At 38.7% G+C, this 72,089-nt stretch overlaps 1 protein-coding gene across 1 annotated transcript; it reads right to left on the bottom strand.

The window, feature by feature from the left end:
• Window positions 1-26,913: 26,913 nt before the first annotated feature.
• LOC148584475 (uncharacterized) lies at window positions 26,914-56,589 on the bottom strand (the record flags this gene model as incomplete). Its single annotated transcript, XM_088518470.1, has 3 exons — window positions 56,485-56,589; window positions 27,895-28,434; window positions 26,914-27,855 (listed from the first exon to the last, which is right to left on the bottom strand). Coding segments are annotated over exons 1-3 (1,587 nt in total), but the record flags the coding sequence as incomplete, so codon positions are not given.
• Between the last annotated feature and the right edge of the window lie 15,500 nt (window positions 56,590-72,089).

The raw sequence follows: 72,089 nt of genomic DNA, 5'->3' as shown, positions 1-72,089 counted from the left end.
GCTCTCAAGTTCAAGTCTCGGGTTTATTCTTTTCCTTGTTTTTATTTTATGAAGATGTTTAACATCAATTATATGTGTAGCTAATTTACTTAGTAGGGCTAGATTGAAGCCCTAGTTATGTTAAATTAATATTTCAATATTGGCGCCTTGTGATGATCATGTTGTGCTATTTAACTTGATTAATACCTGTTTACATGAATTCCTCATATGTGTATGCCTGATCAACATGTGCATGTGGTATGGACTTGTTAGTTAGATCAATTTGGATGACCGAGTCCTGGGTTTAACATAAGTAACAAGAGATATCCACACCGGATTCTTGGGTTAATCAACATAGGGAACCGGGAGTATGTATCCATGCCTTAGGCCTTGTGTGTTTATCGATTTCCATAGAACATATGCTTTTCTAAAGAACAACTTAGTATAGACCATGCTAAATCCTTTAGGAAAGAAAAGAGTTAGAGCATGGACCAAGTGCCTAATTTGTTGCTTAGGGAAATCAATAGCTTAAGGAGTTAGGGTTTAACCCTTAGGTTAGCAAACATTAAATATGCATAACTTGATCAAAGCATTGGCATATTGATATACTAGTTTAACATAATTAGTGGTGGATATCAAAGCCCTACCCTTTATTATCATCTCATCAACAATCAATTTTAGTTTGCTTTTGCTTAAAGAATTAATTTTAAACATAAATTTAGCAATCCTCGTGGGAATGATCCTGTACTTGCACCCTATACTACCATGTTGACCTTGTACACTTGCAGGTAAAACGTATAATTATTTACCTATTAATTTAGGTATATTTTTGCACAACACCGGCCACACCAAACCACCGAGAGTCCTAGCACAAGCCATCTGCATCTTAGCCACTGCACCTTCCAAGCCCGTCCCACTAGGAAACCGCCACACCGCCATCTACGATCCATCAGAAATCGTCGAAGTCAGCAACCAAAAAGCACCATTAACCACCACAGCCGCCAATCTGGTACATGCCACGCCTAACATCCCATCAGGGTCTCCCCAGCGAGGTCGCCAGAAACGGAGAACCCATACCAGGATAGGCCACAACGCAATCATTAGAAATTCTGTGATCACTTTATGCGGACAGAATGGAGATGGAAGTTGACCACGCTACGTTGCAACTAAGAAGAGCAAGCGGTAGTGTCAAGGACCATTTCATGGGAAGCAAAATTTGTGAAAAACGCAACAGAACAAGAGGCGTGTCAAGAGAAAAAAGTTGGTCCGTCATGGGTCTCTTTTCATCTTAAGGCATGTCTTCCTCAAATGCTCCTTTTTCTAGTGTTTTTTTATTCACAAGATCAGCTGCAGATTGTCTTTTCATGCTAGATATGGCAAACCACTTATTTACCATCAATTTGCATTTGTAGCTTACAAAAGACAAAAATGGTGTCATTTTGAGTGACGTGATGGTTACTTACAGTGCGCCAAGTCCATGGCCCATATCTCCTACTTCATGGCCACGTCATCAGCTACATCTAAACATTGGAAGAAAATAATTCCTAGACCTAGTTCACAAGGTCTCCTTAAAGATGAAGGGATGTTATTCAAGTAACATAGGGATAAAGTGGACTTATATTTAATATGAATTAGATTTTATTTAAGATTAATTTAGATTAGTTTTGTTATCAGTATTTTTAGATTAGATATAAACATGTGTCTATTTGTATTTCAATTATCTACTTATTTATTTTAGAGTCAGTATTACAGTAGTTATCTTTCTATGGGTTTATCTCCAAGTGAGTCTACAAGTTCCACTCCAAGTCCAAGTCGTTGTGATGTTCCTGTTTAAAGGATGAAATTTTAATAGAAAGGAATGAGAAAATTAATCCCAAACCCAGAGTTTGAAAAAGGCTTTTTAGGTTTCCCCAAAATCTAAAAGGTCGAGGTTCCATTAGAACCTAAATTCTATCCCCGTTACGTATTCACGTAACATTTGGTATCAAAGGCGTGATCTTGCTCAATGGCGAATCCAAGCTTGGATCAACTTGATCAGCAATGTGGTAACCTCGTAACTATGTGCGAAGTCTTGATGAAGAAGATGGAAAAAAAATAATGAGATGATGAAAGCAAACAATGCCAAATTGTATGCATTGATTGCCAGATGTGATGATTGTTCAACTGATAACAACGATGAGTTCCATATTTTAGAACAATCACAAATGGTGCTCGAAGATGTCAACAACCTTATCAAACTGATATCTCTATCACGCTCCTATCCAGTAAACCACTTTTCAGCTAGAGAAAATTCACTGTGAAGCCCACAAAAACAGTCGACCAAGAACCAAGGACCCACCATACCGAACCACTGAGAGTCCAAGCACAAAGCCATCTGCACCTCTGCCACAACACCTTCCAAGCCCTGTCCCATTAGGGAACCGCCACACCGCCATCTACGATCCCTTAGAAATTACTGAAGTCAGCCACAAAAATGTACCATCAACCACCATAGCCACCAATCCAGTACACTCAACGCCTAACATCCCATCAGCGTTTCCCCAGCGAGGTTGCCAAAAATAGAGACCCCATACCTGGACAGGCCACAACACAAGCGTTTGAAGTGTTGTGATCATTTTATGTGGAAGAAATGGAGATGGAAGTTGACCATGCTACTTTGCAACCAAGAGGAGCAAGTGGTGGTGCGAACGACCATTTCATGGGTAGCAGAATCTGTGAAAAACATAACAAAACTAGAGTAGTGGCCCAAAAAAACAAAAAAAAAAAAAAATTGGTCCATCATGGGTCTCTTTTCATCTCAAGGATTGTCTTCTTCAAATGCCCCACTTTCCAGTATTTTTTTAATCCCAAGACCAGCTGCAAATTGTCTTTTCATGCTAGCTATTGCTACCCACTTATTTTCCATCAATTTGCATTCGTAGCCTACAAAAGACAAAAAATTGTCTCATTTTGAGTGACATGATGGTTACTTTCAGTGCTCCAAGTCCTTGGCCCACATCACCTACTTCATGGCCATGTCACCAGCTACATCTCAACATTGGAAGAAAATAATTCTAAACCATGGGGTAAGGGTCTCCTTAAGGAGGAAGGTATGCTACGGAAATGACAATGGGATAAAGTAGACATCTATTTAATATGAATTAGATTTCATTTAAGATTAATTTAGATTAGTTTTCTTATCATTATTTTTAGATTAGAGATAAACATGCATCTATTTGTATTTAAACTATCTAGTTATTCATTTTAGAGTCAGTATTGCATTAGTTATCTTTCTATGGGTTTATCTCCAAGGGAGTGTAGGGTTTATCTCTAATTGAGTGTGGGAGTTCCACTCCAAGTCTAAGTCATTGTGATGTTCCTATTTAAAGGATGATATTTTAATAGAAATGAATCAGAAAATTAATCCCAAACTTTGAGTTTAAAAAAGGATTTTTAGTCTTCTGCAAAATCTAAAAGGTCTAGGTCCCCTCAGAAACTAAATTCTATCCCCATTACGTATTCACGTAACATTTCATACATCATGCTCAATTGCAAATCCAAGCTTGGATAGGCTTGAGTAGTAGCTTGGTGATCTCGTAACTATGTGTGAAGTCTTGATGAAGAAGATGGAAAAAAAAAGAGACGATGAAAGCAAACAATGCCAAATTCTATGCATTGATTGCCAAATGCAACAATTGTTAAGCTGATAACAAAGATGAGTTCCATTTTCCAGAACAATCACAAATGGTGCCTTAAGACGTCAACAGCTTTATCAAACTGATATCTCCATCACGCACCTATTCAGCAAACCAATTGTCAGCTAGAAAATTTGTTGTGTTGTCCACAAAAATAGCCGACCAAGAACCATAAACCCGCCACAATGAACCACAGAAAGTCCTAGCACAAAGCTGTCTGCATCTCAACCACTGCACCTTCAAAGCCCCGTCCCACTAGAGAAGCGCCACACCACCATCTATGATCCAGTAGAAATCGCCGAAGTCAGCAACGAAAATGCACCATCACTGACCACAGTCGCCAATCTGGTTCATGCCAAGCCCAACATCCCATCGGCGTTTCCCCAGCGAGGCCACCAGAAACGGAGAACCCATACCTGGACAGGCCACGACACAAGCGTTTGAAGTGTTGTGATCAATTTATGCGGAAGGAATGGAGATGGAAGCTGACCATGCTACTTTGTAACCTAGTGGAGCAAGATGTAGTGTCAAGGACCATTGTTGTCACAAAAATCTACCTAAATTAATAGGCAAATAATTGGATGTTTTACTCGCAAGTGCACGAGGTCAACACAGTAGTATAGGGTGCAAGTACGGGGTCATTTCCACGAGGATTGCAGAATTTTGTCTAAAATAAATTTCAAAAGTCAAACAAAACAAAAGTTGGCTTTTGATTTGATAATAATAAAAATGTAGGGCTTTGATATCCACCACTAATTATATTTAGCTAAATTATCAATATACGAATGTTTTGATCATGTTATGAATATCTAATGTTTGTCAACCTAAGGGCATTGGTGTCTACTCCTTAAGCTATTGATTTCCCTAAGCAATGAATTAGGCATGGGTGTCTACTCTAATTCTTTTATTTCTTAAAGGATTTAGCATAGGTGTCTACTAAGTTGTTCTTTAAGCAAACATAAAACTGTGAAAATTGACAAACACATGAGGCTTAGGGCATAGGTGTCTACTCCCGGTTCCCCATGTTGATTAACCCCAGAACCCAGTGCAGATTTCTTTTGCAACTTTTATTAAACCCAGGACTCGGTCATCCAAATTGATTTAACTAGCTAGTCCATACCACATGCATATGTTTATCAGGAACACACATATGAGGAATTCATGAAAGCAGGCATTAATCAAGTTAAATATTGCAACATGATCATCACAAGGGCGCCAATAGTAAATATTAACTAAACATAACTAGGGCTTTAATCTAGCCCTACTAAATAAATTAGTTACACATAAATTTGATGTTAAACATCTTCATAAAATAAAGTAAAAGAAAGGAAAAGAATAAACCCTAAACTTGAACTTGAAGAGCTCCAATTCTTCTCGTTGGAAAGTGTGTCTATTCTAGAGGCTTAAGGGTCTATTTATAGGCCTTAGGAATACTCTTGAAACCCTAAAAATCATAGGGTTTGAGCCCTAGTTCGCACAAAGTTACAAAACCCTTAAAGTTACAATTTCCATATTAAGGCTAGCGGCTGACTTGGCCATCACGCATGGGTGCGCTCGATCGCAACCTGTGTGTGATCGATCATAGGTCTATGATCGATCCTCTGTGTGCTGGCGCTCGATCGCAGTTGCCTTACGTGTTGTGGTCCTCGCCTGTAGTGCGCTCGATCGCAGCCCCCCTGTGATTGATCGCACTACTAGTGCCTTCCAATTTCCAAAATAGCTCTTTTTAAGTCCAAAACTTCTGTGATTGCTTCTTTTTCTTCCATTGACCTGCAAAATCAATGAAAACACAATAAAGAGCTAAAATGACATAAATTAACTAAAACTAAAGGACTAAAACATGTAAGTTAAGGGCTAAAAATATGAATATTTTAGCACTTAACAACCATTTCTTAGGAGCAGAATCTGTGAAAAACTTAATAGAACAAAAGCACCAGAAAGACAAAAAATTGGTTTATCATGGGTCTCTTTTCATCTCGAGGCTTGTCTTCCTCAAATACCTTCCAGTGTTTCTTTAATCCCAAGATCAAGTGGAGATCGTCTTTTCATGCTAGCTATTGCCAACCACTTATTCACCATCAATTTCCATTCGTAGCTTACAAAAGACAAAGAGGGTCTCATTTTGAGTGACGTAATGGTTACTTTTAGTGCTCCAAGTCCATGGCCTATATCTCCTACTTCATGGCCATGTCATCGGCCATAGCTCAGCATTGGAAGAAAATAATTTCTAGACCTTGTGCACACGGTCTCCTAAAGGAGGAAGGGATGTTACTGGATTTGGTTAGACTTAACCACACAATCTAGGTCTTCTCAAAGTATTCTTTCTTTCAAACTTTGCATTTTTCCCTTTAAAGCTGCAGTTTTTTTTCAATGACCTACAAAATACTAAAAACACAAAACTAACACAAAATATTAAATAACGACACAGCTAAAGGACTAACTAATGTAAATAAAGGGGTCCAAATATGCAATATTTGGCACTTATCAGTTACCGAAGTAACATAGGGATAAAGTAGATTATATTTAATATGAATTAGATTTCATTTAAGATTAATTTAGATTAGTTTTGTTATCAGTACCTTTAGATTAGAGATAAACATGCGTCAATTTCTAATTCAATTATCTAGTTATTTATTTTAGAGTCAGTATTGCATTAGTTATCTTTGTACGGGTTTATCTCCAAGTGAGTGTAACGTTTATCTCCAAGTGAGCATAGAAGTTCTAATCCAAGTCTAAGTCGTTGTGATGTTCCCATTTAAAGGATGATATTTTAATAGAAAGGAATCAAAAAATTTATCCCAAACTTTGAGTTTGATAAATGATTTTTCAGTTTCCTCAAAATCTAAAAGGTCTAGGGTCTCTTACAACATAAATTCTATCCCCGTTATGTATTCATGTAACATTTCGTATCAAAGCCGTGATCTTGCTCAATGGCGAATCTAAGCTTGGATCGGCTTGAGCAGCAACGTGGTAGCCTTGTAACTATGTGTGAAGTCTTGCTAAAGAAGATGGAAAAAAAATAATGCGACGATGAAAGTCAACAATTCCAAGTTCTATACATTTATTGCCAAATGCGACGATTGTTCAGCTGATAACAATGATGAGTTCCATTTTTCAGAACAATGCCAAATGGTGCAAGAAGACGTCAACAACCTTATCAAACTAATATCTCCATCATGCTCCAATCTAGCAAACCAATTGTCTGCTAGTGAAAATTCCCTGTGAAGCCTCGAAATTGATATCCTTTTTATCTCCAATTATCTCCATCATGCTTCAATCTAGGAAACTGATATCCTTTTTTATTTTGTTTGTTTGTTTTATTTTTATTTTTATTTTATTTTATTTTTTATTTTGTTTTTGTTTTCCTTTGTTACTTTAGTGTTTTACAGGGACAAGTGTACTTCAATTCAAGTTTGGGGGTGTGCTATAAGCCATACTATTCCAAACAGTTTGTCCATCTCCCGAGTAAATTCTTTCCATGTTACACACACATTGGGGACAATGTGTAATTTAAGTTTGGGGGTACGTGCATGTTCATGTTGTCTTAAAATTTTGGTTGATCTTAAAAATTGTGATTTGATTCTCATTGGTGAGCTTAAAATTTTGAACACGTGATCTGATGATAGGATCTTTCAGTTTGGTTACTTGCTTTTGGCAGTTGAGAGTTCACATGTTTGATCTAATCTTACACAAGCACATTAGCACATAATTTGTGACGTATGACATGAAAGTCTGATATGTGTGTTTCTATGTCTTGGGTGAAACTGGATGATTCATTAGATGGATACTTTCGCATATATATATATGAGAAAAAAAAAATGATCATTGATAAGCTTAGCACTAAGTAACTGGACCTCTTGCCTCAAAGCATTGAGTGTTCATGTCAAAAGGTGAAGATTTTTGATTTGGTTAATGTCATGGTTAAGTTGGTTTCGTAGCCTTTTTGACTCGAGTTAGTAAGTCCTTAGGGCTGTTTTACACCTAATGCCCTAACTGGTTTGGGAGTCATTGGCCTAACACTCGCAACATGGGTCAATTAGAAAGCTAAAGGGAACCAAACATTGCACAACCTGACCAAAAAAAAAAAAAAAAAAAGAAAAATATGCCATTGTTGTTCATTCTAATAGGGATTTCAGTGAACTTTGAGATAATTAGACATTTCACATTGGAAATAATTGGAAGCTTCATATTTATGTGCTAGTTCCCCTTACCCTGTTTCGAACTTGTGATGCCTTAGCTTGTCTTTTGTAAGTGATTAGTTTAAAATTTCAATTCATCGTGAAGATGGAGTTTATCTTTTTAAGCTTGCTAATGAATGAAAATCATGATTTTGAGTGATACTTTAATTTTTGGATAACATGAACTCTTGCATGATTTTTTAGGGTAACATTCCTAAAAAATCCTCACGAAAGACTTCACTCGTCCACTAGGGAATTCCTAGGGGTTTAAAAGGCTTGTTGCATATGCTAAATGCAATCGTACATCCCATGAAAGGTGGATTTATCTTCTTTCTTTCTTTTTTTGGTTTTTAGTTTTGTATTGCTAAGGGACTAGCATTATGTAAGTTTGGGGGTGTGTTAAGTGCCAAAAATATTCATATTTTAGCCCTAAACTTATATTTGTTAATTCCTTAGTTTTGTTAGTTTATGCCATTTTAGTTCTTTTATGTGTTTTCTATGTTTTTGTAGGCTTTTGGAAGAAAAGGAAGCAATTCTGGAAGTATTGGGCTTAAAGGACAAAATTGGGAAAAAGCTAGAAGATCTGAAACAAGCAAAAGCATTCTGGTAGTGCGATCTATCGTAGGGGACCTACGATCAAGCGCACTTCCAGAGAGGTCCAGACGTGAAAAGCAAGGTGTGCACTCATGCGCACAAAAGAAGACTCGATCGCATTATGATCAGGCGTAGAAGACATACGATTGATCGCAGAGATGAGATCGAGTGCACATGGGCTATGATCGAGCACACCCGTGCGCTGGAGAATTCCAAAAGTTGCGGCCAGACTTCCTTCGCTTTCCATATTGAGGTTTTTCTAATCCTAGTTGCACTAGGACTAAACCCTACAATTTTACTAAGGTTTTGAGGTTTTCGAGAATATTCCTAAGCCTATAAATAAGACCTCTAAACTTTTAGAATAATCATCCTGTAATAGACATTACTTTGGGAGAGGTATTTGAAGGCTACTTCTAGAAGTAGTTTTCGGTTCTTTCTTTCCCTTTTCTTTTTACTTTTTTTTTTTTTTAATTATGTGTAACTAACTCTTTAGGAGGGATAGATTGAAGACCTAATTATGTTTATTTAATATTTCAATATTGGCGCCTTTATGATAATCATATCGTGTTGCTTAACTTGATTAATTCCTATTTTCTTGAATTCCTCATATGTGTTTGTCTGATCAACATATGCATGTAGTATGAACTAGTTAATTAAATCAATTTGGATGATCGAGTCCTGGGTACAATTTGGATGCCCTAGGCCTCATGTGTTTGTCGATTTCCACAGTTTTATGCTTTCTTAAAGAACAACTTAGTAGACACCCATGCTAAATCCTTTAAGAAAGAAAAGATTTAGAGTAGATACCCATACCTAATTCGTTGCTTAGGGAGATCAATAGCTTAAGAAGTAGACACCCATACCCTTAGGTTGGCAAATATTAGGTATTCATAATATGATTAGATCATTGGCATATTGTTATATTATTTGAGCATGATTAGTGGTGGATATCAAAGCCTTACCTTTACTTTATCTTTATCTTTATTTCTTTTCCTTAGTATCAATATCAATCTTGATGTACAAATTTAATTGTACTCGCAAGCGCACGAGTCATGTGCAATATAGCGTGTGTGCAAGTGTGAGGTCGATCCACAGGGATTTGTGTTGTGTAAACCAATTTCTACTTAAACCAACTCTATTTTAACCTAGGTTCGAATTTCGTGATTTTTGTCATGCAAAATGAAACATAAACTAAAGAAAATGATGAAATAAAATGGTAAAGAACACTAAGGTTTTAGAATTCACTTCGCCAAATCTTAACTCTATATTCTAGTATTTGTTCCTACAATTGACAAACTATTATGCTCAAACTGTTGTTCAATGTTTTACAAATATCTAGTTTAAATCATTCAATGAATCCACCCATTTTTTACAAATCACAACAAATATCCGATTTGAAATTAAATCATCCTATGTATCCGTTTGGTTAACGAATCACAACGGATATCCGATTTCAATCGAATGATTCGATGTATCCGAAGGATGAAACACATCAAATATCCAACTCCAACCATAACAATTCATCACATTCAATTTAAAGATATAAATCAACTAATTGAATGAAAATCTACAACATCCTTATTCAAAGTCAAAATTGTATAAACAAAATACGAGAATACATGAGTTTGTCAATGACGAAGCTTCATCTTCAACCTTAGTTGAAAGATTTAGCCTCTCATGATAACAAAAACAATCCACAATTCAATTGACATCATGAGAAAATAAAACTTACAATGGAAAATTGAAGCAAACGCTCCAAAAACCCAAAAAAACACCAATTTTGACCAAGTACAGTGCCCCCGGCTCATCTCCATACGTTTACAATGGAAAAGAATGATATTTATAAGCTAATTTTAGGGTTTTAGCACTGCCAGGTCGGCCGAGTGCGCTCGATTGCACTCGTGCAACATGTATGTTGCTGTGCAGGGCGTGAGTGTGCTCGAGCGCACTTCTAGTCAGAATTTGCCTACTCTTGTGAAATATAAATTTGTAGATCTTTGAGTTAGCTTTCCAATGACACCAAGATCACCTCAATCTGAGCTATACAACTCAAGATATGGCCTTTTTAGTGGGACTCGTCGAATGCGAATCATTGCTCCATCCCAATTAGCTACCAATGCTCCATGAAGTATCTTAAGCCCCAGAATGAGTTGCAACTATCACCTTAAAGCTGGATTTTTCTCTTAACAACCTAAAAATCACTAAAATACCAAAACTAACCAAAACATCAGAAAATAATAAAGCTAAAGGCTTAGTAAATGCAAATTAAAGGGTCCAAATATGCAATATTTGGCACTCATCAAATCTCGTGACAATTTTGGTATTTTAATTACTTCTAAAACAAAATCAACAATCTCCGTGGGATCGATCTCGTACTTGCTACATTGTACTATTGTTTAATCTTGTGCACTTGCAAGTAAAACATACTAAATATTATCTATTAATTTAGGTAGTATTTGGCACAACATGGAGGCTCGTTCTATTCTTCTACCAAGGATTGACTCAATCCAACCGTAGTATGATTGAGTCTATGAATGGGGGAGCGTTTTTAAGTTTGATGGGAGATGAAGCCTACAAATCGTTGGATAAGTTGTTCAAAAATTCGCAGCAGTGGGATTTTTCAAGTTGTCAGGACGAATTTGCCTGTATCCCCAAGAAAGGAAGCATCTATGAAATGAAAGAAGACACAGATTTGAGGATGAAGATAGATGCTCTCACTACCAAGGTCGACGCTCTCACAGTGAGCCAGTCCATCAATGCAACCAATGCATTCAATGTTGATAGTTGTACCATCTGTGCTAGTCCTTTGCACTTAGCACAGAATTGTCTATCTTTACCTGCTTTTGCCAAGTGTCCTATGGAACAAGTAACGCTTTCAATGATTATAGGAAGCAAGCAAGTGGACCTTACTCAGAGACCTACCATCCAGGGTGGCGAAACCACCCCAAATTCTCATCGAAGCAGAACCAACTGATAAATCAGGGAGGAGCCCCTCATCATGCTCAAAATCAATACCCTCCCAGATTTCTTCCACCGGTTCTGAATCATGGTCGCTCGGCTCATCCAGTGCCACCTCCAGCATTTCATGCTCCCAATCAAATGCCAGCATCCTCCTCATAGTCATCTCTGGAAGATACTCTCAAGGAATTCATGATGCTCACCAGCCAATCCCTAAGTGAGGTGAGGAATGCTACCATGGTAAACACTCATGCAATTGCTAAGATAGAGAGTCAGATTGGACAAATAGCAAATCACTTATGTGAAAGAGAGAAGGGAAAGTTCCCAAGTCAGCCTGTGTCCAACCCTAAGGGACAATTTGCAGTTGGAAATTCTTCAAATCCTGCACACGGGTAGGAACATGTGCAATCAATTGTCACAGTTAGGTCAAAGAGACAAGTAGACAATCAAGTGGTTCAACAAGAAGAGAACACTACTGTGCCGCAAGGGCAAGAAAGTCCCAACAATGACGAGAGAGATGCTGGGACTTCTGGAGTCATACCAATTGTTGAGGATCGCCCAAGGACATTTGTTCCTAAAGCTCCCTACCCTAAAAGATTGCAAGCTCCCAAGAAATGAAGGAAGTTTGAGGACATTTTGGAGGTGCTCAAGCAAGTCCAGATCAACATTCTGTTTTGGATGCCATCTAGCAAGTGCCATCACATGCGAAGTTCTTGAAGGACTTGATCACTATCAAGAGAAGGACAAATGTCATAAAGAAGGCATTTTTTATAGAGCAGGTAAGCTCCATTCTGCAATGTAGAGCTCCCATTAAAAATAAGGATCCTGGATGTCCTACCATTTCTTGCATGATCAGGGACAACTACGTGGAGAAAGCCCTTTTGGATTTGGGAGCTAGAGTAAATCTTCTACCTTATTCGGTATATCTGCAGTTGGGTTTAGGGGAATTGAAACCCACATCAATGAAACTATAGTTAGCAGACTGATCAGTAAAAATCCCAAGAGGAACTATTGAAGATGTGATGATCAAGGTTGACAAATTCTACTTCTCTCTCAACTTTATAGTCCTAGACACAGAACCAGTGCAGAATGTTGAGATTCAAATACCAGTGTTTTTAGGATGACCCTTCTTAGCTACGGCTAATGCCCTAATCCACTGTAGGACTGAGATAATGAAGATTTCTTTTAGGAACATGACAGTGGAGATGAACATCTTTGACATCAACAAGTGGCCACTTGAAGACGATGATGTTAGAAATGTGTGTCTAATTGAAGAAATAACTGATGAGACTGTGAGTGAGTTAAGCATTGAGGACCCTGTGGAAGAGTGTTTTACTCAATTTGGAGATGATCTGGACCTTGACAAATTACTTGGGCAAGTTGGTACTTTGTATAAGCCAAGTATTGAGGACCCTGAGGTAGAGTTTTTTGCTCAATCTAAAGGTGATCTAGACCTTGACAGGTTACTTGAGTTAGTTGAGACTGTTAGTGAGCCTAGTATTGAGGACCATATGATAGAGTGCTTTGCTCAATTTGGATTTGATTTGGACTTTGACAAATTATTGGAGCAAGCTAATGCCATATTGGATTCAATTCTTGAGATGCAACCGAAAATTGGGGAAACCATTGAGATATCATTCCCCAATCCATCTTCATCAGCAGTTGAGCCTCTCAAGTTGGATGTAAAGCCTCCCTAAAGTATAATTGGTATTTTGTCTGCGATCATAGCTTCCGACCTGGTTGATGCTCAGGAAGGAAAGTTACTGGATGTTTTAAGAGAACACAAGGAAGCCATAGGTTGGAATATTGATGATCCCTAAAGGCAACTGAACCTGGACATGCAAGAGGTTGTGAGAGATGAAGTGATTAAACTTTTGGATGTAGGTATTATGTATTTGATTTATGATAGTATGGGTTAGACCCATTCATGTGGTATCTAAGAAGTCAGCTGTGACCGTGGGGAAGAATAAGGACAATGAGTTGGTCCCAACTCGCGTGCAGACAAGATGGTAGGGTTGCACTCATTACCGCAACCTGAATGCCACAAGGAAAGATCATTTCCCTCCCCCATTCATTGATCAGATGATGGAATGGTTAATTAGACATCCCTACTACTATGTCCTTGATGGTTTTTCCAACTACAACCAAGTTCCTTTGGACCACAAAGATCAAGAGAAAACCACTTTCACCTGTCCTTTTGGTACGTTTACCTACTGTCGCATGTTGTTTGGATCATGCAACGCACCTGCTGTGGAGAGTCTTGCTGAAGATGGTAAACTTAGGGCTTGTGGGAGGCAACCCCTTGCTACTTTGAGTTTTTTGTTGTCATTTGATTTTGTTTTGCTTGTTTTTGTTTTTGTTTTTGTTTTGTTTTCAGGACAAGTGTCTTACATTCAAGTTTGGGGGATGCTCTCCAACGTTATGCCCAAGGTTTTCCTCCCATTCGGTATTGTATTTCTGGCCACATTGGGAACAATGTGTCATTTAAGTTGTTGATTAAGCATGAGTTACTATCCATTTCTTGATTATCTGTTGTTGTTTGTGTGTTTTAAAAAAATGCTATGTTGTTGATTAAGCATGAGTTACACTGTAACTATGGTTTGCCGTTCATTGGTGTGTTTAACAACTAGAACATATCATCATCATGCATTAGGAATTTGAGTCCTTTGACTTATTTTTGGCAAGAGAGATTTCACATGTTTTGAGTTGATCATCACGAGCACATTTGCATAGAGTCTATGAGGTATGAGATTTGAATTGAATAGAATGTTTCTTAAGCTTTGTAGGATGAATTGTAGATGAATAACCTTGGGTTGAAAATAAAAAAATAAAAAATAAATAAAAATATAAAAAAGAGAAGAAAAGAGTCATTTTGAGTTTCTCATTGAGTAACCGGACCTCTTGACTCATTAAGCATGGAGTGTTCGCGTAAAAAGATGTGAAATTTGACATGGTTGATTGTATGGCTGGTTTGGCTTCGTAGCCTTTTTGACTTGAGTCATAAGCCCTTAGAGATGTTTTTACATCTAGTGCCTGAAAACCATCTGGTTTGGGAGTCACTGGCCCAACACTCATTACATAGGTCAATTAGAAAGCTTAAGAGAGCTAAGCATTGCATAGCCTACACAAAAAAAAAAAAAAAATGCATATCTTGACGTAAGCCTTGGTTGTTTTTATTTGATAGAATTCCTAAGAATTTTAAAGTACACAAACTTGAGAATAATTGAAGCCTCATGATTGTATGTTAATCTCACTTTTCACTTAATGGAGCATGTGTTGTCTCAATTTTCCACAAATGAGTGCATTGATTTTGGATGTTCTGATGATGTAATTGTGGTGTTTATCTTGTTAAGCTTGCTTCTGAGTAAGAACCATGTGTTTGTGTGGAAATTTATTCTTGTTAACAACATAGTGCTAAAAAATGTTTGTGAGTATTATTTCTATTAAACCCTCACGAGACTTAACTCGTTCTCTAGGGATGCCTAGGGGTTTAAAAGGCTTGTTGCATGTGCTCAATGCAATCGTCTCTCCCACGACAGGGGATTTATATCTCTTACTTTCATTTTTTTTTTTCGTTTTGTTTTGCTTAGGGACTAGCAAAATATAAGCTTGGGGGTATTTGATGAGTGCCAAATATTGCATATTTGGGCCCCTTTATTTGAATTTACTAAGCCTTTAGCTTTATGATGTTCTAATGTTTGTGTTAGTTTTGCTGTTTTAGTGTTTTGCAGGTTGCTAAGGGAAAGACTATAGTTTTAATGTGGAGAAGAAAAGCATTTCTGGAACTAGTATTGAGCGCACGACACTGGTGCTCGAGCGCGTCTACGCTCGAGCCCAATAGCCTTACGCTCGAGCGCATCTATGCTAGAGCATGCGCACAAGCGCAACTGCACCATTCAAAAAGAACTCATGCACGAGTGCGCTCGACCGCACACGTTCTGAGATCGAGCGCATTCGTGCCCAACATCAAGCTAGCAGCGCCCTAGTGTTGTGCCGCAAGAGACCTGTTGCCTGAGTGCAATCGAGGACACTCGTCTGACCTGGAAGCGCCGAAGCCCTAGTTTATTATTATAAATACCATATTTTTATTGGGAAACACACCAAAGGGGAGCCGTTCAGACTACAGTTTCGAATTTCTTTCCCTTTGTGGCTCTGAATTTGTTTCTCTTAGAAGATTGTCTATTTTAATGTTTTCAATTCAATTTATGATTTTTTTGCAGTCATGAGAGGCTAAAAACTTCAACTAAGGTTGAAGATGAACCCTCGCCATTGATTAGAGTTCTACTTCAAGTCTAAGTCTTTGTGATGTTCGTATTTAAAGGATGATATTTTAATCGAAAGGAATCATAAAATCAATCCCAAACTTCAAGTTTGAAAAAGGATTTTTAGGTTTCCTCAAAATCTAAAAGGTCTAGGTTCCTTTAAAACCTAAATTCTATCCCCATTACATATTCACGTAACATTTTGTATCAAAGCCGTGATCTTGCTCAATGGCGAATCCAAGCTTGGTTCGGCTTGAGCAGCATCATAGTAACCTCGTAACTATGTGCAAAGTCTTGATGAAGAAGATGGAAAAAAATAATGAGACGATGAAAGCAAACAATGAAAGATTGTACACATTGATTGCCAAATGCGACGATTGTTTAGCTGATAACAAAGATGAGTTCCATTTTTCCAAACAATCACAAATGGTGCTCGAAGACATCAGCGACCTTACCAAAAACCGATACCTCCATCACGCTCCAATATAGCAAACCAATTGTCTATTAGAGAAAATTCGCTGTGCGGCCAATAAAATAGCTGACCAAGACCCAGGGACCCGCTACACCGAACCACCGAGAGTCCGAGCACAAAACCGTCTACATCTCAGCCACTACACCTTCCAAGCAGCGTACCACTAGGGAACCACCAAACTGCCATCTACAATCCACTTGAAATCGCCGAAGTCGGCAACCAAAACGCACCATCAACCACCACAGCCGCGAATCCGGTACACACCACCCCCAACATCCCATTAGCATTTCCCCAACGTGCAAGAGGAGCAACAGGTGGTGTCAAGGACCATTTCGTGGGAAGCAGAATCTTTGAAAAACATAACAAAACAAGAGCAGTGGCAAGACAAAAAAGTTGGTCCATCGTCGGTGTACTTCCATCCGAACACTTGTCTTCCTCAAATGCCCCTCTTTCCAGTGCCTTTTTCATCCCAAGATCAGCTGCAAATTTTCTTTTCAGGCTAACTATTGCCAACCACTTATTCACCATGAATTTGCCTTTGTAGCATACAAAAGACAAAAATGGTCTCATTTTGAGTGACGTGATGATTAATTACAGTGCTCCAAGTCCCTGGCCCATATCTGCTACTTCATGGCCACGTCATCGGCTACATCACAACATTATAAGAAAATAATTTCTAGACCTTGAGGAGACGGTCTCCTTAAGGAGGAAGGAATGTTACTAAAGTAACATAGGGATAAAGTAGACTTATATTTAAAATTAATTAGATTTCATTTAAGACTAATTTAGATTAGTTTTGTTATTAGTATTTTAAGATTAGAGATAAACATGCATCTATTAGTATTTCAATTACCTAGTTATTTATTTTAGAGGAAGTATTGCATTAGTTATCTTTCGACGGGTTTATCTCCAAATGAGTGTAGGACTTCTACTCCAAGTCTAAGTCATTGTGATGTTCCTATTTAAAGGATGATATTTTAATAGATAGGAATCAGAAAATTAATCCCCAAACTTTGAGTTTGAAAAAGGATTTTTGGGTTTCCTCAAAATCTAAAAGGTCTAGGTTCCCTAAGAAACTAAATTCTATCCCCAATACGTATTCATGTAACACTTGGTATCAAAGCAGTGATCTTGCACAATGGCGAATCCAAGCTTGGATCGGCTTGACCAACAGCTTCGCAACCTTGTAACTATGTGTGAAGTCTTGATGAAGAGGATGGAAAAAATAATGAGACGATGAAAGCAAACAATGCCAAATTGTATGCATTGATTGCCAAATGCAACAATTGTTGAGCTGATAACATGGATGAGTCCCATTTTTCAGAACAATCATAAATGGTGCCTGAAGACGTCAACAACCTTACTAAACATCGATATCACCATCAAGCTCCTATTTAGCAAACCAATTGTCTGCTAGAGAAAATTCGCTGTGTGATAAGTGCTAAAATATTCATATTTTCAGCCCTTAACTTGCATGTTTTAATCCTTTGGTTTTGGTTAATTAGGCCATTTTAATTCCTTTATGTGTTTTTCATACTTTTACAGGCTTTTGGAAGAAAATAAAGTAAAACTAGGTGCTTTGGGCTCAAAAAGAGAAGATGGAGAAAATTGGAGCTCCCTAACACTGCGATCAATCGTAGGGTACCTGTGATCGAGCGCAGTACCCGAGAGGACACAGCACAAAGTAGGCCAGGAGCGATCGAGCACATGCCAAAAGAAGGATCAATCGTAGACCTGCGATCGAGCGCACACGGGTTGCGATCGATCACACCCGTGCGCAGGAGACACATCAAGTGGCGGCTAAAGTGTCACTCTTTCCATATTAGGGTTTTCCAACTCCCAATTGTAATAGGTCTCAAAACCCTACGAAATCCCTAGGTTTACTACTTTGTCTAGGACTTCTAAAACCTATAAATAGACCCTTAAGCCTCTAGAATTGAGAGGCTTGAGGAGGAGAAGAAGAGGAGCTCTTGAAGTTCAAGTCTCGAGTTTATTCTTTTCTTTTCTTTTATGAAGATGTTTAACATCAACTCTATGTGTAGCAAATTTACTTGGTAGGGCTAGATTGATGCCCTAATTATGTTAAATTAATATTTCAATATTGGCGCCTTGTGATGATCTTGTTGTGCTATTTAACTTGATTAATACCTGCTTGCATGAATTTCTCATATGTGTATGCCTGATCAACATGTGCATGTGGTATGGACTAGTTAGTTAGATCAATTTGGATGACCAACTCCTAGGTTTAACTTAAGTAACAAAAGAATCCACACCACGATTCTTGGGTTAATCAACATGGGGAACCGGGAGTATACACCCATGTCCTAGGCCCCATGTGTTTGTCGATTTCCATAGAGCATATGCTTTTCTAAAGAACAACTTAGTATATACCATGCTAAGTCCTTTAGGAAAGAAAAGAGTTAGAGTATACACCCATGCCTAACTCGTTGCTTAGGGAAATCAATAGCTTAAGGAGTATACACCCATCCCCTTAGGTTGGCAAACTTTAGATATTCATAACATGATCAAAGCATTGGCATATTGTTATATTAGTTGAATATAATTAGTGGTGGATATCAAAGCCCTACCTTTTTATTATTATGAACTCCATCTCTATTTTACTTAAGGAATTTATTTTTAAACAGAAATTCAGCAATCCTCGTGGGAATGATCCTGTATTTGCACCCTATACTACTATGTTGACCTTGTGCACTTGCAGGTAAAATGTACAATTATTTACCTATTAATTTAGGTAGATATTTGCACAACACTGTGCAGCCCACAAAAATACCCGACGAAGAACTAGGGACCCGCCACACCGAATCACCAAGAGTCGCAGCACAAAGCCGTCTACATCTCAGCCACTGCACCTTCCAAGCCTCGTACCACAAGGGAACCGCCACACCACCATCTACGATCCACTAGAAATCGCCGAAGTTAGACCCCAAAACGCACCATCACCCACCAATGCCGCCAATCAGTATAGGCCACGCCCAATATCCCATTAGCGTTTCCCCAACAAGCCGCTGAAAACGGAGAACCCTTACCTGGACAATCCATGACACAAGCATGTGAAGTGTTGTGATCACTTTATGCGGAACAAATGGAGATGGAAGTTGACCATGCTACTTTGCAACCAAGAGGAGCAATAAGTTGTGTCAAGGACCATTTCATGGGAAGCATAATCTGTGAAAGACATAACAATACGTGAGCAGTGGCAAGACAAAAAAGTTGGTCCATCACGGGTCTCCTTTCAACCAAAGGCTTGTCTTCCTCAAATGCCCCTCTTTCCAGTGCCTTTTTAATCCCAAGATCAGCTGCAAATTTTCATTTCATGCTAACTATTGCCAACCACTTATTCACCATGAATTTGCATTCGTAGCTTACAAAAGACAAAAATGGTCTCATTTTGAGTGACGTGATGATTAATTTCAGTGCTCCAAGTCCCTAGCCCATATCTCCTACTTCATGGCCACGTCATCGGCTACATCTCAACATTATAAGAAAATAATTTCTAAACTTAAGGAGAAGGTCTCCTTAAGGAGGAAGGAATGTTACAAAAGTAACATAGGGATAAAGTAGACTTACATTTAAAATTAATTAGATTTCATTTAAGACAAATTTAGATTAGCTTTGTTATCAGTATTTTAAGATTAGAGATAAACATGCGTTTATTAGTATTTCAATTATCTAGTAATTTATTTTAGATGAAGTATTGCATTACTTATCTTTCGACGGGTTTATCTCCAAATGAGTGTAGGACTTCTACTCCAAGTCTAAGTCATCGTGATGTTCCTATTTAAAGGATGATATTTTAATAGATAGGAATCAGAAAATTAATCCCAAACTTTGAGTTTGAAAAAGCATTTTTAGGTTTCCTCAAAATCTAAAAGGTCTAGGTTCCCTCAGAACCTAAATTCTATCCTCGTTACGTATTCATGTAACACTTAATATTGATAAGTGCTAAAATATTCATATTTTTAGCCTTTAACTTGCATGTTTTATTCCTTTGGTTTTACTTAATTTGGTCATTTTAATTCTTTTTTGTGTTTTTCATACTTTTACTGGCTTTTGGAAGAAAAAGTAGTAAAACTAGGTAATTTGAACTCAAAAGTGGAAATGATGACAATTGGAGATCCCTAGTACTGCGATCAATTGCAGGGTACATGCAATCGAGAGCAATACCCAAGAGGACATAGCAGCAAATAGGTAAATATTTGTACGTTTAAAAGTAGTATATGGTGCAAGTACAGGATCATTCCCGCGAGGATTGCTGAATTTCCGTTTAAAAAAATAATTTCCTTAAGTAAATTAGAGATTGAATTGATAATAATAAGAAGAGTAGAGCTTTGATATCCACCACTAATTATATTCAATTAATATGACAATATACCAATGCTTTGATCATATTATGCATATCTAATATTTGCCAACCTAAGGGCATGGGTGTATACTCCTTAAGCTATAAATTTTCCTAAGCAACGAGTTAGGCATGGGTGTATACTCTAACTCTTTTCTTTCCTAAAGGATTTAGCATGGTATATACTAAGTTGTTCTTTAGAAAAGCATATGTTCTATGGAAATCGACGAGCACATGAGGCCTAGGGCATGACTGTATACTCCCGGTTCCCCATGTCGATTAACCCAAGAATCGCGGTGTGGATTCTTTTGTTACTTAAGTTAAACCCAGGACTCGGTCATCCAAATTGATCTAACTAACTAGTCCATACCACATGCACCTGTTGATCAGGCACACACATATGAGGAATTCATGCAAGCAGGTATTAATCAAGTTAAATAGCACAACAAGATCATCACAAGGCGCCAATATTGAAATATTAATTTAACATAATTAGGGCATCAATCTAGCCCTACTAAGTAAATTTGCTACACATAAAGTTGGTGTTAAACATCTTCATAAAATAAAGGAAAAGAAAAGTAAAGAATAAACCCGAAACTTGAACTTGAAGAGCTCCTCTTCTTCTCCTTTTTCACTCCCCTTATTCTAGAGGCTTAAGGGTCTATTTATAGGCTTTAGAAGTTGTAGACAAAGTAGTAAACCTAGGGAATTCGTAGGGTTTTGAGACCTATTACAAATTAGAATTGGAAAACCCTAATATGGAAATATTGTCAATCCAGCCGCCACTTGATAAGTCTCCTACACAAGGGTGGGCTCGATTGCAGCCCGTGTGCGCTCGATCGCATGTTTGCGATCGTTCCTTCTTTTGGCATGTGCTCGATCGCTCCTGGCCTATTTGCTGTTAAGTCCTCTTGGGTATTGCGCTCGATCGCAGGTATCCTACGATTGATCGCAGAACCAGGGAGCTCCAATTGTCTTCATTTCCTCTTTTGAGCTCAAATTACCTAGTTTTACTTCTTTTTCTTCCAAAAGCCTGTAAAAGTATGAAAAACACAAAAATGAATTAAAATGACCTAATTAAGTAAAACCAAAGGAATAAAACATGCAAGTTAAGGGCTGAAAATATGAATATTTTAGCACTTATCACACCCCCCAAACTTACATATTGCTAGTCCCTTAGCAATACAAAACTAAAAACAAGAATGGAAAAAACAGAAAATAAGAGATAAATCCATCTTTCGTGGGATGTACGATTTCATTTAGCATATGCAACAAGCCTTTTAAACCACTAGGAATTCCCTAGTGGACGAGTGAAGTCTCGTAAGGGTTTTCCAGAAATGTTACCCGCAAACATCATGCATGTCATTCCCAAAAGTTAAAGTATCACTTCAAGATTATGATTTTCATTCATCAGCAAGTTTAAAAAGATAAACCCCATCTTCACAATGACTTGGAATCTCAGAGTGCAATTACTTACAAAGGACATGCTAAAGCATCACAAGTTCAAAAATTGTGCACAGTGAATGATGTACAAATTTAATTGTACTCGCAAGTGCACGAGTCGTGTGCAATATAGCGTGTGTGCAAGTGCGAGGTCGATCCACAGGGATTTCTGTTGTGTAAACCAATTTCTATTTAAACCAACTCTATTTTAACCTAGTTCCGAATTTTGTGATTTTTGTCGTGCAAAATAAAACATAAACTAAAGAAAATAATGAAATAAAATGGTAAAGAACACTAAGGTTTTAGAATTCACTTCGCCAAATCTTAACTCTATATTCTCGTATTTGTTCCTACAATCGAAAAACTATATTCGATGTTTTACAAATATCAAGTTTAAATCATTCAATGAATCCACCCATTTTTACAAATCACAACAAATATCCGATTCGAAATTAAATCATCCTATGTATCCGTTTGGTTAACGAATCACAACGGATATCCGATTTCAATCGAATGATTTGATGTATCCGAAGGATGAAACACATCAAATATCCAACTCCAACACATAATAGTTCATCACATTCAATTAAAAGATATAAATCAAGCAATTGAATGAAAATCTACAACATCCTTATTCGAAGTCAAAATTGTATAAACAAAATACGAGAATACATGAGTTTGTCAATGACGAAGCTTCATCTTCAACCTTAGTTGAAAGATTTAGCCTCTCATGATAACAAAAATAATCACCAATTGAATTGTCATCATCGAAAGAATAAAACTTACAATGGAAAACAAAGCAAAAGCTTCCCCACGGCAATACGTCGTAATTCAACTTAAAACAGCCTCCTCCAATTGTGAGGCTTAGAGGTCTATTTATATGGCATAGGAGAGCCCTAGAAGCCCTAGTAATCCTAAGAATTTCGGAGATTTAAGTCCAAGCCCAATTAGGATAAAGAAAACCTAAGCCCAAATCGGAATAGGATTCGCCCAGAATTGCGGTCCTATCTTGCGGCATGATTTTGGCCTTGTGGCGCTCCGAATTGGGAAAATGCTATTTCACAATGAATTGTAGTAGTTTGAGTTAGCTTTCCAATGCCGCTTGAATCACCTCAATCGGATATCTGAGATGAAAGTTATGGTCAAAATACCGAGACGTATTCAGAATCCAATTTTGCATCCAATCCGATTTGACTTCAAATTGAGAAATTCCGAATTAATCCTTTCCTTTATTTGATTAAACTTTAACCATGATTGGTTAAGTTTAACCATATCCTCTAGGTCTTCCCAATTTGCCCCTTTAAGCTTGGAATTTTTCCAGAAATGCTTTCTTTTCTTCCAAAAGCCTATAAAACAAAGAAAATACAAAAAGGCAGTAAAATGTCCTAATTAACCAAAACCAAAGGATTAAAACATGCAAGTTAAGGGCTGAAAATATAAATATTTTAGCACTTATCACACCCCCAAACTTACATATTGCTAGTCCCTTAGCAATACAAAACTAAAAACAAGAATGGAAAAACAGAAAACAAAAGATAAATCCATCTTTCGTGGGATATACGATTGCATTTAGCGCATGCAACAAGCCTTTTAAACCCCTAGGTATCCCTAGAGGACGAGTGAAGTCTCGTGAGGGTTTAACAGGAATGATACCCACAAACATTTATGCACTATGTTATTTCATAAACAAGGACTTCCACACAAACACATGGTTTTTAACATCATGAGTAGGTTTATCATAATGAACACCACAATCACATCATCAAGATAAGCACAAATCATTCAACTCAAAGATGGAAATTTGAGACAACACATGTTCCAATAAGTGCAATGTGAGACTAACATAAAATCCGGAGGCTTCAATTTATTCTCAAACTTGGGTGTACTTTAGATGTGATAGGAATTTGCTCAGATGAAACAACCAAGGCTTAATTTTTTTATTTTTTTTATTTTTTTTATTTTTTTTTTTTTGTATAGGCTGTGCAATGCTTAGCTTCCTTAAGCTTTCTAATTGACCCATGTAACGAGTGTTGGACCAGAGACTCCCAAACCAAATGGTTTTAGGGCACTAGATGTAGAAACATCCCTAAGGGCTTAATTACTCAAGTCAACTAGGCTACGAAGCCAAACTAGCCATACAACCAACCAAGTTAGGTTTCTCATCTTTTTACGCGAACACTCAATGCTTTGTGAGGCATGAGGTCCGGTTACTCAATGAGAAGCTCAAACTGATTTGATTTTTTTTTTTTTTTTTTTTTTTTTTTTTTTTTCAAGCCATGGTTTCATCACACTTCATCCTACCTATCTCAAAATATACCCTAATCAAGTCAAATCTTATACCTCACCGATTCTGTGCTAGTGTGCTCGTGGTGATAAACTCGAACATGTGAAATCTCTCTAATCCAACAATAAGTCAAAAGACTCAGATTCCTACTGACATGCTGTGTTCAAAATGCTAAACAAACCAATGACATGCAAACCACAGAATAGGTGTTATCCTTGCTTAATCAATAACATAGCAGATTTTTTTTATTTTTTATTTTTTTATTATATATATATATATATATATATATAACAAAACAACACGAATAATTAAGGAAAAAGACAGAGAAATGTCTACCCCACCCCCAAACTAAAATGACACATTGTCCCCAATAGGTCCAGAGATACAATACCAGGTGCGCAGCGCAAGTCGGGTGTAACATAGGAGAATGCTCCCCCAAACTTGAATGGCAGACACTTGCCCTGAAAAACACAACAGAAACAAACAAACAAGATAAAATGGTAAGGGAAAGAATGAGGGTTGCCTCCCACAAGCGCTAAGTTTTAAGTCTTCAGCCAGACTCTCCACAAAAGACGACAATCACTCAGAATAACTCGGATCCTCCAACAATGTCGTCTCAATCTCCTTACTCCTCAACTCTAAGAATGGTTTTAATCTCTGTCCATTTACCTTGAAGGTGTTACCATTCTGAGGATCCTCAATCTCGATGGCCCCATGAGGAAAAACTGTCCGAATGATAAATGGGCCTGTCCACCGAGATTTCAACTTGCCTGGAAAAAGATGCAGCCGTGAATTGTAAAGAAGGACTTTCTCACCAGGCTCAAAAGATCGTCTCAAAATGCTCTGGTCATGAGCCTTCTTCATCTGTGCCTTGTACAACCGTGCAGATTCATAAGCATCATTCCTCAGCTCCTCTAATTCATTGAGTTGGAGCTTCCTTTGTGAGCCAGCCTTCAAAAGATTGAAGTTCAGCTGCTTGATAGCCCAATATGCTCTATGCTCCAACTCCACGGGAAGATGACATGCCTTCCCGTACACAAGCCGATAGGGTGACATCCCAATCGGGGTCTTGAAAGCTGTCCTATATGCCCACAGTGCGTCACTCAATCGCATAGACCAATCTTTTCGATTGGGGTTTACCGTCTTTTCCAAAATATGCTTGATCTCGCGATTGGAAACTTCAACCTGTCCACTCGTCTGTGGGTGATACGGGGTGGCAACCTTATGTGTGATGAAATACTTCTTCATCAACTGCTCAAAAATCCGATTGCAAAAATGCTTACCTCCATCACTTATAATTGCTCGAGGCGTACCAAAACGAGCAAAGATAGTGTCTCTCAAAAACTGGACCACAACTCTGTGGTCATTGGTCTTGCATGCAACCGCCTCCACCCATTTGGACACATAGTCCACAGCAACCAAGATGTACAGATAGCCAAAGGAGTTCGAGAAAGGTCCCATGAAATCGATGCCCCATACGTCAAAAATCTCAACAATCAGAATGGGACTGAGGGGCATCATATTCCTTCTAGAGATACTCCCTAGCTTCTGACAACGCTCACAAGATATACAATAAGCGTGGGCGTCTCTGAAAAGGGTAGGCCAATAGAATCCACACTGCAAAATCTTGGCAGCGGTCTTCTTAGCACTGAAATGGCCTCCACAAGCATGATCATGACAAAAGGAGATGACATTGGATTGGTCATGCTCAGGTATACACCTCCTAATGATCTGATCGGGACAATACTTGAACAGGTAAGGATCGTCCCAGAAAAAATGTTTCACCACGGACAAAAATTTGGACCTATCTTGTCGCCCCCACTGCTGAGGCAGTTGGCCGGTGACAAGATAGTTCACTATGTCAGCAAACCATGGTACGGGCTCATGAGCAATGTGCATCAATTGCTCATCAGGGAAAGTCTCCGAAATGGGGCTGGCGTCCTCAGTGTAATCCACAGTCAATCTAGACAAATGATCCGCCACCACATTTTCGGAACCCTTCTTGTCCCGAATTTCTATGTCAAACTCCTGAAGTAGCAAAATCCATCGGATCAGACGAGATTTAGCATCTTTTTTGGAAAAAAGATACTTCAATGCTGCGTGATCCGAAAAGATGTTGACTTTAGATCCTAGCAAATAGGATCTGAACTTGTCTAGCGCAAAAACGACTGCCAACAACTCCTTCTCCGTGGTGGAGTAGTTGAGTTGTGCATCGTTCAGAGTCCTGCTCGCATAGTAAATGACATGGGGGAGTCTATCAATACGCTGCCCCAAAACAGCTCCAACGGCATAATCCGATGCGTCACACATGATCTCAAAAGGTACACCCCAATTGGGTGGCTGAATAATGGGTGTGGACGTCAGAATGCTCTTAAGGTCCCCAAATGCTCTCTGGCAATCCTCATCAAATACAAATGGGGCATCCTTCACCAACAACTTGCACAAAGGCCTGGCAATCTTGCTAAAGTCTTGGATAAACCACCTGTAGAATCCTGCATGGCCCAGAAAAGAGCGAACCTCCTTCACTGTACGTGGGGGTGAAAGGTTGGAAATCAAATCCACCTTCGCTTTATCAACCTCAATCCCCCTCTGAGATATGACGTGCCCCAATACAATACCTTGCTTGACCATAAAATGGCACTTCTCCCAATTGAGCACCAGGTTCTTCTCCTTGCACCGTACTAATACCAAAGTCAGGCGGTGCAAACACTCATCAAAGGATGAACCAAAGACAGAGAAATCGTCCATGAAAATCTCTAAGAAACGCTCTACCATGTCAGAAAAAATACTAATCATGCACCGCTGAAAAGTAGCGGGTGCGTTGCATAACCCAAAGGGCATGCGACGGTAGGCGAAAGTCCCAAAAGGACAGGTAAATGTCGTCTTCTCCTGATCTTCGGGGTCCACAGGGACCTGGTTATATCCAGAATAACCATCCAAGAAGCAATAGTATGCATGCCCAGCCAAACGTTCCACCATCTGATCAATGAATGGGAGTGGAAAATGATCCTTCCTTGTGGCGGCATTTAGCTTGCGGTAGTCTATGCAAACTCTCCATCCGGACTGAATACGAGTTGGGACCAACTCATCATCCTTGTTCTTTACTACCGTCAATCCAGCCCGCTTTGGCACAACATGAATTGGGCTTACCCACTTGCTATTCGAGATTGGATAAATGATCCCTGCATCCAACAACTTAATCACTTCAGCCCTCACAACCTCTTGCATAGTTGGGTTTAACCTTCTCTGTGGCTCCCTCGATGGCTTGGCATTCTCCTCTAAATGTATCTTGTGCATCACCACCGAGGGACTGATCCCCTTGATATCCTCAATGGTCCAACCAATAGCTTCCTTGTGCTGTCTTAACACCTCTAGCAATTTTTCCTCTTGAGCATCAACCAAATCCGAAGCTATAATCAGAGACAAAGAATCTGCTGGACCTAGGAACTTATACTTAAGGTTATCCGGTAGAGGCTTAAGTTCCTTCTTTGGGGGATCAAGTGTTGTTGTCTCCTCCGTCTCACTGCTCACCAGAGGAGCAGTCTCCAAAATTGCATCTGCTTGCTCAAGCAACTTGTCCAAATCTAAATCCTCTCCGAACTGAGCAAAGCATGCCTCCAAGGGGTCTTCTATGCTTGATTCATTCACTGTCTCTTCCATAATCTCCTCTATCAAGCATACATTTCTGACTTCATCATACTCCAATGGTTGTTTGCTGATATCAAAGATATTCAGCTCCACTGTCATATTTCCGAAGGAAATCTTCATCACCCCTGTCCTACAATTAATCAGGGCGTTAGCCGTAGCTAAGAATGGTCGCCCTAGAATCATCGGTATTTGAATGCCAACATTCTTGACCGGCTCTGTGTCTAGCACAATGAAGTCCACGGGGAAGTAAAACTTATCCACCTTGATCAAAACATCCTCAATGATTCCCCGTGGTATCTTAACTGACCTATCAGCCAATTGAAGTGTCATGGACGTGGGCTTCAGTTCCCCTAACCCTAATTGTAGGTAAACTGAATAGGGTAGGAGATTCACGCTCGCCCCAAGATCTAAAAGAGCCTTCTCAATTCGACTGACTCCTATCGTGCAAGAGATGGTAGGACACCCAGGGTCCTTATACTTAATGGGCAACTTGCACTGAAGGATGGAGCTAACTTGCTCGGTCAGAAATGCTTTCTTTGGGACATTTGTTCTTCTCTTAACTGTGATCAAATCCTTCAAGAACTTCGCATAAGAAGGCACTTGTTGGATGGCGTCCAAAAATGGAATATTGATTTGGACTTGCTTGAACACTTCTAGAATGTCCTCAAACTTCCCTCCTTTCTTGGGGGCTTGCAACCTTTCAGGGTAAGGTGCTTTCGGCATAAATGACCTAGGAGGGTCCTCAATAATGGGTGTGGCTGTAGATGGCTCGGCATCTCTCTTCTCTTTGTTGCCACTCTTTTCCTTTTCTTGCCCTGCAGGGTCTTCTTCTTTCTCAGCCACCTGATTGTCCACTTGTCTTCCTGACCTCAGAGTGACAATTGCTTGCACATGTTCTTGTCCGTGTGCAGGATTTGAGGAATTCCCAACCATATATTGACCTTTTGGGTTGGGCACGGGCTGACTGGGCAATTTCCCTTTTTCTCTCTCACCCAAGTGATTGGCTATCTGTCCAATCTGACTCTCCATCTTCGCAATTGCTTGGGTGTTAACCATGGTGGCATTCTTTACTTCATCTATTGCTTGGGTATTTGCCATGGTAGAGTTTTTGAGCTCTTGTATGGTCTGGCTATTCGATTGTATGAATGCCTTCATCGTTTCCTCCAGCGATGATTGTGACGAAGATGCAGGATGTTGCACTGGTTGAGTTGAACGACCATGATTCTGTGAGGGAAATCCTTGATTCATTGGTTGGCTCTGCTTCCATGAGAAATTAGGGTGGTTCCGCCACCCTGGATTGTATGTCTCTGAGTATGGTCCGCTTGCTTGCTTCCTAAAGTCATTAAAGGCGTTCACTTGTTCCATGGCGCACTCGGCAAAAGCCGGTGAAAATGGACAATTCTGTGCTAAGTGCATAGGATTAGCACAGATTGAACAGCCATCAACATTGAAAGTGTTCGCGGCATTTACGGATTGACCCACTGCAAGGGCTTCAACCTTCTTGGTCAGAGCATCTATCTTTATCCTCAAATCAGTGTCCTCCTTAACCTCATAGATGCCACCTTTCTTGGGAATACGGGCAGATTTATCCCGACAACTCGAAAAATCCCACTGCTGTGAGCTGTCGGACAACTTGTCTAATGCCTTATATGCTGCATCCCCTGTCAAACTTAAGAATGCTCCCCCATTCATTGACTCGATCATACTACGGTTGGATTGGATCAATCCTTGGTAGAAAAATTGAACGAGTCTCCACTTCTCATATCCATGTGGGGGGCATCTTATCAACAACTCCTTAAACCTTTCCCAACACTCTGAAAATTTCTCATCCTCCTCTTGAGTGAAGGAGCTTATTTCCTTTCTGCATTCATTGACCTTTGACATTGGGAAATACTTGTTATAGAACTTGCTTAACAAGCTTTCCCAAGATGTAATGGATCCGGGCGTGTTGGAGTCCAACCATGCCCTAGCTTTGTCTTGTAGAGAGAAAGGAAATAGTCTGAGATGAACAGACTCTTCGGAGAAATTTTGAAATTTGAAAGTGGCGCATATGTCCTTGAATTTCTTTACATGACTATAAGGATTTTCAAGTTCTATACCATGGAACGATGGTAGGAGTTGGATGACATGAGGTTTCAAATCAAAATGAGTAGCATTGGTTGGTGGCAACACTATACACGAATGGGATGTAGTGAAGTCCACAGGTGCGAACAACTCCCTAAGTGACGTAGTGAAGTCCACATTCCAAGCTCTAGCTTGCTCGGGATTTCCAGCTCTAGCATCCTCATGCTCAACCCTAGGTTCCTCTATGTTATCTTGTTGGTCTCCCATTTCACCTCTATCCTCACTCTCAACAGGTGCTCTCCGAGTTCTCCTAAGAGTTCTATCAATGTCGGGATCTAAAGGTGTCAAATCTAAGTTTAGGGATCTCCGACCAAGCATACACCAATCTCGAGTGTTCAAATAAACTGATTAAACAACAATGAATAATCACAGAAAGAACACAAACAACCAAACAAAAAAATAGAACTAACTATTCAACAACAATATACAAAAGAAATTTCAAAACAACAACAAAAAAATTGTGCTTAGCTGCTTCTGGTGATGCACTCGATCGCAGGTGTGCGTTCGCTGTGTGCTCGTGCGTACTTGCAGAATGGATCAGGCGCAGGCACGCAGGCTGCTCACCGAAAAGACTCGAGTGCGCTTGATCGCAGATGGAGTGCGATCGATCGTACTGACAGAAACTACAATTCTCTGAAACTGCAGCAAGAAAAACAGAAACAACAAACCCCTTTTTCTTTTTCTTTTTTTCTTCCTTTTTTTTTTTTTTTTTTTTTTTTAGATCAGAATGGCAGAAACAACAACAAATACAAATACAATAAAATAAAATTGTAAAAATAAAACAACTAGTAGAAAAATAAAACCAATTCAAATAAAAATCAATTTCACAAACAAACAAATCCCCGGCAACGGCGCCAAAATTTGATGTACAAATTTAATTGTACTCGCAAGTGCACGAGTCGTGTGCAATATAGCGTGTGTGCAAGTGCGAGGTCGATCCACAGGGATTTCTGTTGTGTAAACCAATTTCTATTTAAACCAACTCTATTTTAACCTAGTTCCGAATTTTGTGATTTTTGTCGTGCAAAATAAAACATAAACTAAAGAAAATAATGAAATAAAATGGTAAAGAACACTAAGGTTTTAGAATTCACTTCGCCAAATCTTAACTCTATATTCTCGTATTTGTTCCTACAATCGAAAAACTATATTCGATGTTTTACAAATATCAAGTTTAAATCATTCAATGAATCCACCCATTTTTACAAATCACAACAAATATCCGATTCGAAATTAAATCATCCTATGTATCCGTTTGGTTAACGAATCACAACGGATATCCGATTTCAATCGAATGATTTGATGTATCCGAAGGATGAAACACATCAAATATCCAACTCCAACACATAATAGTTCATCACATTCAATTAAAAGATATAAATCAAGCAATTGAATGAAAATCTACAACATCCTTATTCGAAGTCAAAATTGTATAAACAAAATACGAGAATACATGAGTTTGTCAATGACGAAGCTTCATCTTCAACCTTAGTTGAAAGATTTAGCCTCTCATGATAACAAAAATAATCACCAATTGAATTGTCATCATCGAAAGAATAAAACTTACAATGGAAAACAAAGCAAAAGCTTCCCCACGGCAATACGTCGTAATTCAACTTAAAACAGCCTCCTCCAATTGTGAGGCTTAGAGGTCTATTTATATGGCATAGGAGAGCCCTAGAAGCCCTAGTAATCTTAAGAATTTCGGAGATTTAAGTCCAAGCCCAATTAGGATAAAGAAAACCTAAGCCCAAATCGGAATAGGATTCGCCCAGAATTGCGGTCCTATCTTGCGGCATGATTTTGGCCTTGCGACGCTCCGAATTGGGAAAATGCTATTTCACAATAAATTGTAGTAGTTTGAGTTAGCTTTCCAATGCCGCTTGAATCACCTCAATCGGATATCTGAGATGAAAGTTATGGTCAAAATACCGAGACGTATTCAGAATCCAATTTTGCATCCAATCCGATTTGACTTCAAATTGAGAAATTCCGAATTAATCCTTTCCTTTATTTGATTAAACTTTAACCATGATTGGTTAAGTTTAACCATATCCTCTAGGTCTTCCCAATTTGCCCCTTTAAGCTTGGAATTTTTCCAGAAATGCTTTCTTTTCTTCCAAAAGCCTATAAAACAAAGAAAATACAAAAAGGCAGTAAAATGTCCTAATTAACCAAAACCAAAGGATTAAAACATGCAAGTTAAGGGCTGAAAATATAAATATTTTAGCACTTATCAGTGAACTAGTACAAAATTATGAGGCTTCCAAATCATTCCAATATGCAATGTCTCCATATCTCAGAATTCACTAAAGTTCGTATTAGAATGACACACTGGCATTTTTCTTTTTCTTTTTTTTTTTTTCTCTTTTTTTTTTTTTTTTTTGGTCAGGTTGTGCAATGTTGGTTCCCTTAAGCTTTCTATTTGACCCTTGTAGCGAGTGTTAAGTCAATGACTCCCATACCAAGTGGTTTTAGGGCATTAGGTGTAGAGACACCGCTAAGGACCTACTAACTCGAGTCAAAAAGGCTACAAAACCAACTAACCATGACATTGATCAAATCCAAATTTTTCACCTTTTGACGTGAACACCCAATGCTTTGAGGCAAGAGGTCCAGTTACTCAGTGAAAAGCCATTAATGATCATTTATTTCATATCTCTCTCTTTTCTTTTCTTTTTTTTCTTTTTTTTTTTCACTACTATATATGCCATAGTGTCATCTAATAAGTTATCCAATTTCATCCAAGATGCAAAAACACACATATTAGACCTCATGTCATTCCTTAGAAATTATGTGCTAATGTGCTTGAGTGCTCAGATCAATCATGTGATTTTTCAACTGTCAGCTACAAGTAACCAAACTAACAAATTCACTCATTAGATCATGTGTTCAAAATTTTAAGCTTACTGATGAATTCAAGCCACAAATCTTTTAGATCAACTTAAAATTTTTAGAGCAAACATGAACATGCATAAAATTTCTACTTTTTTTTTTTTTTTTTTTTTTTTCAAATAAACAAACAAATAACATGAAATTGGGACAAGGAGTGTGTAAACAACATGTGTGCCCATACCCCTAAACTTGAATTGAAGCACACTTTGTCCCTGCAAAAGAAGATAACATAGAAACATGTAAAAAGGAACAAAACGAACATGAAATAAAAATTGAAGAAAACAAAATAAACAATAACTATGGAATGCTGCCAAGTGCGCTCGATCGCACATGTTGTGCGTTTGATCGCACTAACAGAGTGCGGTAATCTCACATATGGAGACCTGCACTCGATCGCATGTGTGGTGTGATCGATCGCAGTAACAGAATAGAAAAGAAACGACACAAAAAATACTATCACAACAAAATATAAATCAAATAAAATAAAACAAACATAAAGTAAAAGGATATGCTATGGGGTGCCTCCCATGAGCGCTAAGTTTAACGTCTTCAGCCAGACTGTGGTACTTTAAACTTGAAGCACCAATCTTTCCTTCTCTTGCACCAAAGGGAATGAATCTTTTCTGCTGCACGATGCTTCTGAGTGTTTCTAGATTGGGAAGACCACTCTGAGTTTTCTCATACAGTTGCTCATCTGGTGGGGAATCATGCACTAGAATAAAGTAGGAAGAAAACTCAGGGAGCTTTTCGATCTTGATGTCCTCAATTCTCTCATGTGGTAGCTCTAACAGACTGCTCTCTTGGCCTCTTGGTGTTTCAGGAATGAGAGCTAATGGTGAAAAAATCTCAGTGCTCTTTTCTTTTTCCTGATATGGCTCTTGTGGATCTTCGGCTTGCTCTTCCTTCTCCTCTTCCACTTGATTTTCAGTCACCTCTTCACTCCTCAATGTGACAGCTTGCTCATGATAGGAGGTGCACTCTTCCTCCACGTATTGTTCATTGGGGTGTTTCATCTACTGCCCTTGACATTCTACTTCTTGGTATTGGTAAGGCAAATTGATGGGAGATGCACTCAGCTCCCTGGCCAATTTTCCCATTTGTACTTCCAGTCTTTGAATGGCTTGATCAGTCTTTGTATTGAATTGTTTTTGATCAGCCATGAATTGCTGTTGTGAGGTCATGAATTGTCGTACAAGATCGTTCAGGCCATCCTTCTCTGGCTCTTAAGCTGGTTGGACTACTTGTTGATCAGCCGTGAATTGCTGTTGTGAGGTCATGAATTGTCGTACAAGATCCTTCAGGTCATCCTTCTCTGGCTCTTGAGCTGGTTGGACTGCTTGTTGAAGGTTGCTTTCCTAGTTTGGTGTGTCCCATTGCAGAGGTGAGATTTTCTGGGCAGTCATGGCCTTGACAATCATATCCAACTTCTTCTCTATGGCAGCCATCTGATCTTGTAGTGGTGAATCCGATTGAGAGGAACATGCATGATTTTTAAGAGCTTGAGCTTGCCATGGGAAATTTGACTATTGGCTCCAGGTTGGGTTGCAAGAATCAAGAGAGTTGTCGTTCCCCGGTCTAGAGATCGATGTGTTCTTATGCCCAAAAATTTTGTTAGGAATTTGTCTTATTGAAGGACATTCTCTAACATGGTGATAAGGGTCGTGGCATAAAGAACACTGTCCATGGGGTGTCGAAATGCCTCCCCACATATGTGAAATAACAAAAAGAAGTTAAAATTAAAAAGGAAATGAAAACAAAATTAAAAATAAAAACTTACTAATGTACAGACTTGAATGACCCTACAAGAAACAAAAAAAAAAAAAAATCAGATCTATAATTAGTGCAGTAACTGTGCTGCTCTCTGGATGTGCAATCGATCTCACCGTGAGTGCGCTCGATCATACTGGTGCGCTCGATTGCCCTGGTTGGGCGATCGATCGCACCTCCAGAGGCAAAACAGGAACTACGGAAAAAACTAAAAAAACAGAAAAATTTAAAACAAAAACAAACCAAGGACAATAATTCCAAACAAAATCAAACAATCCCCGGCAACGGGGCCAAAAAATTGTTGTGCAAAAATCTACCTAAATTAATAGGTAAATATTTGTACGTTTTACCTGCAAGTGCACAAGGTCAACATAGTAGTATATGGTGCAAGTACAGGATCATTCCCACGAGGATTGCTGAATTTCCGTTTTAAAAATAATTTAATTAAGTAAATTAGAGATTGAATTGATAATAATAAAAAGAGTAGAGCTTTAATATCCACCACTAATTATATTCAATTAATATGACAATATGCCAATGCTTTGATCATGTTATGCATATCTAATGTTGGCCAACCTAAGAGCATGGGTGTATACTCCTTAAGCTATAGATTTCCCTAAGCAACGAGTTAGGCATGGGTGTATACTCTAACTCTTTTCTTTCCTAAAGGATTTAACACGGTATATACTAAGTTGTTATTTAGAAAAGCATATGTTCTATGGAAATCGACAAACACATGCGGCCTAGGGCATGGGTGTATACTCCCGGTTCCCCATGTTGATTAACCCAAGAATCGCGGTGTGGATTCTTTTGTTACTTAAGTTAAACCTAGGACGCAGTCATCAAAATTGATCTAACTAACTAGTTCATACCACATGCACATGTTGATCAGGCACACACATATGAGGAATTCATGCAAGCAGGTATTAATCAAGTTAAATAGCACAACAAGATCATCACAAGGAGCCAATATTGAAATATTAATTTAACATAATTAGGGCTTCAATCTAGCCCTACTAAGGAAATTAGCTACACATAAAGTTGATGTTAAACATCTTCATAAAATAAAGGAAAAGAAAATAAAAGAATAAACCCGTGACTTGAACTTGAAGAGCTCCTCTTCTTCTCCTTTTTCAGTTCCCTTATTCTAGAGGCTCAAGGTCGATTTATAGGCTTTAGAAGTCCTATACAAAGTAGTAAACCTAGGGAATTCGTAGGGTTTTGAAACCTATTACAAATTGGAATTGGAAAACCCTAATATGGAAATATTGTCAATCCAGCCGCCACTTGATAAGTCTCCTGCGCACGGGTGCGCTCGATCACAGCCCGTGTGCGCTCGATCGCTCCTGGCCTATTTGCTACTATGTCCTCTCGGGTATTGCGCTCGATCGCAGGTACCCTGCGATTGATCGTAGAACTAGGGAGCTCCAATTGTCTTCATTTCCTGTATTGAGCTCAAATTACCTAGTTTGACTTCTTTTTCTTCTAAAAGCCTGTAAAAGTATGAAAAACACAAAAAGGAATTAAAATGGCCTAATTAAGTAAAACCAAAGGAATAGAACATGCAAGTTAAGGGCTAAAAATATGAATATTTTAGCACTTATTAGGTGTCAAAGTAGTGATCTTGCACAATGGCAAATCCAATCTTGGATCGGCTTGAGCAACAGCTTTGCAACCTCGTAACTATATGCGAAGTCTTGATGAAGAGGATGGAAAAAAATAATGAGACGATGAAAGAAAACAACGCCAAATTGTATGCATTGATTGCCAAATGCGACGATTGTTCAGCTGATAACATTGATGAGTTCCATTTTTCTGAACAATCACAAATGGTGCCCGAAGATGTCAACAACCTTACCAAAAATTGATATCTCCATCATGCTCCTATCCAGCAAACCAATTGTCTGCTAGAGAAAATTCGTTGTGCGGCCCACAAAAATGCCCAACGAAGAACTAGGGACCTGCCACATCGGACCAATGAGAGTCCCAGCACAAAGCTGTCTGCATCTCAGCCACTGCACCTTCCAAGGCACGTACCACTAGGGAACCGCCACATCGCCATCTACGATCCACTAGAAATCGCCAAAGTTAGACCCCAAAACGCACCATCAACCACCATTGCCGCCAATCTTGTACACGCCACGTCCAATATCCCATTAGCGTTTCCCCAGCAAGCCACCGAAAACGGAGAACCCTTACCTGGACAAGCCCCGAAACAAGCATGTGAAGTGCTGTGATCACTTTATGATGTGCAAAATATCTACCCAAATTAATGGGTAAATAATTCTACATTTTACCTGCAAGTGCACAAGGTCAACATAGTAATATATGGTGCAAGTATAGGATCATTCCCACGAGGATTGCTAAATTTATGTTTAAAAATAAATTCCTTAAGTAAAACAAAGATTGATTGTTTAAGTGATGAAAATAAAATGTGGGGCTTTAATATCCACCACTAATTATATTTAGCTAATATAACACTATGCCAATGCTTTAATCATATTATGCATATCTAATGTTTGTCAACCTAAGGGCATGGCGTATACTCCTAAGGTTATAGATTTCCCTAAGCAACGAGTTAGGTGTGGCGTGTACTCTAACTCTTTTCTTTTCTAAGGTATTTAGCAAGATGTATACCAAGTTGTTCCTTAAAAAAGCATATATTCTATGAAAATCGACAAACACATGAGGCCTAGGGCATGGCATATACTCCCGGTTCCCCATGTTGATTAACCCAAGAATCACGGTGTGGATTCTTTTGTTACTTATGTTAAACCCAGGACTGGGCCATCCAAATTGATTTAACTAACTAGTCCATACCACATGCATATGTTGATCAAGTACACACATATGAGGAATTCATGCAAGTAGGCATTAGTCAAGTTAAATAGCACAACAAGATCATCACAAGGACGTCAATAAGGAAATAGTAACTAAGCATAATTAGGGCTTCAATCTAGCCCTACTAATTAAATGAGCTACACATAAAATTGATGTAAAACATCTTCATAAGAGAAAAGAAAAGAATAAACCCGAGACTTGAACTTCAAGAGCTCCTCTTCTTCTCCTTACAAAGTATACAATCTAGAGGCTTAAGGGTCTATTTATAGGTTTTAGAAGTCCTTGACAAAGTAGTAAACCTAGGGATTTAGTACGGTTTTGAGACCTATTAGAATTGGGAGTTGGAAAACCCTAATATGGAAAGAGGGACATTCTGGCCACCACTTGATGTGTCTTCTGCGCACGGGTGCGATCGATCTTTCTTCTGTCATGTGCTCGATCGCTCCTGGCCCAATTTGTACTGTGTCCTCTTAGGTACTGTGCTAGATCGCAAGTACCCTGTGATTGATCGCAGTGTCAAGGAACTCCAATTTTTTCCATCTTCTCGCTTGAGGTTCTTGACTGCTCAAACGCATTTACTTGTGACTGTAATGCTCCTAGTGTGAAGAGCTGCACTTGAGCCCTTCAGAATTTGGCTCAAGTGCCCTTGTAGGAGCAGGACCTCTTAGAATTGTGGCTACCATTAGCTATTGGTGACTCCCTGGGTTAGGTATTGTTTGAGCTAGAAATTTTCCTTGCTTCCTCTCACTCAGCTCCTTTGCCATCTGACCCATTTGCACTTCTAGTCTTTGTATGGCTTGATCAGTCTTTGTATTGAATTGTTTTTGATCAGCCGTGAATTGCTGTTGTGAAGTCACCAGGTTGTGTATCATATTGTCCAGTTGGTTCATCTTTGACTCTTGAGTTGGTTGGCTTGCTTGTTGGGGCCCTTTCTGCTGTCCTTGATTGTTACTCCAAGAGAAATTTGGATGATTGCGCCATCCTGGATTGTAAGTATTGGAGTATGGGTTGTTCTTGTGGGGATAATAGTTTTGTCCCACAAAATTCACCTCTTCTTGCGCTGCAAAAGGACACATCTCAGTGGTGTGATCTAAATGGGAACAGATAGCACATACCTGGATTGGTGTGTCCTGTTACAGAGGTGAGATTTTTTGAACAGTCATGGCCTTGACAACATATCCAATTTCTTTTCTACAGCAGCCAACTGATTGGTTGATCCCCCACTGATGTTTACTTCATACATGCCCTTGCTTTTGACTCCTCTCCTTCCTCTTGAGCAGAATTGCTGTGAATGCTCACTTAATGTCTCAAAAAGTTCCACAGCTTCCTCACTACTCTTCTCCATAAGTGTTCCTCCACAAGCTGAATCAACCATCCCTTTGTTAGTATCTTCTAATCCTTCATAGAAAATTTGTACCTGCTCATCTTGAGGGATGTTGTGATGTGGGCACTTTAGAAGCAAGGAATTGAAGTGATCCCAGGCCTCAAAGAACAAATCTCCGTCTCATTGTTGGAACATTTGAAGTTCCCTTTTAAGTTGTTTTGTCTTCTAGGTTGGGAAAAACCTCTTCGAAAACTTGGTGGTTAATTCTTCCCAAGTATGGATGGAATCTGCAGGCAAGGAATTGTACCACAGTTTAGCATTATCTTTCAAGGAAAAAGGAAAGAGGACTAACTTGAGTCTCTCTGGAGTTAGGCCTTGGACATGCTGCAGCTTGCATAAATCAAAGAATTCCTTAAGATGCAAGTTGGGATCCTCAGTAGCTGTGCCTCTGAAGTGAGTCAAAACATTAAAGATTTGAGGAGAGATATAATAGCTGCCATCCACCTCCGGTTGATATGCTATGCATGAGGGTTGATGGAGGTTTGCTAGAACGTATGCCTGCTTCATTAGTCTTCTCACCCGTGGTGGATTTGCCTCTAATGGTCTTGGCCCAATTGGATTCTCTTGCAAATCTTCCATCACAATTTCTTCTTCTTCTTCTTTGTCTCTAGGTCATTGTTGAATTGTCCGCTCAATTTCAGGATCGAGTGGAATAACAGTTAAGTCTTGAGATCAACGACCTTGCATCAACTAAATTACTTCTTCAGTTAGGCAACTTCAGTACTGCTGGTCCGGATGCTCCCTAGAACTGCGCTCGATCACAGGTTGGTGCGTTCGATCGCAGTGCGCTCGATCGCACCTGGCTGACGATTGATCTCAATCACAGAATGCCAATCCGCAACATGAAACAGAAAACAGAAAAATTGGGGAAAACGAAAAATATTTTTGATTTTTTGCTAACGACTAAATTAAAAATTGAAAATTAAAATAACACAACTAAAGGAAAATAATTTTAAACAAAATTTGCCGCAATCCCTGGCAACGGCACCAAGAACTTGATGTGCAAAATATCTACCTAAATTAATAGGTAAATAATTGTACGTTTTACCTGCAAGTGCACAAGGTCAACATAGTAGTATATGGTGCAAGTACAGGATCATTCCCATGAGGATTGCTGAATTTATTTTTAAAAATAAATTCCTTAAGTAAAACAAAGATTGATTGTTAAGTGATGATAATAAAAGGTAGGGCTTTGATATCCACCACTAATTATATTTAGCTAATATAACAATATGCCAATGCTTTGATCATGTTATGCATATCTAATGTTTGTCAACCTAAGGGCATGGCGTATACTCCTAAGGCTATAGATTTCCCTAAGCAACGAGTTAGGCGTGGCGTATACTCTAACTCTTTTCTTTTCTAAGGGATTTAGCATGATGTATACTAAGTTGTTCCTTAGGAAAGCTTATATTCTATGAAAATCGACAAACACATGAGGCCTAGGGCATGGCATATACTCCCGGTTCCCCATGCTGATTAACCCAAGAATCGTGGTGTGGATTCTTTTGTTACTTATGTTAAACCCAAGACTCGGCCATCCAAATTGATTTAACTAACTGGTTCATACCACATGCATATGTTGATCAGGCACACACATATGAGGAATTCATGCAAGTAGACATTACTCAAGTTAAATAGCACAACAAGATCATTACAAGGGCGCCAATATTGAAATATTAACTAAGCATAATTAGGGCTTCAATCTAGCCCTACTAATTAAATTAGCTACACATAAAATTGATGTAAAACATCTTCATAAAAGAAAAGAAAAGAAAAGAATAAACCCGAGACTTGAACTTCAATAGCTCCTCTTCTTATCCTTACAAAGTATATATTTTAGAGGCTTAAGGGTCTATTTATAGGTTTTAGAGGTCCTTGACAAAGTAGTAAACCTAGGGATTTCATAGGGTTTTGAGACCTATTACAATTGGGGGTTGGAAAACCCTAATATGGAAAGAGGGATATTCTGGCCACCACTTGATGTGTCTCCTGCGCACGGGGGCGAATGATCGTAGCCTGTGTGTGCTCAATCGCAGGTCTGCGATCGATCCTTCTTCTGTCATGCGATCGATCGCTCCTAGCCCGATTTGTACTGTGTCCTGTCAGGTACTGCGCTAGATCGTAGGTACCTTGTGATCGATCGCAGTGTCAGGGAGCTCCAATTTTTTCCATCTTTTCTCTTTGAGGCCAAATCGTCTAGATTTACTTCATTTTCTTCCAAAAGCCTACAAAAGTATGAAAAACACAAAAAAGAATTAAAATGGCCTAATTAACTAAAACCAAAGGATTGAAACATGCTGCAAATTAAGGGCTAAAAATATGAATAATTTAGCACTTATCACTTTATGGGGAACAAATGGAGATGGAAGTTGACCATGCTACTTTGCAACCAAGAGGAGCAATAAGTTATGTCAAGGACCATTTAGTGGGAAGCAGAATCTATGAAGAACATAACAAAACAAGAGCAGCGGCAAGACAAAAAAGTTGGTCCATCACGGGTCTCCTTTCATCCAAAGGCTTGTCTTCCTCAAATGCCCCTCTTTCCAGTGCTTTTTTAATCCTAAGACCAGCTGTAAATTTTCTTTTCATGCTAACTATTGCCAACCACTTATTCACCATGAATTTGCATTCGTAGCTTACAAAAGACAAAAATGGTCTCATTTTGAGTGATGTGATGATTAATTTCAATGCTCCAAGACCCTAGCCCATATCTCCTACTTCATGGCCATGTCATCGGCCACATCTCAACATTATAGGAAAATAATTTCTAGACCTTGAGGAGATGATCTCCTTAAGGAGGAAGGATTGTTACGGATGTAAAATAGGGTTAAAGTAGACTTATATTTAATGAATTAGATTTCGTTTAAGATTAATTTAGATTAATTTTGTTATCAGTATTTTTAGATTAGAGATAAACATGCGTCTATTAGTATTTCAATTATCTAGTTATTTATTTTCGAGGAAGTATTGCATTAGTTATCTTTCAACGGGTTTATCTCCAAATGAGTGTAGGACTTCTACTCCAAGTCTAAGTCGTTGTGACGTTCCTATTCAAAGGATGATATTTTAATTGATAGGAATCAGAAAATTAATCCCAAACTTTGAGTTTGAAAAAAGATTTTTGGGTTTCCTCAGAATCTAAAAGGTCTAGGTTCCCTCAGAACCTAAATTCTATCCCTATTACGTATTCATGTGACACTTGGTATCAAAGCCGTGATCTTGCTCAATGGCGAATCCTAGCTTGGATCGGCTTGAGCAGTAGCTTCGTAACCTCGTAACTATGTGCGATGTCTTGATGAAGAAGATGGAAAAAAATAGTGAGACAATGAAAGCAAACAATGCCAAATTGTATGCATTGATTGCCAAATGTGACGATTGTTCAGCTGATAACATTGATGAGTTCCATTTTTCAGAACAATCACAAATGGTGCCCGAAGACATCAACAACCTTACCAAAAATCAACATATCCATCACACTTTTATCCAGCAAACCAATTGTCTGCTAGAGAAAATTCACTGTGCAGCCCACAAAAATAGCTGACAAGGAACCAAGGATCCGCCACATCGAACCAACGAGAGTCCTAGCAAAAAGCCGTCTACATCTCAACCACTGTACCTTCCAAGCTACATCCCACTAGCGTACCCGCACACCGCCATCTACGATCCTCTAGAAATTGCCAAAATCTGCAACCAAAATGCAACATCAACTACAACAGCAACCAATCCAGTACACGTCATGCCCAAACACCCATCAGCATTTCTCCAGCGAGGTCGCCAGAAACGGAGAACCCAAACCTGGTGATAAGTGCCAAATATTGCATATTTGGACCCCTTTATTTACATTAGTTAATCCTTTAGCTGTGTCATTATTTAATATTTTGTGTTAGTCTTGTGTTTTTAGTGTTTTGTAGGTCGTTGAAGAAAAACTACAGCTTTAAAGGGAAAAATGCAAAGTGAAGAAAGCATACTTTGAGAAGACCTAGATGATGTGGTCAAGTCTAACCAAATCCAAGAAAAGGTTAAATCGGATTAAACATCAAAGTGGATTAAAGATCAGATTGGATAAGATTTCGGATTGGATTCAAATTCAGATTCTGCATATGTCTCAGTATTTTGATCATAACTTTCTGTTCAAATATCAGATTGAAGTGATTCAACCGGCATTACAAAGATAACTCAAAATACTACAATTCATTGTGAAATAAGATTTTCCTAATTCGGATGGTTACTATGCCAAAATCGTCCCGAAATAAAAGGTCACAAATCTGGACGAATCCTATTCCGATTTCAGACTTCTATTTTGACTAGGAGACAGATCTCCGAATTATCTAGGTTTAATAGGGCTTTTAGGACTTTCCTAAGCCTAAAATAGACCTCTTTGCATTCAAGAAAAGACACAATCCTAGAGAGCAAATTCTTTTGTTTAGTTTTTCTTTAGGTTTAGGTTAAGGTTTAGATTTTATTTTTATGTGGAGCTAAATTCCCAACTAAGGTTGGGAATGAAGCCTCACTGATGAAGAACGACATCACTTTTATTTAAGTCTTTATTTATCCGATTTTATTAAGTTTTATATTTCAATTGTTTTACTTCTAATCAATGTGTGGAGTGATTCTTGGATATCTCTTGTGATTCAAGGATACATGTGATGATTTACGATAATTTCATATGATTGATTACTTGGTTTTTAACTCATAAAAATTGGATATCCCTTGTGATTTGTTCTATGGATACATCTGGTGTTTCAATTGAATTTGGATTCCTTTTTTGATTTTGGCAATGAATGGATACATGGGATGGTTTTGATTAATTCTTTGAAGCATAGTAAAACATACATAAGATTTAAATTGTGAGAACTTCGGATAAATATTGATGAATATGGAGTATGCTGTTATGATTTGGTGAGTGTGGATTCCTAAACCTTAGTCTTTATCTTTTGTTTTATTTAGTTTATGTTTATCTTTTAATTTTTAAAACCAAAATTCAAAACCCTTTTGGAACTAGGTTAGGATTTAATTAGTTTAGATTTAATTGCTCTTTCAAAAATACAATTCTCTGTGGGTTCGACCTCGCACTTGCAATCCATTATATTGCAAACGATTCGTGCACTTGCGAGTATTAAAATTTGCACAACACCTGGACAGGCCACAACAAAAGTGTTTGAAGTGATGTGATCACTTTATGCGGAAGAATTGGAGATGGAAGTTGACCATGCTACTTTGCAACCAAGAGGAGCAAGAGGTGGTGTCAAGGACCATTTCTCGGGAAGCAGAATCTATGAAAGACATAACAGAACAAGAGCAGCGGCAAGACAAAATAGATGGTCCATCATAGGTCTCTTTTCATCTAAAGGCTTCTCTTCCTCAAATGCCCCTTTTTTCAGTGTTTTTTAACCCCAAGCTAGCTATTGACAACCACTTACTCACCATCAATTTGCATTTGTAGCTTACAAAAGACAAAAATAGTCACATTTTGAGTGCATGATGGTTAATTTCAGTGGTCCAAGGCCCAGGCCCATATCCCCTACTTCATGGCCACGTCATTGGCTACATCTCAACATTATCAACAAATAATTTCTAGACGTTGAGGAGAAGGTCTCCTGAATGAGGAAGGAATGTTACGAAAGTAACACAGGGATCAATTAGACTTATATTTAATGAATTAGATTTCGTTTAAGATTAATTTAGATTAGTTTTGTTATCAGTAGTTTTAGATTAGAGTTGTACATGCGTCTATTTGTGTTTCAATCATCTAGTTATTTATTTTAGAGGCAGTATTGCATTAGTTATCATTCCATGGGTTTATCTCCAAGTGAGTGTTGGAGTTCTACTCCATGTCTAAGTCGTTGTGATGTTCCTATTTAAAGGATGATATTTTCATAAAAAGGAATCAGAAAATTAATCCCAAACTTTGAGTTTGAAAAAGGATGTTGTCACAATTATCTACCTAAATTAATAGGCAAATAATCAGATGTTTTACCTGCAAGTGCACGAGGTCAACACAGTAGTATAGGGTGCAAGTACGGGGTCATTCCCACGAGGATTGCTAAATTTTGCTTAAAATCAATTCCAAAAGTAAAATAAAACAAAGATTGGTTTGAGTTGATAATGATAAAAAGGTAGGGCTTTGATATCCACCACTAATTATACTTAGCTAATATATCAATATGCAAATGTTTTGATCATGTTATGAATATCTAATGTTTGTCAACCGAAGGGCATTGGTGTCTACTCCTTAAGCTATTGATTTCCCTAAGCAACGAATTAGGTATGGGTGTCTACTCTAATTCTTTTCTTTCTTAAAGGATTTAGCATGGGTGTCTACTAAGTTGTTCTTTAAGAAAGCATCAAACTATGGAAATTGACAAACACATGGGACCTAGGGCATGAGTGTCTACTCCCGGTTCCCCATGTTGATTAATCTAAGAATCCGGTGTGAATATCTTTTGTTACTTATGTTAAACCCAAGACTCGGTCATCCAAATTGATTTAACTAACTAGTCCATACCACATGCATATGTTGATCAGGCACACACATATGATGAATTCATGAAAACATGCATAAATAAATTTAGATATCACAACAAGATCATCACAAAGGCGCCAATATTGAATATCAACTAAACATAACCAGGGCTTCAATCTAGCCCCACTAAATAAATTAGTTACACATAATTTTGATGTTAAACATCTTCATAAAATAAAATAAAAGAAAATAAAAGAAAAGAATAAACCTGAAACTTGAACTTGAAGAGCTCCAATTCTTCGAGGAATACTCTAGAAACCCTAAAAATCGTAAGGTTTGAGCTCTAGTTTGCACTAAGCTACAAAACCCTACAAATTGCTCTTTCCTTATTAAGGCTGGCGGCTGTCTTGGCCATCAAGCATGGGTGCACTCGATCGCAGCCCATGTGCGATCGATCACAGGTCTACAACCGATCCTCCTTGTGCTTGCGCTCTATCGTGGTTGCCTTGTAATGTGCAATTCTCGCCTGTAGTGCGCTCGATCGCAGCTCCCCTGCTATCGATCGCAGCTCCCCTGCTATCGATCGCTCTACCAGAGCCTTCCAAAATCCAAAATTGCTCTTTTTAAGTCCAAAACTTCTGAGATTGCTTCTTTTTCTTCCAATGACCTACAAAATCAAAGAAAATACATAAAAGAACTAAAATGGCCTAATTAACTAAAACTAAGGGATTAAAACATGTAAGTTAAGGGCTAAAAATATAAATATTTTAGCACTTAACACACCCACAAACTTACATATTGCTAGTCGCTTAGCAATACAAAACTAAAAACGAAAATGAAAAACAGAGAACAAAAAGATAAATCCATCTTTCGTGGGATGTACGATTGCATTTAGCATATGCAACAAGCCTTTTAAACCCCTAGGAATTCCCTAGAGGACGAGTGAAGTCTCGTGGGGGTTTTCCAGAAATGTTACTCACAAACATCATGCACAGTTCATGTTATTCCAAAAATTAAAGTATTACTTCAAGATCATGATTTTCATTCATTAGCAAACTTAAAAAGACGAACTCCATCTTCACAATGAATTGGAATCTCAAAGTGCAATTACTTACAAAGGACATGCTAAAACATCACAAGTTTGAAAACAGTGTATGGTAAACTAGCACAAAATTATGGGGCTTCCAAATCTTTCCAATGTGTAATGTCTCCATATCTCAAAATCCACCGAAATCCCTATTAGAATGAACAACCATGGCATATTTCTTTTTCTCTCTCTTTTTTTTTTTTTTTTTTTTTTTTTTTTTGGTCAGGTTGTGCAATATTTGGTTCCCGTAAGCTTTCTAATTGACCCATGTAGCGAGTGTTAAGTCAATGACTCTCAAATTAAATGGTTTTAGTGCATTAGGTGTAGAGACACCCCTAAGGACCTACTAACTTGAGTAAAAAAGGCTACAAAACCAAACTAACCATGACATTGATCAAATCAAAATTCTTCACCTTTTGACGTGAACACTCAATGCTTTGAGGCAAGAGGTCCAGTTACTCAGTGAAAAGCTTATCGATGATCATTTATTTTATTTTATTTTTGTCATCACATATATGCCAAAGTGTCCATCGAATAAGTCATTCAATTTCATCGAAGATACAGAAACACACATATCAGACCTCATGTCATACCTCACAAATTATGTGCTAATGTGCTTGTGTGATCAGATCAAACCTGTGATTTTTCAACTGTCCTAAACAAGTAACCAAACTAACAGATTCACTTATCAGATCATGTGTTCAAAATTTTAAGCTCACTGATGAATTAAAGCCACAATTCTTTTAGATTAACTTAAAATTTTAGGGTAAACATGAACATGCATAAACTTTTTTTTTTCTTTTTTTCTTTTTCAAATAAGCAAACAAACACATAAAACAAATAACATGAAATTGGGACAAAGTGTGTATGAACAACATGTGTATCCCATACCCCCAAACTTAAATGACACATTGTCCCCAATGTGTTTAAATTAAGGAAAGAATGTACTTGGGAGATGGACGACATAGTCTAGGAAAGCATGGCTCATAGCACACCCCCAAACTTGGATCAAAGCACACTTGTCCCTGCAAAATAAGAAAACACCAAAAACAAGTAAAAAGAAACTAAACTAAAGATAAATAAAAAGATTAACTTAAAACACACTAAACAAAACAAAAATAAAAAGATAACCTATGGGGTGCCTCCCATGAGCACTAAGCTTAACGTCTTCAGCCAGACTATTGATCCCCTCTCATTACTGTCCTGAAGAAGATGCTTCTGATGGTCGTGTTATATATTGAATAGATTGAAGTGCCAAATCTTGATCTCTTGGTGCAAAGTTCATTTCAATGTATGGCTTCACTTTGAATGACTGATTTGTCTGTGGGTTGTGGACTTCCAAAGCTCCATGAGGGAATACTTGTGTAATAAGGCAAGGTCCAGATCATCTTGACTTAAGCTTCCCAGGGAAAAGTTTCAATCTTGAATTATAGATCAATACCTTCTGGCCCACTTGAAACTCCTTCCTGGCCAGTTGCTTGTCATGGTATGCCTTTGTTCTATCCTTGTAGAGCTTGGCATTCTCATATGCATCACACCTCAATTCCTCCAGTTCATTTAGTTGGAGGTTCCTTTTGTCACCAACTTGCTTCATATCAAAATTAAACTTCTTGATGGCCCTGTACACTTTGTGTTCCAATTCCACTGGTAGATGACATGTCTTTACAAAAACCAAACGATATGGAAACATACCAATAGGTGTCTTGTAAGCAGTCCTATAAGCCCATAGTGCATCATTCAAGCGTAATGACCAATCCTTCCTACTAGGATTCACTGTCCTTTCAAGGATACCTTTGATCTCTCTGTTGCTAATCTCCACTTGACCACTAGTTTGGGGGTGGTATGGAATGCCAACCTTATGAATGATGTCATACTTCTTTATCACAAAGGCAAAGGCATAGTTGTTGAAGTGGCTCCCCCCATCATTAATGATTGCCCTTGGTGTCCCAAATCTAGCAAAGATGTTTTCCTATAAAAACTTCACAACCACTTTGTGATCATTAGTCCTTGAGAGGACAGCCTCGACCCATTTAGACACATAATCCACACCCACAAGAATATATAAATAACCGAATGAGTTAGGAAATGGTCCCATGAAGTCAATACCTCAGACATCGAAGTGCTCTTCCACTTGAATATTTTGCAACGGCATTTGATTTCTGGATGAGACGTTACCCGTCCTTTGGCATCTATCACAAGAGTTGCAAAACAAGAAAGCATCTTTAAACACATTAGGCCAATAAAAACCAGATTGTAATACCTTAAGCACTGTTCTATTGGCCCCAAAGTGTCCACCACAAGCAAATTGATGACAGTGCTGCAAAATACTCAAGTGTTCTTCTTTTGGGACACACCTTCTAATGATTTGATTAGGGTAGAATTTGAACAAATAGGGGGTCATCCCAATGGTATTGTCTAGATATAGATATTAACCTCTTCCTTTCTTGACTAGACATACCTGGAGGAAACACCTTGGCAGTTATATAATTCACTATATCTATATACCATGGGAGTTGGATATCAACTGCAAACAATTGCTCATCTAGAAAAATTTTATTCAATGGAAGCTCATCTCCTTCCTCCTCATGGAGTAATCTGGATAAGTGATTTGCCACTATATTCTCACTGCCCTTCTTGTCTCTAATCTCAAGGTCAAACTCTTGTAGTAGTAGTACCCATCTAATGAATCTAGGTTTTGCATCTTTCTTAGCAAACAAATATCTCAAAGCAGCATGATCAGTGAATACAATAACCTTAGAACCAATTAGGTATGACCTGAACTTCTCCAAAGCAAATATGACAGCTAATAATTCTTTCTCAGTAGTAGAATAATTTAGCTGGGCATCATTCAAAGTTCTAGAAGCATAATAAACGGCATGAGGTACCTTATTGATTCTTTGACCCAAGACAGCTCCCAAGGCAAAGTCACTAGCATCACACATGAGCTCAAAAGGTAGACTCCAATCAGGTGCCCACATTATTGGTGCAGATGTGAGCAGCTTTTTCAGTGTGTTGAAGGCAGTCATGCATTCTTCAGTTCATTCAAACTTGGCCTTCTTCCCTAGTAATGCACAGAGGGGTCTAAAGATCTTGGAGAAATCCTTGATGAACCTTCTATAGAATCTGGCATGTCCAAGAAAACTCCTCACCCCCTTCACTATCAGAGGTAGGGGAAGTTTGGAGATGATGTCTATCTTAGCTTTATCCACCTCAATGCCCTTGCTTGAAATAGCATGGCCCAATACACTGCCTTGTTGAACCATGAAGTGGCATTTTTCCCAATTGAGCACTAGATTGCATTCTTCACATCTCTTGTGAACATTCTTCAAATGGTTGAGGCATTCATTGAAACTAGACCCAAAAACACTGAAGTCATCCATAAATGCCTCAATGGTTTTCTCCACCATATCTGAAAAAATGCTCATCATGCATCTTTGGAATGTGGCTAGGTCATTTCATAAGCCAAATGGCATCTTTCTGTGGGCAAATGTGCCAAAAGGACATGTGAAGGTGGTCTTCTCCTGATCCTCTGGTGCTATTGCAATTTGATTGTAGCCACTGTACCCATCCAAGAAACAATAGTGGCTATGGCCAGCTAACCTCTCTAGCATTTTATCAATGAAGGGTAATGGAAAATGGTCTTTTCTTGTTACCATGTTCAGCTTTCTGTAATTAATGCATACCCTCCACCCAGTAGTTACTCTTGTAGGTATCAACTCATCATCTTCATTCTTCACCACTATGATCCCACTCTTTTTTGGCACTACTTGGACTAGATTGTCCCATTTACTATCTGAGATGGGATAGATGATGCCTACATCTAGCAGTTTTAATACCTCTGCCATAACTACCACCTTCATGTGAGGATTGAGTCTTCGCTATGCATCCCTGGTTGGCTTTGCTTCGTCTTCAAGGAAGATCTGATGCATGCACTTGGCTGGACTTATTCCTTTGATGTCAGCAATGGTCCATCCTAAAGCAGTTTTATGTTCTCTAAGAACTCTCAACAACTTTTCTTCTTCCCCACAACTCAAAGTTACAGCAATTATGACCGGTAGTGTCTTGTTCTCTCTTAAGTAGGCATATGTTAAGTGTTCTGGCAATTGCTTCAATTCCAGCTTCGGTGCCTGGACAATAGAAGGGACAAGAGTAGTATTAGTAGGCTCAAGAATTTCAAAGGGAGGAGTATACTTACTTGAATATTTTGGAAATGCCTCAAGGAGGTGCACTGTTTCAATGATGTCATTAGTAACATCTTCAGGTTCTGGCTTAATGTCCTTTCTTGTGAGACTATGGGTGAGGGTGGCCTCCAATGGATCTTTATGTTGTTCCTACAAATCTGGCTCACTAACACCTTGGATCATGTAAACACCAAAGCACTCTAAATCATCATAAGGTAATTTCATTGCATCAAATATTTTGAACTCTATTGTCTCACCATTCACCTTCATACTTACCGTATCCTTTTTCACACCTATTGTAGTATCAGCAGTTCTCATAAAGTGTCTTCCTAAGATGATAGGCAAGGGTGATGGCATAGGAGATTCTTCCACATCTAACATAATGAAGTCAGCAGGTAAAATAAACGTACCTACCTTTACCAACACATCCTCAAGTATACCTCTTGGTCTTTTGATGCTTTTGTCTGCCAATTGCAAGGTGACAGAGGTTGGTTGAAGCTCCCCCAGACCCAGCTTTTCATATACCATGTAAGGTAGCAAATTGACCCCTGCTCCCAGATCCAGCAATGCATGCTCAAAAAGGTGGTCTCCTATCCTGCAAGGAATAGTAAAACTACCCAGATCTGTTAGCTCTGGTGGTAATTTTCTCAACAAAATTGCATTTACCTCTTCTGTTAGGGCCACTAGCTCATGCTCCTGAAACCTCCTTTTGTTAGTGCAACAATCCTTTAAAAATTTAGCATAAGAAGGAATTTGTTTGATTGCATCTAACAAAGGAATATTGATTTCTACTTTCCTCTAAGTCTCAAAGATATCCATGAGTTGCTTATCTTTCTTTGGTTTGACTAACCTTTGAGGGAAGGGTGGTGCATTCACTTTCTCCATTTGTTTACCTTGAAAGTTGATGCTTCATTTGGAGATGCTTGAGGTGGCTCTTTAGTTCCAATGACTTTGCCATTCCAAAAACTATGATTGCTTTTAGCTGCTGGTGACTCCCTAGATTAGGTATTGTTTGGGCTAGAAATTCTCCCTGCTTCCGTTCACTTAGCTCCTTTGCCATCTGCTCTATTTGCACTTCCAGTCTTTGGATGGCTTGATCAGTCTTTGTATTGAATTGTTTCTGATTAGCCGTAAATTGATGTTGTGAAGTCACCAGGTTGTGTATCATATTCTTCAGTTGGTTCAACTTTGACTCTTGAGTTGGTTGGCTTGCTTGTTGGGGCCCATTCTGCTGTCCTTGATTGTTACTCCAAGAGAAATTGGGATGGTTGCACCATCCTGGATTGTAGGTGTTGGAGTACGGATTGTTTTGTGGGGTAATTGTTTTGTCCCACATAATTCACCTCTTCTTGCTCTGCAAATGGAGATAAAGAAGACATTTAAGTAGTGTGATCTAAATGGGAACATATAGCACATACCTAGATTGGTGTGTCCTTTTGAAAAGGTGAGATCTTCTAAGCAGTCATGGCTTTGACAATCACATCTAACTTCTTTTCCATAGCAGCCATCTGATTTGGAGATCCCCCATTGAAGTTCACTTCATACATGCCTTTGCTCTTTAATCTTCGCCTTCCTCTAGAGAAAAATTGTTGGGAATGCTCACTTAATGTTTCAAAAAGCTCCATTGCTTCCTCATTACTCTTCTCCAAAAATGCTCCTCCACAAGCTAAATCAACCATCCCTTTGTTAGTATCATCTAAACCTTCATAGAAAATTTGTACCTGATCATCTTGAGGGATGTTGTGATGTGGGCACTTTAGAAGCAATGAATTGAAGTGATCCTATGCCTCAAAGAAAAGATCTCCATCTCTTTGTTGGAACATTTGAAGTTCTCTTTTAAGTTGTCTTGTCTTTTGGGCTGGGAAAAACTTCTTCAGAAACTTGGTGGCTAATTCTTCCCAAGTATGGATAGAGTCTGCATGCAAAAACTTATACCACAGTTTAGCGTTATCTTTCAAGGAGAAGGGAAAGAGGACTAACTTGAGTCTCTTTGGAGTTAAGCCTTGGATGTGCTAGAACTTGCATCGATCAAAGAACTCCTTAAGATGCAAGTTAGGATCCTCAATAGGTGTGCCCCTAAAGTGAGTCAGTGCATTAAGGATTTGAGGAGCAATATAATAGCTGCCTTCCATGTCCGGTTGATATGCTATGCATGAGGGTTGATGGAGGTTCATTGGGATGAACGACTGCTTCATCGGTCTCCGCACCAGTGGTGGATTTGCCTCTAGTGGTCTTGTCACTATTTGTGGATTTTCTTGCAAATCTTCCATTGTGTTCTCAATTTCTTCCTCTTCTTCGTTGTCGCTAGGTCTTTGTCGAATTGTCCACTCAATTTCAGGATCAAGTGGAATGATAGTTGAATCTTGAGATCGACGACCTGGCATCAATAGAATTGCTTCTTCAGTCAAAGCAGCTTCAGTGCTGCTGGTCGAGATGCTCCCTGGAACTGTGCTCAATCGCAAGTTGGTGCGCTCGATCGCACTCGGCTGACGTTCGATCGCAATAACAGAATGCTAGTCCATAAACCCGAAACAGAAAACAGAAAAAGTTAAGAATCAACAAAAAATATTTTTGAAAAAAAAAACAAAATTGAAAATTAAAATAACACAACTAAAGGAAAATAATTTTAAACAAAATTCGCAACAATCCCAGGCAACAATGCCAAAAACTTGTTGTCCCAATTATCTACCTAAATTAATAGGCAAATAATCAGATGTTTTACCCGTAAGTGCTCGAGGTCAACACTGTAGTATAGGGTGCAAGTACGAGGTCATTACTGATAAGTGCTAAAATATTTATATTTTCAGCCCTTAACTTGCATGTTTTAATCCTTTGGTTTTGGTTAATTAGGACATTTTATTGCCTTTTTGTATTTTCTTTGTTTTATAGGCTTTTGGAAGAAAAAAAAGCATTTCTGGAAAAATTCCAAGCTTAAAGGGGCAAATTGGGAAGACTTAGAGGATATGGTTAAGCTTAACCAATCATGGTTAAAGTTTAATCAAATAAAGGAAATGATTAATTCGGAATTTCTCAATTTGAAGTCAAATCGGATTGGATGCAAAATTGGATTCTGAATACGTCTCGGTATTTTGACCATAACTTTCATCTCCGATATCCGATTGAGGTGATTCAAGCGGTATTGGAAAGATAACTCAAACTACTACAATTCATTGTGAAATAGTATTTTCCCAATTCGGAGCACCGCAAGGCCAAAATCATGCCGCAAGATAGGACCGCAATTCTGGGCGAATCCTATTCCGATTTGGGCTTAGGTTTTCTTTATCCTAATTGGGCTTGGACTTAAATCTCCGAAATTCCTAGGATTACTAGGGCTTCTAGGGCTCTCCTAAGCCATATAAATAGACCTCTAAGCCTCACAATTGGAGGAGGCCGTTTTAAGCTGAATTACGACGTATTGCCGTGGGGAAGCTTTTGCTTTGTTTTCCATTGTAAGTTTTATTCTTTCGATGATGACAATTCAATTGGTGATTATTTTTGTTATCATGAGAGGCTAAATCTTTCAACTAAGGTTGAAGATGAAGCTTCGTCATTGACAAACTCATGTATTCTCGTATTTTGTTTATACAATTTTGACTTCGAATAAGGATGTTGTAGATTTTCATTCAATTGCTTGATTTATATCTTTTAATTGAATGTGATGAACTATTATGTGTTGGAGTTGGATATTTGATGTGTTTCATCCTTCGGATACATCAAATCATTCGATTCAAATCGGATATCCGTTGTGATTCATTAACCAAACGGATACATAGGATGATTTAATTTCGAATCGGATATTTGTTGTGATTTGTAAAAATGGGTGGATTCATTGAATGATTTAAACTTGATATTTGTAAAACATCGAATATAGTTTTTCGATTGTAGGAACAAATACGAGAATATAGAGTTAAGATTTGGTGAAGTGAATTCTAAAACCTTAGTGTTCTTTACCATTTTATTTCATTATTTTCTTTAGTTTATGTTTTATTTTGCACGACAAAAATCACAAAATTCGGAACTAGGTTAAAATAGAGTTGGTTTAAATAGAAATTGGTTTACACAACACAAATCCCTGTGGATCGACCTCGCACTTGCACACACGCTATATTGCACACGACTCGTGCACTTGCGAGTACAATTAAATTTGTACATCAAATTTTGGCGCCGTTGCCGGGGAATTGTTTGTTTGTGAAATTGATTTTTATTTGAATTGGTTTTATTTTTCTACTAGTTGTTTTATTTTTGCAATTTTATTTTATTGTATTTGTATTTGTTGTTGTTTCTGCCATTCTGATCTAAAAAAAAAAAAAAAAAAAAAAAACAGAAAAAAGAAAAAGAAAAAGGGGTTTGTAGTTTCTGTTTTTCTTGCTGCAGTTTCAGAGAATTTTAGTTTCTGTCAGTACGATCGATCGCACTCCATCTGCGATCGAGCGCACTCGAGCCTTTTCGGTGAGCAGCCTGCGTGCCTGCGCCTGATCCATTCTGCAAGTACGCACGAGCGCACAGCGAACGCACATCTGCGATCGAGTGCATCATTAGAAGCAGCTAAGCACAATTTTTTTGTTGTTGTTTTGAAATTTCTTTTGTATATTGTTGTTGAATAGTTAGTTCTATTTTTTTGTTTGGTTGTTTGTGTTCTTTCTGTGATTATTCATTGTTGTTTAATCAATTTATTTGAACACTCGAGATTGGTGTATGCTTGGTCGGAGATCCCTAAACTTAGATTTGACACCTTTAGATCCCGACATTGATAGAACTCTTAGGAGAACTCGGAGAGCACCTGTTGAGAGTGAGGATAGAGGTGAAATGGGAGACCAACAAGATAACATAGAGGAACCTAGGGTTGAGCATGAGGATGCTAGAGCTGGAAATCCCGAGCAAGCTAGAGCTTGGAATGTGGACTTCACTACGTCACTTAGGGAGTTGTTCGCACCTGTGGACTTCACTACATCCCATTCGTGTATAGTGTTGCCACCAACCAATGCTACTCATTTTGATTTGAAACCTCATGTCATCCAACTCCTACCATCGTTCCATGGTCTAGAACTTGAAAATCCTTATAGTCATGTAAAGAAATTCAAGGACATATGCGCCACTTTCAAATTTCAAAATTTCTCCGAAGAGTCTGTTCATCTTAGACTATTTCCTTTCTCTCTACAAGACAAAGCTAGGGCATGGTTGGACTCCAACACGCCCGGATCCATTACATCTTGGGAAAGCTTGTTAAGCAAGTTCTATAACAAGTATTTCCCAATGTCAAAGGTCAATGAATGCAGAAAGGAAATAAGCTCCTTCACTCAAGAGGAGGATGAGAAATTTTCAGAGTGTTGGGAAAGGTTTAAGGAGTTGTTGATAAGATGCCCCCCACATGGATATGAGAAGTGGAGACTCGTTCAATTTTTCTACCAAGGATTGACCCAATCCAACCGTAGTATGATCGAGTCAATGAATGGGGGAGCATTCTTAAGTTTGACAGGGGATGCAGCATATAAGGCATTAGACAAGTTGTCCGACAGCTCACAGCAGTGGGATTTTTTGAGTTGTCGGGATAAATTTGCCCGTATTCCCAAGAAAGGTGGCATCTATGAGGTTAAGGAGGACACTGATTTGAGGATAAAGATAGATGCTCTGACCAAGAAGGTTGAAGCCCTTGCAGTGGGTCAATCCGTAAATGCCGCCAACACTTTCAATGTTGATGGCTGTTCAATCTGTGCTAATCCTATGCACTTAGCACAGAATTGTCCATTTTCACCGGCTTTTGCCGAGTGCGCCATGGAACAAGTGAACGCCTTTAATGACTTTAGGAAGCAAACAAGCGGACCATACTCAGAGACATACAATCCAGGGTGGCGGAACCACCCTAATTTCTCATGGAAGCAGAGCCAACCAATGAATCAAGGATTTCCCTCACAGAATCATGGTCGTTCAACTCAACCAGTGCAACATCCTGCATCTTCGTCACAATCATCGCTGGAGGAAACGATGAAGGCATTCATACAATCGAATAGCTAGACCATACAAGAGCTCAAAAACTCTACCATGGCAAATACCCAAGCAATAGATGAAGTAAAGAATGCCACCATGGTTAACACCCAAGCAATTGTGAAGATGGAGAGTCAGATTGGACAGATAGCCAATCACTTGGGTGAGAGAGAAAAAGGGAAATTGCCCAGTCAGCCCGTGCCCAACCCAAAAGGTCAATATATGGTTGGGAATTCCTCAAATCCTACACACGGACAAGAACATGTGCAAACAATTGTCACTCTGAGGTCAGGAAGACAAGTGGACAATCAGGTGGCTGAGAAAGAAGAAGACCCTGCAGGGCAAGAAAAGGAAAAGAGTGGCAACAAAGAGAAGAGAGATGCCGAGCCATCTACAGCCACACCCATTATTGAGGACCCTCCTAGGTCATTTATGCCGAAAGCACCTTACCCTGAAAGGTTGCAAGCCCCCAAGAAAGGAGGGAAGTTTGAGGACATTCTAGAAGTGTTCAAGCAAGTCCAAATCAATATTCCATTTTTGGACGCCATCCAACAAGTGCCTTCTTATGCGAAGTTCTTGAAGGATTTGATCACAGTTAAGAGAAGAACAAATGTCCCAAAGAAAGCATTTCTGACCGAGCAAGTTAGCTCCATCCTTCCGTGCAAGTTGCCCATTAAGTATAAGGACCTTGGGTGTCCTACCATCTCTTGCACGATAGGAGTCAGTCGAATTGAGAAGGCTCTTTTAGATCTTGGGGCGAGCGTGAATCTCCTACCCTATTCAGTTTACCTACAATTAGGGTTAGGGGAACTGAAGCCCACGTCCATGACACTTCAATTGGCTGATAGGTCAGTTAAGATACCACGGGGAATCATTGAGGATGTTTTGATCAAGGTGGATAAGTTTTACTTCCCCGTGGACTTCATTGTGCTAGACACAGAGCCGGTCAAGAATGTTGGCATTCAAATACCGGTGATTCTAGGGCGACCATTCTTAGCTACGGCTAGCGCCCTGATTAATTGTAGGACAGGGGTGATGAAGATTTCCTTCGGAAATATGACAGTGGAGCTGAATATCTTTGATATCAGCAAACAACCATTGGAGTATGATGAAGTGAGAAATGTATGCTTGATAGAGGAGATTATGGAAGAGACAGTGAATGAATCAAGCATAGAAGACCCCTTGGAGGCATGCTTTGCTCAGTTCGAAGAGGATTTAGATTTGGACAAGTTGCTTGAGCAAGCAGATGCAATTTTGGAGACTGCTTCTCTGGTGAGCAGTGAGACGGAGGAGACAACAACACTTGATCCCCCAAAGAAGGAACTTAAGCCTCTACCGGATAACCTTAAGTATAAGTTCCTACGTCCAGCAGATTCTTTGCCTGTGATTATAGCTTCGGATTTGGTTGATGCTCAAGAGGAAAAATTGCTAGAGGTGTTAAGACAGCACAAGGAAGCTATCGGTTGGACCATTGAGGATATCAAGGGGATCAGTCCCTCGGTGGTGATGCACAAGATACATTTAGAGGAGAATGCCAAGCCATCGAGGGAGCCACAGAGAAGGTTAAACCCAACTATGCAAGAGGTTGTGAGGGCTGAAGTGATTAAGTTGTTGGATGCAGGGATCATTTATCCAATCTCGGATAGCAAGTGGGTAAGCCCAATTCATGTTGTGCCAAAGCGGGCTGGATTGACGGTAGTAAAGAACAAGGATGATGAGTTGGTCCCAACTCGTATTCAGTCCGAATGGAGAGTTTGCATAGACTACCGCAAGCTAAATGCCGCCACAAGGAAGGATCATTTTCCACTCCCATTCATTGATCAGATGGTGGAACGTTTGGCTGGGCATGCATACTATTGCTTCTTGGATGGTTATTCTGGATATAACCAGGTCCCTGTGGACCCCGAAGATCAGGAGAAGACGACATTTACCTGTCCTTTTGGGACTTTCGCCTACCGTCGCATGCCCTTTGGTTATGCAACGCACCCGCTACTTTTCAGCGGTGCATGATTAGTATTTTTTCTGACATGGTAGAGCGTTTCTTAGAGATTTTCATGGACGATTTCTCTGTCTTTGGTTCATCCTTTGATGAGTGTTTGCACCGCCTGACTTTGGATTAGTACGGTGCAAGGAGAAGAACCTGGTGCTCAATTGGGAGAAGTGCCATTTTATGGTCAAGCAAGGTATTGTATTGGGGCACGTCATATCTCATAGGGGGATTGAGGTTGATAAAGCGAAGGTGGATTTGATTTCCAACCTTCCACCCCCACGTACAGTGAAGGAGGTTCGTTCTTTTCTGGGCCATGCAGGATTCTACAGGCGGTTTATCCAAGACTTTAGCAAGATTGCCAGGCCTTTGTGCAAGTTGTTGGTGAAGGATGCCCCATTTGTATTTGACGAGGATTGCCAGAGAGCATTTGGGGACCTTAAAAGCATTTTGACGTCCACACCCATTATTCAGCCACCCAATTGGGGTGTACCTTTTGAGATCATGTGTGACGCATCGGATTATGCCGTTGGAGCTGTTTTGGGGCAGCGTATTGATAGACTCCCCCATGTCATTTACTATGCGAGCAGGACTCTGAACGATGCACAACTCAACTACTCCACCACGGAGAAGGAGTTGTTGGCAGTCGTTTTTGCGCTAGACAAGTTCAGATCCTATTTGCTAGGATCTAAAGTCATCATCTTTTCGGATCACGCAGCATTGAAGTATCTTTTTTCCAAAAAAGATGCTAAATCTCATCTGATCCGATGGATTTTGCTACTTCAGGAGTTTGACATAGAAATTCGGGACAAGAAGGGTTCCGAAAATGTGGTGGCGGATCATTTGTCTAGATTGACTGTGGATTACACTGAGGACGCCAGCCCCATTTCGGAGACTTTCCCTGATGAGCAATTGATGCACATTGCTCATGAGCCCGCACCATGGTTTGCTGACATAGTGAACTATCTTGTCACCGGCCAACTGCCTCAGCAGTGGGGGCGACAAGATAGGTCCAAATTTTTGTCCGTGGTGAAACATTTTTCTGGGACGATCCTTACCTGTTCAAGTATTGTCCCGATCAGATCATTAGGAGGTGTATACCTGAGCATGACCAATCCAATGTCATCTCCTTTTGTCATGATCATGCTTGTGGAGGCCATTTCAGTGCTAAGAAGACCGCTGCCAAGATTTTGCAGTGTGGATTCTATTGGCCTACCCTTCTCAGAGACGCCCACGCTTATTGTATATCTTGTGAGCGTTGTCAGAAGCTAGGGAGTATCTCTAGAAGGAGTATGATGCCCCTCAGTCCCATTCTGATTGTTGAGATTTTTGACATATGGGGCATCGATTTCATGGGACCTTTCCCGAATTCCTTTGGCTATCTGTACATCTTGGTTGCTGTGGACTATGTGTCCAAATGGGTGGAGGCGGTTGCATGGAAGACCAATGACCACAGAGTTGTGGTCCAGTTTTTGAGAGACACTATCTTTGCTCGTTTTGCTACGCCTCGAGCAATTATAAGTGATGGAGGTAAGCATTTTTGCAATCGGATTTTTGAGCAGTTGATGAAGAAGTATTTCATCACACATAAGGTTGCCACCCCGTATCACCCACAGACGAGTGAACAGGTTGAAGTTTCCAATCGCGAGATCAAGCATATTTTGGAAAAGACGGTAAACCCCAATCGAAAAGATTGGTCTATGCGATTGAGTGACGCACTGTGGGCATATAGGACAGCTTTCAAGACCCCGATTGGGATGTCACCCTATCGGCTTGTGTACGGGAAGGCATGTCATTTTCCCGTGGAGTTGGAGCATAGAGCATATTGGGCCATCAAGCAGCTGAACTTCAATCTTTTGAAGGCTGGCTCACAAAGGAAGCTCCAACTCAATGAATTAGAGGAGCTGAGGAATGATGCTTATGAGTCTGCACGGTTGTACAAGGCACAGATGAAGAAGGCTCATGACCAGAGCATTTTGAGACGATCTTTTGAGCCTGGTGAGAAAGTCCTTCTTTACAATTCACGGCTGCATCTTTTTCCAGGCAAGTTGAAATCTCGGTGGACAGGCCCATTTATCATTCGGACAGTTTTTCCTCATGGGGCCATCGAGATTGAGGATCCTCAGAATGGTAACACCTTCAAGGTAAATGGACAGAGATTAAAACCATTCTTAGAGTTGAGGAGTAAGGAGATTGAGACGACATTGTTGGAGGATCCGAGTTATTCTGAGTGATTGTCGTCTTTTGTGGAGAGTCTAGCTGAAGACTTAAAACTTAGCGCTTGTGGGAGGCAACCCTCATTCTTTCCCTTACCATTTTATCTTGTTTGTTTGTTTCTGTTGTGTTTTTCAGGGCAAGTGTCTGCCATTCAAGTTTGGGGGAGCTTTCTCCTATGTTACACCCGACTTGCGCCGCGCACCTGGTATTGTATCTCTGGACCCATTGGGGACAATGTGTCATTTTAGTTTGGGGGTGGGGTAGACATTTCTCTGTCTTTTTCCTTAATTATTCGTGTTGTTTTGTTACATATATATATATATAATAAAAAATAAAAAATAAAAAAAATCTGCTATGTTATTGATTAAGCAAGGATAACACCTATTCTGTGGTTTGCATGTCATTGGTCTGTTTAGCATTTTGAACACAGCATGTCAGTAGGAATCTGAGTCTTTTGACTCATTGTTGGATTAGAGAGATTTCACATGTTCGAGTTTATCACCACGAGCACACTAGCACAGAATCGGTGAGGTATAAGATTTGACTTGATTAGGGTATATTTTGAGATAGGTAGGATGAAGTGTGATGAAACCATGGCTTGAAAAAAAAAAAAAAAAAATCAAATCAAATCAGTTTGAGCTTCTCATTGAGTAACCGGACCTCATGCCTCACAAAGCATTGAGTGTTCGCGTAAAAAGATGAGAAACCTAACTTGGTTGGTTGTATGGCTAGTTTGGCTTCGTAGCCTAGTTGACTTGAGTAATTAAGCCCTTAGGGATGTTTCTACATCCAGTGCCCTAAATCCATTTGGTTTGGGAGTCTCTGGCCCAACACTCGTTACATGGGTCAATTAGAAAGCTTAAGGAAGCTAAGCATTACACAGCCTATACAAAAAAACAAAAAAAACAAAAAATTAAGCCTTGGTTGTTTAATCTGAGCAAATTCCTATCACATCTAAAGTACACCCAAGTTTGAGAATAAATTGAAGCCTCCGGATTTTATGTTAGTCTCACATTGCACTTATTGGAACATGTGTTGTCTCAAATTTCCATCTTTGAGTTGAATGATTTGTGCTTATCTTGATGATGTGATTGTGGTGTTCATTATGATAAACCTACTCATGATGTTAAAAACCATGTGTTTGTGTGGAAGTCCTTGTTTATGAAATAACATAGTGCATAAATGTTTGTGGGTATCATTCCTGTTAAACCCTCACGAGACTTCACTCGTCCTCTAGGGATACCTAGGGGTTTAAAAGGCTTGTTGCATGCGCTAAATGCAATCGTATATCCCACGAAAGATGGATTTATCTTTTGTTTTCTGTTTTTCCATTCTTGTTTTTAGTTTTGTATTGCTAAGGGACTAGCAATATGTAAGTTTGGGGGTGTGATTAGTGCTAAAATATTTATATTTTCAGCCCTTAACTTGCATGTTTTAATCCTTTGGTTTTGGTTAATTAGGACATTTTATTGCCTTTTTGTATTTTCTTTGTTTTATAGGCTTTTGGAAGAAAGAAAAGCATTTATGGAAAAATTCCAAGCTTCAAGGGGCAAATTGGGAAGACTTAGAGGATATGGTTAAGCTTAACCAATCATGGTTAAAGTTTAATCAAATAAAGGAAAGGATTAATTCGGAATTTCTCAATTTGAAGTCAAATCGGATTGGATGCAAAATTGGATTCTGAATACGTCTCGGTATTTTGACCATAACTTTCATCTCCGATATATGATTGAGGTGATTCAAGCGGCATTGGAAAGATAACTCAAACTACTACAATTCATTGTGAAATAGCATTTTCCCAATTCGGAGCGCCGCAAGGCCAAAATCATGCCGCAAGATAGGACCGCAATTCTAGGCGAATCCTATTCCGATTTGGGCTTAGGTTTTCTTTATCCTAATTGGGCTTGGACTTAAATCTCCGAAATTCCTAGGATTACTAGGGCTTCTAGGGCTCTCCTAAGCCATATAAATAGACCTCTAAGCCTCACAATTGGAGGAGGCCGTTTTAAGCTGAATTACGACGTATTGCCGTGGGGAAGCTTTTGCTTTGTTTTCCATTGTAAGTTTTATTCTTTCGATGATGACAATTCAATTGGTGATTATTTTTGTTATCATGAGAGGCTAAATCTTTCAACTAAGGTTGAAGATGAAGCTTCGTCATTGACAAACTCATGTATTCTCGTATTTTGTTTATACAATTTTGACTTCGAATAAGGATGTTGTAGATTTTCATTCAATTGCTTGATTTATATCTTTTAATTGAATGTGATGAACTATTATGTGTTGGAGTTGGATATTTGATGTGTTTCATCCTTCGGATACATCAAATCATTCGATTCAAATCGGATATCCGTTGTGATTCGTTAACCAAACGGATACATAGGATGATTTAATTTCGAATCGGATATTTGTTGTGATTTGTAAAAATGGGTGGATTCATTGAATGAATTAAACTTGATATTTGTAAAACATCGAATATAGTTTTTCGATTGTAGGAACAAATACGAGAATATAGAGTTAAGATTTGGCGAAGTGAATTCTAAAACCTTAGTGTTCTTTACCATTTTATTTCATTATTTTCTTTAGTTTATGTTTTATTTTGCACGACAAAAATCACAAAATTCGAAACTAGGTTAAAATAGAGTTGGTTTAAATAGAAATTGGTTTACACAACACAAATCCCTGTGGATCGACCTCGCACTTGCACACACGCTATATTGCACACGACTCGTGCACTTGCGAGTACAATTAAATTTGTACATCAATTACCACGAAGATTGCTAAATTTTGCTTAAAATCAATTCCAAAAGTAAAATAAAACAAAGATTGGTCTGAGTTGATAATGAGAAAAAGGTAGGACATTGATATCCACCACTAATTATAATTAGCCAATATATCAATATGCCAATGTTTTGATCATGTTATGAATATCTAATGTTTGTCAACCTAAGGGCATTGGTGTCTGCTCCTTAAGCTATTGATTTCCCTAAGCACCGAATTAGGTATGGGTGTCTACTCTAATTCTTTTCTTTCTTAAAGGATTTAGCATGGGTGTCTATTAAGTTGTTCTTTAAGAAAGCATAAAATTGTGGAAATCAATACCTCTCCCGATTAACAGAGCGTGAGGAAGGGGCAAAGTAACTCAACTAGAGCAAGGGGCTATAGCCCCTATTAGAGAAAGCCATGAGGCCTAGGGCATGAGTGTCTACTCCCGGTTCCCCATGTTGATTAACCCAAGAATCCAATGTGAATATCTTTTGTTACTTATGTTCAACCCAGGACTCAGTCATCCAAATTGATTTAACGAACTAGTCCATATCACATGCACATGTTGATCAGGCACACACATAGGAATTCATGAAAACATGCATTAATCAATTTAGATATCACAACAAGATCATCACAAGGGCGCCAATATTGAATATTCACTAAACATTACCAGCACTTCAATCTAGCCCTACTAAATAAATTAGTTACACCTAATTTTGATGTTAAACATCTTCATAAAATAAAATAACAGAAAGGAAAAGAATAAACCCGAAACTTGAACTTGAAGAGCTCCAATTCTTCTCCTTGGAAAGTGTGTCTATTCTAGAGACTTAAGGGTCTATTTATAGGCCTTTAGGAATACTCTAAAAAACCTAAAAATCGTAGGGTTTGAGCCCTACTTCGTACTAAGCTACAAAACCCTAGAAATTGCTCTTTCCTTATTAAGGCTGGCGGCTGTCTTGGCCATCACGCACGGGTGCGATAGATCACAGCCTGTGTACGATCGATCGTAGGTCTGGGATCGATCCTCCTTGTGCTTACGCTCGATCGTAGTTGCCTTGTAATGTACCATCCTCGCCTGTAGTACACTCGATCGCAGCTCCCCTGCGATCGATCGCTCTACCAGAGCCTTCAAAATCCAAAATTGCTCTTTTTAAGTCCAAAACTTCAGACATAGCTTCTTTTTCTTCCAATGATCTACAAAATCAAAGAAAATACATAAAAGAACTAAAATGGCCTAATTAACTAAAACTAAAGGATTAAAATATGTAAGTTAAGGGCTACAAATATGAATATTTTACCACTTAACAAAGGATTTTTAGGTTTCTTCAAAATCTAAAAGGTTTAGGTTCCCTCAAAACCTAAATTTTATCCCCGTTATGTATTCACGTAACATTTGGTATCAAAGCCGTGATCTTGCTCAATGGCGAATCCACGCTTGGAACGGCTTGAGCAACAGCTTGGTAACTTCATAACTATGTGCGAAGTCTTGATGAAGAAGATGTGAAAAAATAATGAGACGATGAAAGCAAACAATGCCAAATTCTTTGCGTTGGTTGCCAAATTCGACGATTGTTCAGCTGATTACAATGGCGAGTTCCATTTTTCAGAACAATCACAAATGGTGCCCGAAGACATCAACAACATTATCTAACCGATATCTCCATCACTATCCTCTGCAGCAAACCAATTGTCTACTAGAGAAAATTCAATGTGCTGCCCAGGAAAACAGCTGACCAAGAACAATGGACCCACCACACCGAACCACCAAGAGTCCCAGCACAAAGCCATCTGCATCTTTGCCACTACACCTTCCAAGCCGCATACTACTAAGGAACCGCCACACCACTGATGTGCCAGTTATAATTACTCGTAACTGCACAAATCATGTGCAGTACAGTGTGTGCAAGTGCGAGGTCGATCCATAGGGAATTGCGTTGCAAAAATTAATTTCTATCTAAACTAATCCTATTTTAACCTAGTTCCAAATGTTTTGTGCAAAATGGTAAACTAAATAAAAACTGAAATTAAATCAAAGATAAAAACACAAAGGTTTTCAAAATCCACCTCACCAAATCAAAGCACATATAATTATGTTTGTTCATACATCCAAATTTCAATAAAAATCCCATGCATGTTCTTTGGTTTTTATAAAATCCTATTGAAAAATTCAATGAATCCATCCGTATTTACGAAAAACAATGCATATCCAGTTTAGTTCAAAAGATCCAATGTATCCATGCTTCGCACAAAAGACAATGGATACCCAAAGTAAACCAAAAGATACAATGTATCCGTTGGATAAAACACAATGAATATCCAACGTTTTCACGATTTATAAACAACAATCAATCACAATTTTGTCACACAATTGAATTGAAACGAACTTACATTACATTAAACGATGGAATTGTATGAATGAAACATAAAAACATAAAACTAATCAATGGTGAGGCTTCAACTTCAGCATTAGTTGAAGATTTAGCCTCTCATGACAAAAGAATGGAGTTCAAAGTTCCAAGAACCCAGAAAACATGAAAATTGACAAAGCATGGCACCCCCGGCATATCTCCATGTGTTTACAATAGAAAAGAATGCTATTTATAAGTTAATTTTAGGGTTTCAGCGTTGGCAGGTCGGCCGAGTGCGCTCGATCACACTCATGCATCACTTTCTACTTTCGATGGGCGCGTGTGTGCTCAATCACACTGAATGTGTGCTCGAGTGCACTACCTTTGGAATGCTCCCTGAAGTGTCTTAAGCCGCAGAATTGATGGATTTTCTCTTTAAAGGCACAATTCTCCCTTAGCAACCTACAAAACACTAAAACGCCCAAACTAAGCAAAACATCAAAAAATAATAAAGCTAAAGGCTTAGCAAATGCAAATTAAGGGGTCCAAATATGTAATATTTGGCACTTATCAAATACCCACAAACTTACATTTTGCTAGTTCCTTAGCAAAACAAAATGAAAAACAAAATAAAAGCAAGAAATATAAGTCCGTTGTCGTGGGAGAGACGATTGCATTTAGCATATGCAACAAGCCTTTTAAACCCCCAGGCATCCCTAGCGGATGAGCGAAGTCTCGTGAGGGTTTAATAGAAATGATACCCACAAACATTGTCGGTGCTATGTCACTGAAAAGAATAAAGTTTCAGACAAACCATGCATCTCATTCATAAGAAAATTTAACAAGGCAAACACATTCATCACAATCATTAGGGAATCCAGAATCAAAGAACTCATAAATGGACAATTGAGACAACAAATGCTCAGATAGGTGCAATGTGAAATTAGCATACAGTCATGAGGCTTCAATTTATTCTTAAGATACATACCTCAAAATTCGTTGGTCAAATGAAACAACCAAGGCATATCTAGCCTTCAGTTCCTTTCCAAAGCTTGTGCCTCTTTCTCCACACCTATTCCTAGAGGCTAAGAGGTCTATTTATAGGCTTTAGAAGTCTTTGTTACACAAGTAAACCTATGAATTTCGTAGGGTTTTAATCCTATTACAAGTTGGAGTTGGAAAACCCTAATATGGAAATACTAACAAGCTGGCCGCACTTTTGACTTTGTCTCCTGTGCACGGGTGCGATCGATCGCAACCCGTGTGTGCTCGATTGTACGTCTGCGATCGAGCCTCTTCTGTTGTGCACTCGATCGCGCGTAGCTGGATCATGCATATTTTCTCTGGTCATGCGCTCGATCGCAGTTCCCTGCGATCCATCACACTGTCAAGGGCTCCAATCTTTTCCCAATTTCTCTCTTTGAGCCCAAATCACCTAGTTTTACTTCCTTTTCTTCCAAAAGCCTACAAAAGTATGAAAAACACAAAAAGGAATTAAAATGGCCTAATTAACTAAAACCAAAGGATTAAAACATGCAAGTTAAAGGCTAAAAAATATGAATATTTTAGCACTTATCACCCCCCCCCCCCCCAAACTTACATATTGCTAGTCCCTTAGCAATACAAAACTAAAAACAAGAATGGAAAAACAGAAAACAAAAAGATAGATCCATCTTTCGTGGGATGAACGATTGCATTTAGCGTATGCAACAAGCCTTTTAAACCCCTAGGAATTTCCTAGTGGACGAGTGAAGTCTCGTGAGGGTTTTCCAGAAATGTTACCCACAAACATCATGCAAGAGTTTATGTTATCCGAAAATTAAGGTATTACTCAAAACCATGATTCTCATTCATTAGCAAGCTTAAAAAGATAAACTCCATCTTCACAATGAATTGGAATTTTAAAATTTAATTACTTGCAAAAGACATGCTAAGACATCACAAGTTTGAAAATAGGGTAAAGTGGACTAGCACATAAATATGAAGCTTCCAATTGTTTCTAATGTGCAATGTCTCAATATCTCAAAGTTCACTAAAATCCCTATTAGAATGAACAACAATGGCATATTTTTCTCTTTCTTCTTCTTTGTTTTTTTTCTTCGTCAGGTTGTGCAATGCTTGATTCCCTTAAGCTTTCTAATTGACCCATGTAACGAGTGTTAAGTCAATGACTCCCAAACTAGATGGTTTTAGGGCATTAGGTGTAGAGACACCCTTAGGACTTACTAACTCGAGTCAAAAAGGCTACAAAACCAAACTAACCATGACATTAACCAGATCAAAATTCTTCACCTTTTGATGTGAGCACTCAATGCTTTGAGGCAAGAAGTCCAGTTACTCAGTGAAAAGCTTATCAATGATCATATTTTTCTCTTTTTTTTTTCTTTTTTTTTTCACATATATATATGCCAAGGTATCCATCTAATAAATCATCTAGTTTCACTTAAGACATAGAAACACACACATCAGACTTCATGTCATACCTCACAAATTATGTACTAATGTGCTTGTGTAAGATCAAATCAAACATGTGAATTTTCAACAGTCCTAAGCAAGTAACCAAACTGAAAGACTCAATTATTAGATCATGTGTTCAAAATTTTAAGCTCACCAATGAAATCAAATCACAATTTTTAAGATCAACCAAAATTTTAAGACAAACATGAACATGCATATATTTTTTTTCTTTTTGATTTTTTTTTTCTTTGAACATAAACAAACACAAACAAATAACTTGAAATTGGTACAAGGTGTGTGAACAATCATGTGTGCTCATATCCCCAAACTTAAATGACACATTGTCCCCAATGTGTCTAAGTAAAGGAAAGAATTTACCTGGGATACGGACGAAATTGTCTAGGATAGCATGGCCCATAGCACACCCCCAAACTTGAATTGAAGCACACTTGTCCCTGCAAAATAAAACACTAAACAAATAAAAAGGAAACAAAAACAAAACTAAAGACAAATATAAAAATAAATTGAAAAACAAATAGAAAAATAATAGGATAAACTATGGGGTGCCTCCCATGAGTGCTAAATTTAACCGTCTTCAACTAGACTGTCCAGCAGCTTTAGTACTGCTGGGTGGAGGTGCGCTCAATCGCACTTTGCCGCATGGTAGCTCAAAGTTGTGGAAAAAAATAGAGAAAAATTAAAACCACAAAAATAATAAAAACTAACAGACTTTAAAAACAGAAACATAAAACAAAATGAAAAAAAAAAAAAAAAAAAAAAAAAAAAACAAAGAACAAAAACAAACAAATAAAAACAAAAAATAAAAGCAAAATTGAAATTAGCAGCTTCAGTACTGTTGTCTACCTGTGCGCTCAATCGCAGTGCACTTGCGCTCGATCGCACAGCAGCGCTCGATCTCCCTGGAATGGGCGCTCGAGCTCACTGTTGCAATACCAAAGCATAAAGAACTCACAATAGCCTTAGTGCCGTTGTGTGGCAATGCTACGCTCGATCGCAGGGGAGCTACGATCGATCGCACTGCAGCATAAAGTATCAGAGTTGCAGACAGAAAAACAAAAAAGTCTAAACAAAAAAAAAAATTTAAAAAAAAAAAAAAAAAAAAAACTAAAACAAAGAAACTAAAATAAGCAAAACTAAAACAAAACAGAAATAGAATAGAAACAGAGAAGTAAATGGAAAACTATATATATATATATATATATATACTCCCTTTTCTTTTTTGATAAAACAGAAATAAAATTAAAATAATAGACAAGAAATAAAAACAAAAATAAATAAATAAATGCAAAATTGCTCCCTGGAACTGCGCTCTATCGCAGGTTTGTGCGCTCGATCGCACTATGCTCAATCGCACTTGGCCTACGTTCGATCGTAGTAACAGAATGCATGATCCACAAGCTGAAACAAGACTGAAACAAGGAAGTAAAAAGAAAAAGGGAAATATTTTTGATTTTTTTTTTTATAAACAAAATTAAAACTTGAAAATTAAAATAACATAACTAAAGGAAAATAATTCTAAACAAAATTTAACACAATCTCAGGCAACGGCACCAAAAACTTGTTGTGTCAAATACTACATAAATTAATAGATAATATTTAGTACGTTTTAACTCACAACTGCACAATATCCAAACAATAGTATAGTAGGAAAATACGAGATCATTCCTACGAGGATTGGTAAATTATGTTTAGAAGTAGATTCCTATTTAATTAAAAGATAAAATTCAATTGTCACGATTGAATTCAATAAAATAAAAGATAAACAAAAACTAAAAAGGATTAGGGTTTTGATATCCACCACTAATTATATTCAGCTAATATAACAATATGCCAATACTTTGATCATGTTATGCATATCTAATGTTTGCCAACTTAAGGGCATGGGTGTATACTCCTTAAGCTATAGATTTTCCTAAGCAACGAGTTAGGTATGGGTGTATACCCTAACTATTTTCTTTTCTAAAGGATTTAGCATGGTATATACTAAGTTGTTCTTTAGAAAAGCATATGTTCTATGAAAATCGACAAACACACGAGGCCTAGGGTATGGATGTATACTCCCGGTTCCCCATGTTGATTAACCCAAGAATCGCAGTGTGGATTCTTTTGTTACTTAAGTTAAACCCAGGACTCAGTCATCCAAATTGATCCAACTAACTAGTTCATACCACATGCACATGTTGATCAGGCACACACATATGAGGGATTTATGCAAGCAGATATTAATCATGTTAAATAATACAACAAGATCATCACAAATGCGCCAATATTGAAATATTAATTAAACATAACTAGGGCTTCAATCTAGCCCTAAATAAAATATAAACTACATAATAAAAATAAAAGGGTGGAAGAGAAGAAAAACCCAAACTCCTCTTGATTCAACCTTCAGTTCCTTTCCAAAGCTTGTGCCTCTTTCTCCACACCTATTCCTAGAGGCTAAGAGGTCTATTTATAGGCTTTAGAAGTCTTTGTTACACAAGTAAACCTATGAATTTCGTAGGGTTTTAATCCTATTACAAGTTGGAGTTGGAAAACCCTAATATGGAAATACTAACAAGCTGGCCCCACTTTTGACTTTGTCTCCTGCGCACGGGTGCGATCGATCGCAACCCGTGTGTGCTCGATTGTACGTCTGCGATCGAGCCTCTTCTGTTGTGCACTCGATCGCGCGTAGCTGCATCATGCATATTTTCTCTGGTCATGTGCTCGATCGCAGGGAACCTGCGATCGATCGCACTATCAAGGGCTCCAATCTTTTCCCAATTTCTCTTTTTGAGCCCAAATCACCTAGTTTTACTTCCTTTTCTTTCAAAAGCCTGCAAAAGTGTGAAAACCACAAAAAGGAATTAAAATGGCCTAATTAACTAAAATCAAAGGATTAAAACATGCAAGTTAAGGGATAAAAAATATGAATATTTTAGCACTTATCAGCAGGCTTGGCTCACTAAACATCTCAGCTTGCTTGAGGAACTTGTCAAGATCCAAGTCACATCCAATTTGATCAAAACACTCTGCCAACGGATCTTCAAGACTTGGCTCATCATAAGTCTCAGCATGCTCAAGTAGGTTGTCCAGGTCCAGGTCACCTCCAAATTGATCGAAGCACTCTCCAAAGGATCCTCAAGACTTCGCTCACAAACAGTCTCCTCAACAATTTCCTCTTACCCAATTGTGGTGGTGACTTGGACATGCTCATGTGAAGACTTGCTAGCATCATCCTCATTAATCATGTAATGGTTAATGAAAAGACAATCATCTATCTTGTGAGAAGGATGATAACAATGAACATGACTTATATAAGGTGCGTGAGTGTGAGGGGGCTGGGTATGGGCACGCCTAGCTGCCATGAGTTGGTTCACTCTCTCCTCTAAGTCATCGACCTGAGCAATTGGAAAATGTTGCACTAGTGATTCTTGAGGAGCGTAATTGCAAGGTGAAGGCACGGAAGAATGGTTATTGAACTACCGGTATTCAGGATGGTGTTGTTTATAAGATTGAGGATCATGATTTCCCGTAGCATGAACTTGCCACGAGAAATCAGAATGGTTCTCCAGTCTGGGGTGTAGAAATTGAAATTTGATTCAGACCCCGAGCTAGAGAAATTGGTATTCATCTACTCATGTGAAAAATTGGAAAATTGTCCCCAGGATGGACAATTACCTGCACTATGATAAGGAATGTAGCAGTATGAACATGGTCCATGTG

This window comes from Corylus avellana, chromosome 7, assembly GCF_965113065.1.
Source record: "Corylus avellana chromosome 7, dhCorAvel1.hap1.2, whole genome shotgun sequence".
NCBI lineage: Eukaryota > Viridiplantae > Streptophyta > Magnoliopsida > Fagales > Betulaceae > Corylus > Corylus avellana.
Note: the sequence above shows the minus strand (reverse complement) of the source record. Positions and strands in the feature narration are given on the sequence as shown.